Consider the following 71,756-nt stretch of genomic DNA (forward strand, 5'->3'; position numbering starts at 1 on the left):
CACAAATGGTGAGATCATGACCTGAGCTGAAACCAAGAGTCAAACGCTTAGCCGACTGAGCCATCCAGGTGCCCCTCTTAGTAATTTTCTACCCCTTGACCCCCTCACCCTGCCTGTTGGCTATAAATGGCCTCCCCGGCTGTGAGTTGCATCCAGTCTCTGTCCCTTGTTGGCGTAGTCTTGACCCCTGTTGCAAGAGTGTTGAAAAACATCCTCCTGGCCTGTCCACCTCCATCTACTGAAAGTGTTAAAAGTCATCGACCCAGGTGCATCCATGGCGTCATGGGTTATGAGGCGTGAACGAGGCATGGGGTGGAACAGCCAGCAGGTCTTGGCCCAGGGGCATCCCCAAGTCTGCAGCAGTCAGCAGTTAGAGGATGGGGTCAGGGACCTGGCAGGGGCAGGATGTCTACAAGCACCAAGTCTCCTCACTGCCACTTCCCCCAATCACCTCCCACAATACAGCACCTCTCCAGCCTCTGCCGGGATTCTAACTCCAGAAAGATGCCACAGGGAGCGCCTCCCCAGCCTCAAAGCAGAAATCCGGATTCCAGAAGCCAGGGCCTTGCGACTGTTTCCCGCAGTGTTTTCTGGACTCGAACTATTAATGAGAAGCATTATCTGATCATAATTTTCTGATTGTATGTCCTTAAGCCTGTCATCCCACACACTAATTAGCTCCAGCAGGTTTGAGGCTTGACAACACACTGGAGGGGGAAGTGACAGGGACACGCCAGGGGAAGGAGTGGCGGCCAAGGACATGCATCCATCGCCTCAGCGTAAAACTCCGCCCACATTGGCACATCTTCTGGCGTCCCCAGGTGTGGGACCCGGCAACACTGGGGGGTTGCAGGTACCATTTAATCCACACTGGGATACATGTACCTGTTGCAAAGTAACCCCACGCTCTCGGGTGGGGCAGCACCAATGCTCTGAAGTCATCTTGTATTTGTTTCTCTTTCTGGATCTTTCTACCTCCTACCAGCATCTCTGCAGAGCATCGACACCAATGCATACGCATGGATCCGCAATCCAAAAGGGAAACTGGTTTAGGCATTAAGTATCTATTCAGAAAACCATAGATTTGCCTTAGCACATTGCCCAAACAAGTTATTCTGGGCCCTTAGTTTTATATATCATTTCTCTTTACAAATACATGTTTGTATAGGAGGCAATTAAAATCCCTTCTAACTTGCTTGTGCAAAGAAAATGAATTGTAATAACCCTCAATTAGCACATTAAAATAAGTTGAAGATTTGTTTTATCATTTCATTGTAGGGGGAAAAAAGGCAGCAATGAGAACCTTATATTAGTGACAAAAACAGAACCAGTTGTTTGCCTTGAAGAACAGAAAAAATCTAATTTAAAACTCTCTGCGAATCTTTGATAATTAATTTCACACCAAACACACCATTAGAAGGTCTATAAAACATCTGATAGTTTAAGAAAAAGCCAAACCCATGATTTTCCCTCCAAACAAGGTTGTCGACAGTAAAAATTTAATATGCATCATGAAATTAGGAGGGGGAACACAGCCAAATCAAAAGTTTTGTTTCGCTTTCTTTCCTTCAAAGTTGGGGGCTAAAGGAGTGGATTGGAGCTTTATTACGTGTAGGGAATAATTGGGAGCATTTAGACAATGAAACCCACCAAAAAGTAAATGAGTGATCAGAAAAATCAGGTGTGTGCGTGTGTGCAGGTGGGTGTATGTCTGTGGTGTGGAGTTTGGAGAAAGGTGTCAGTCAGATATTGCTTTGAGTGGGGACGAGCATCACCCAGGGAGAAATCTGAAGTACATGTCCTGTTTGTGTCTACAGTGACGGGACTGCTGGTACTAGGGGGCGGTCTCTATCGCAACCACCCCCAGGGAAATCCACCTGCCGCAGAGAAACGTCACCCCGGAACGATGAGCACATAGACACACGGCTTAACATTAAACTTGGTTCCTTTACCAAAACACACAAAGTGAGATGACTTCTCAGGTTTCCTAAGAACAAAAAACCTACAAAATTGCTGGATGGAATGCTCCTGTTGAGTTATAGCCAAGGGTGCAATTCCTCCCCGCCCCCCGCTCTGGCCACGTTCCCATCCGGTGGGCTGACCGGCAGGTGCACAGCCAATCCAAGACGTCTCCCCTCCCGTGGGCCCAAGTCTGAGCAAAAGTTGGAGGGATCTTGGGAGACCCCTTGTAAGTTGTCCGATGGTGTTGGCTTCTGACCATGCTGTTCTTATAAAGATCTTGCTTCCTCTTGGAATAGCTTCTAAAGGAGGCAGCTGTGGCGTGGCAGAAAGAGGACAGAATTTGAAATAAGAAGAAATTAGTGCAAAATTGTAGCTTCGCTGTCTCCTGCCCATTGGGGTTCTTTGGATGGAACCCTCAGAAGCTGACTGGCTGGCTAAAACCTGGCCCCTGCAAAGAGCTGGTTCACAAAACGACATGGAATGGTAGAATCAAGGTAAAAGTCTTAGAATGGTGGAGATAGAGCAGCCCCCCACTGGCAGGAGGAAGGACAAATGGAGGTTGCTTCACGGTGCGTCTAGATGGGATGAATCATGACTTCTTTGGTTTGGTTTGCCGTGTTTTAGTTGAAGGGAATGTCTATGAGAGAGGAGAAGAGGGAGGAGGTGTGCTTTGGGCACCACACCTTACCTCGGCCAACGGAAACAGAGGGTCTTGACTGACTGGACAGCTCCACAGAGAGAACAGAGGTGCTGTTAATGAGAGGGGTGTGGCGGGGTTGGCACTCTCCTCCAGCTTTCCTGAGGCTCCCCCACGATGCTGACGTGATCCCATCAGCGGTCAGCCCAAAGGTTGACATTCCTTGACCTGAGGCAGCGTTTGACCCCACAAGCCTCCCCTGCTTTCCAGAAACACACCTCCACCTGGCTCTTTCCTACCCTCCTCAGTTTCCTTCCACTCCCTGGCTGCTTCTTCCCAGTCCTAGGACCAAGGGACCATCCCTGTCCAGCCATGCCTCCCCTGACCCGCTGGCACTCCCTGGGACTCTCTTTCGCCTTCGGGGCCTTGGCCATTGGGCATGGTGCTCATGGGGTCCCTCCTGACCATCACTACTGTATTGCTCTCTGCCTTCATCACCATATCTAATGTATTTTGCTGCTCTACTCAGTTTATGTTCCCATTGCCTCTACCCCCAGACCAAAGTTAACCCAGTGAGGACAGGGAGCCCTGTCCAGTTTTGGATGTTCAGTTCACTGTTTTATCCCCATTTCTGGAATAAAAGCCTGCGCAGGGTCAACGCTCAGTAAACACCCCATGAATTAATGAACGTGCCTGTTGGGAGGGTGAATAACGCATCATAGATTAAATTAGCATCAGGTCAGGCATGGAGTAGGTACTCAACATATGCTGGTTTCTTCATTGGCTTATTTATTTAGTAAACTAAGGGGAGAGGCGACTGGTGATTTCCATCCACTTTATTTTACGTGAACAGTTTCTGAGAGGAAACGTCCCGTTTATTGGATTGACTAATACTAAGATCTTCACACAGCAAAATCTCACATGGGGCAAGCCCGTTCTATCAAGAGGACACGTAACAACAGAATGGAAACCCGTGTTGTGAGAAGTCGCGGCTGCGTTTCGCAGGCTCTGTGTATCTCTGATGCGCCGCGCCCTGAGCTCTCTGCTTTGAATGTCTCAGTGAGCACTTGATAAGAATTAATTTACTTAATCCTCATAACCCGCCTGTTAGTTCCCTAGAGCTGACGTACACAGCAAATTACTGAAAACTTGGTGGCTTTTAAAACACATTTATGATCTCCATTCTGCACGCTGCAAGTCTGCTATCAAAGTGTCCCCAGGGCTCTGGTCCTCTGGAGGCTCTGGGGGAGGGTCCTGGCCTCTTCCAGCTCTGGGGGGTGCTGGCAACACTTGGCCTGTGGTGACACCACTTCAATCTCTGCCTTTTCCTCTGTGGATCTGTCACAGGGATAGTGATTATTGGATTTGGGGCCCGTGCCCCGGGACAATCCAGGGTAACCTCATCTCAAGATCTTTAATTCTAGTTGTGTCTGCGAAGACTCTTTTTCCAATGGGGTAGCATTCGGGGTTTTGACATGGTATCATGGAGGGGCATGCTTAGACCTAGGACAACACCCAAGAGGGAAGGGACTGGGGCACCCGCACATTTCAGGTGGGGACTGAGTCCTACAGAAGTGAAGTAACTTACCCATGGCCACCCACCACGAACCACAGAACGAGCGACACGACACGCATGTTCCACAGAGCCCTGCTGCTGCCCAGATTAGCACAAGATGCATCCTGTTCTGCCTGGATCCCAATGTTCTAGTTCTTGTCCCCAGTCCACACCCTACTGCTTGAGACCCATTTTGAGTCATACCTTCTGCACCTGCTGCCAATGGCATCTGAACAGCACCCAAGGATCCACGGAGCCCAGAGCCGAGGAAGGATGAAGCCTGGCCGAGGAGACCAAACCCCGGTTCCTACCTAACGAGATCCCAGGTACCACGTTCTGATGTGTCCTAGACATCCTCCTTCCGCCCCAGCCCCCTGCGTGGAATTCAGATGCGTGGTCAGAGCACGAGCGAGTGCCCTGGAGGCAGAGCAGTGGTGAGTGCAGACAAGGGTCTTTTTCTGTGCCGTGACAGGAAGCCACACCCGATGGGCTTGGACACACTGCTGTCCCTTGTCCGGAGGCTGGCCTTCAAGGACACTCAGAGGCGAGGCCATGCATCTCTGGCGTCTGGCCAGATCTGTCAACAATACAGGGCTGTTGCACTGACGGCCACTCCAGTTCTGTCAGTGCACAGGGCTCCTGTTAAATGTCATCTTATTTTAGAGTCGAAAGGATGCGAAAGCACCACCGAGTTCAAGGCCCTCATTCAGAGGCAGGGCATTTGAGTGACCTCACCCAAGGCACAGAGTGGCTCATCCAAGTCCTAATTCAATGTGTGACCTCAATGGTGAGGGTCATCCTCCGCCCATTCCCGCAGCCCCCACACAGATGGGGATGTTCCTTTTATTCCTCAGCACAAGACAGAGTGCCTGTGAAGTCTCACTGCTCTGCATCTAAGTCTCTGTGCAAAGCACTAGGCTCTCGTCTTAGGAGACAGGTCCGTGCTTCTCCAGGAATCCCGCAGCCATCATCGTTGCCCTTGTGGGATGTCCCAGCCTGTCTTCCGCGTGTGCGGTGGCTTTGAGGAACTATCTGCAGACTCTGCAGGAAACCTAACCTCCCTGCTACACTCCAGAGCAGCAGAAGTGCTGACTCCTGACGTCTCCGTGTTCCTTTCTTCAATGGCAGCATGCTCAGCCTTGTGGGGGACTTTTAGTAGGAATGAGAGAATGCACTTGTTCATCCACAGCCCTAGCTCAGACACTGGCAGAAAGGACGACCCCCGTCCTCGAGGAGCCCCTAGTCTAGTTGGGGAGAAAAACAAGCAAAGAGGCTGGGTCAGTGCAGGTGCTGTGGGAGGGGTGAGGACCAGGAGGCAGGTCCCAGCAGGCTTCCTGGAGGAAGGGGGAGCCTCGAGGGCCCTGTAGGCATCACTTAGACACACGAAGGTGGACAGTGTCCTACGGGTAGAAGAAAGCAACGTGTTCACAGGCAGGGGGTGTAAAGACCCGTGTGTGTGAGCTCCCGTGGCTGCCGTAAGCAACTGAGCAGCTTTAAAGAAGACACAATTATTCTCTTACATTTCCAGAGGCCAGAAGTCCAAACTCAGTTTGTCTGCAGGGCCATGTGCCCTCCGGAGGCTCTAGGAGAGAACGTGTCCTATGTCTTCTGTGTCCTGGTGGCTGCCAACGGCCCTTACCATATGGCTGTGTTGCTCTGCTCTCTGTGTCCGTGGTCCTAAGGCCTTGTCCTCCATGTATGTGTCAGATGCCCCTCTGCCCGTGTCCTGTAAGGGCCCATGTGGAGGCATTTGGACCCACTTAGATGACCCAGGATAACGTCTCTGTCTCAAGGTTCTTAAGTTATTTACATCAACAAAGACCATTTTCTCAAATCCAGTAACATTTCTAGATCCCAGGGATCAGGAGCTGACCTTGGGGGCCATTGTTCTGTTGTGCACTAGGACCTGCCACCCGTCTGGGCAGGATAAACAGGGGGCTGGGTGACCATGACTATGGGAGTCCAGGAGAGGCTGGCTTACTGGGAGCCTTGTACATCCCACTAAGGAGGATGGCCTGGGCTGGATTCCTGAACATTTATCGAGCCAGCCCTACCTACCATGTTTCTGACCCCAGCTTTGGGCCTCGCAGGGTGAAAAACAACCGATGTCCCTGAGGCTACTCAGAGAAGCTACATTTCTCTCACCACGTGTGTTTAAATCAAAACAACCCCCCCCCCCCACTTCTCAGCATAATACGGAGGTCATCCAGGAGGTGAACACATCGCTTAGAACCTCAACTTCCCCCATTGCTTACTTGTAATGGCCAAATAATGTACCCTTTGGAATAACAGCAGGTGCTTTTTCCAGGCCGTGCAAGGCAAGGATGAGGTCATTCAATCCTTACAACAATCCCACGGGACAGGTGATCTTATTATCTCCATTTTACAGGGGAAGTAAAGGAAGCTCAGAAGGTCACCCACCTGCACAGCTGGGGATTGATGGAGGCCAGAAGCTAACCCAGGAGGCAGGCTGCCTCCAGCTCCTTCAAGTACCACATTCCCAAATCTGGCCGCTTCCCCATCTCCCAGGAACATGGGGAGCTGACCGCATGTGCTGCCCCAGAGAGTCTGACGATGTAAGCCGGTGACCTACGTGGGGCACATAGGGAGCCCTGCACCTGTACATGCTCAGGGAACGGTTGTTAGAACTACCTATGCATGTGGGTGCAGTTGGGAGGTTTCTGCTAACATTTGGACAGCCTCCTACCCCGGGTTTAGCTAGCTTGTGTCCAAGTGAGGAAGAGGTGGGTGCATCGGGAAGAAATGCCATGCGGCTTTCTGGCTCTCTCATGGTGCATCCTTCCCTTCTGGATTCAAATGCAGCAGCTGGGGTGACTGGAAGGGCCCTTCCCTTGGGTTCCTGGGCTGTGTGTGCCATGTGTGCTCCCTCCTCCTGGGACAAGGGAAAGGGTCTTCAGTCTGGGAACTTGGAGTGACATGTTCTCTCTCTAATTTAATTGCATCTCTGCTGGTAATTCAGGAGCCATCACTTGCACACCCATTTCTGAAAGGCTTTTCAAAGAATTTAAACCCGCCATTTAAAATTCTCATTATGATGGGAAATGGTCCCTTTGGGGCCCAACAGTTCTTTTTCTTTCTTTCTTTCTTTCTTTTTTTTTTTTTTATCTCACTCCCTTGAGGTATGGATTTCAATTTAGAGCTTTCCACGTGGAAACTGAGAAAGCACTGAGCCTCACGTGGGCCTCTTTCCCCCAAACTGGGCAAACTCACTCATTTCCAAGTCATATGAGCTGGAGACAACGTTCATCAAACTTCTGCAATGTAATGGTCCTTGCTTCTGGGACTGAGGGCAACAGGTAGATAGAATTACATTTAATGCATATTCATTGGCCGGTGTCTCCATTTGCTGAAAAACATTAGTACAATTGCTAACAAACTTTGTGTTGATTGACGCGAGTATGTACAACACGGAGGGTCCTCACAGCTTCCCCAAACCATGATTGCACTTCTCAGGAGAATCTCACTTTCAAATGATCTTGTTAGATATTGTTAGACATTGATCCGTTTGCATACCATGAATGTTAAAACTCCAAAAATTCTCAACCGCCAATTAGCCCCACGGAGTCTTTTCCTAATTAATCAGTCACGACAGAGCAGCTGCAGGTGACTTTTCTGTACCTGCACATCAGCAAAAGCCTTTGTATTTATTAATCTCGATGGCCCTCCAGTCAGCACACGCAGGCACCTGCGAGGTGATGGGAACCAAGAACGCACTGGGGACTCCGAGCTGTGTCAGGCTGTGAGTTCTTTGGACAGATGATTAAGTTATTCCCAGCTCTGTCCTTACTTCTTGACACATGAAACTTCAGAACATGCCCTGGGCCCAGAAAAATCTAGCATTCTTAAGCCTCTTGATGATGTATTGCCTGAGTAAGCCAGCGAGGTTCATTCTGCCAGTTTATTGCATGCCTGTCACATGCCCAGCCGTGCAGGCAGACACAGAGCAGAGGCCCCTCTGGAAACTGGATGGTCACGCTCCTTTGGGCAAAAGACACGGCGGTGACCTCAGGGTCTAGAATGGGTGGGGCCAGTTTGGGGAGAGCAGTCTGAAGGAAAGAGGCAGGAAAGCAAATTGTCCTTGACCCAAATCCTCTGAGAAACGAAGCAGGCGAGAGAGAGGTCCATCCCAGGAAGGTGAAAGACTGTGTCCGTAGGCTTGAGAGCATTGGAGAATATTAAGAACACTTGCGTGTACAAGTGGGGCAGGACATCCTCAAGGGAATGAAGCATCCTTGCTCTGAGTGGAAGTCACTGAGCATAAATGAGGCAGATCCCCACCTGCACCCGCACAGGGCCCAGGACACCAGCCCCACTGGGGGTCCTCCAGAGTGTCTGCAGGTTGGCCACGGGCACGAGAAAATCTCTTTTAGCAAAAGGGAGCATTCTGGCCTTGTTCCCAGCCGACAAGCCTCGGGCCACCCCGCAACCCTTCCACGGAGATACCTCTTTTCTGATTTCTTTTACATTTGGAGCCTCTCTGCGTAGGGGCAGCCTAGACTTGATGTTTGGGACTCTGGTCGAGGGCTTAATTTGTCTGTTTGGGGAAGAGAAATGCTGAGCAGATGGAGTAATTGGTCACTGTTTCCCAGAAACCCGGATAATGAATGGACTGTCCCCCCCAGCTAAGCGCTCAGCTGCCAGGCCCAGCAACTGGTCCCCAGCTCCCACCAACGCTGCAATTAGTGATTCCAGCCCCGGAGCTTACCGGTTTGGAGAGTTTAAAGTTCATTATGAGTTTAAATAAACCCATTAATTTAGGTTTACCTTAAAGAGCTTTCTGTAATCACCTTCATTGCATCTTTAAATGGGGTTGGGGAAGATAGCAATTAGGAAAAATTTGCTTCAGCCAGGGGCACTCTGCCCTTGTCACCCAGCCACACCCTCCCCCACGTCCTGGAGGTGACTCAGCCCCGAGCCTCAGCCCCGGGCGTGAATCACAACCTACAGAGATGCAGAGACACACAACCTAGAGAGAGCTCTGAAGGAGTGGCCCGGCTGGTGAGCAAGATGGCAATGTTTCCGCTTTGGCTTCTAGAGTGATGACATTTTTTATAGAGCTTTATTTTCAACCCTGGTCCCAGGAGTTCCAATATCTTTGGCTAGTATTGCCTCTGTACCCACCACGCCCATAAAGGCTTGAAAATTGACTTGAGATTTTCTATTAGGGTTTCCGATGACCGATGAAGGCATTGGGCAATTGCTCTGTACTTGGTCTGTCGGTAGGAAGTCATAGTCAATCATATTGCCATGTGGTTTGTTTAGACATTTCTTTAAGTAGAGTATTGTCAGTGGAATTAGGAGTAAAGCATGATTCTGTAAGACCGAAACAGATAAGGCTTTGCGTATATGGCCATGAAGACCCACGTATCATGGATTTCAGCGTTGAAGCAGGTCGATCCTTGTTCCTCTACACTGTTCCTTCCTAGGCACCACATACATTGCATCACAAACTAGTTTCCAGTTAAATCTGCAAATACAAATTCTAACGTGGTGCACCTGTCATTCACGGTGGGAATTTCCTGAGCTTCTGGCTTTAGGAGCTGGCTTTTCCCAGTGGGTTGACTGGAGATACTCTGGTCTCCTTCCCAATCAGAAAGGACAGTGCCCTGAAGCAACCATGAGAAGCTGCCGGGGGTGGGGGGCTTGGGCGCAGGCCCATGTCAGTGATGGGGTCACCATCTGTAGGCAGAGGTCCTCCAGGTGAGCCCTGTCTGTTGATGACCTCTCACACCTGCCCCTCACATCCATCACCTGCCCAGGGCCAATTCAGCATGCTCTATGTCCCTTAGCGCTCAGTTTCAGCATGGGAGCCTCATATTTTAGAACAAATGGGCCTGGTTTTGTGTTCCCTTAGGAGAATCCAACACAGACTCACAGATCCTTGGGGAGCACCACTCTGTGTTGGCATCCTGAGGCACCTGGTGCTCCTCTGGGCCCACCTCCAGGAAGGGCCACACCTGACATGCCCTGGGATCACTTCAACATGCTTCCACTCATAAAGGATGTGTTTAACTTTAATGTTTGTGGGCCCTGCTCCTGGGCTCCCAGGGAAGCTACGGTTCAACATCTACCAAGCTCAAAATGACTCGGCAAAACTTCAAAACTTGTGCTCTATTCCTGCCCCGAGCACACATTGTATATCTGCATCATTAAAGAAAATAACCAAAAAGGAGCATTCTGAACACAAAGATAAGAAAAAGTAAGAAATTTCCCTGGTTCCCATAAGATTAAAGTCACACATCCCTGCCTATACTAGAAACTTAAGATAAGGTCTGCAACTCTTAGAAATGTTCTTTGTCTAATGAGTTTTATATAAAAAATATATATAGCCCTGCACTAAATGTTCCTTTGCCAGAGGGAAGCACTTTCTTCTTTGTGAAGATTGTGTATCCTGGGCAACTGTCCTCACTTGGGCTCCAACAAAACTCTTCTTTTTGCTTAGAAAGTCTAAAAGTCTTGTTTATTCTCTGTGGACACCACCCATCGCTCATCTGTATCCAGAGTGTCTCCTGTTGGAGAGCCACTGGATTGTGGGTCCATCTGGGCTGCTGACAGGCTGTTCTCTCACAGTCTGGAGGCCAGAAGTCCATGAATGAGGCTCAGGCCGATTCAGTGCCTGGAGAGACCCCACTTTCTGGTTCATTAAATGGCATCTTTGCTCTGTGCCCTCACATGGCGGAAGGGTGAGGGAGCTCTGTGGGGTTTTTTGTGGGGGCACTAATTCCCTTTGTGAGGGACCCATCCTCAGGACCTAATCATCTCCCAAAGGCCCCCCTCCTCACACCATCACCTTGGGAGTTAGGACTTCACCATTTGAATTTGAGAGGGACACAAACATTCAGCCCACTGCAGGGACTGGTGGGATAAGCGACCAGGAAGTGTCCCATATGTGCACGTTGACACGCATATCCCATTTCTGTCTGCGAAGGCGCTGGGTGGGGAACAAGACCCCACACTTCACCAGGGCGAGGTGTGATGAGAGAAGAACCATGGGTCTGGAAACTCTTTTGAGCACCACACCATCCAGTGGGGAATAGAGCTCTGGGGTGGACGTGGCTGTACTGACAGTGGGGACCCCATGGACAGGTCAGAGGACAAGACTCTTCGAGAGAAGTCAAAATGGGAACAGCAACAAAGCATGAGAGAGAGTCTGGGTCATGCGTGTGGCAGGTGGGGGGGGGGCTGGGATGATGCCCTAGGCATCACGTCTGAGAACCTGGGCCACGTCTGTCCTGGGGACCTGAGGCCCTGGGTGGGGATGAGACCCTGAGCAGCAAGACCATGAAGTCATCCTCACTCACCTTTACTTGTACATGTTCTCTGTGACATCAGACAGATGGTGATCCCCAGGGAGCCTGGGAGTGAGGGAGGAGGCCTGGGTTGGGTGCTCTTCGAAGGTCATGCAGAGGACAAGACGTACAATCTTGGCTCCAGTTTGAGACTGTTCTACAGATTTTACACATCAATAGCCCGCCTTCTGCACGCCCCTTCCATGAATTTTGGGTACACTTCGTGCCTCGGCAGCACTGCCCTGGTCAGGTGGAAGACGGAATACCGTGCCAAGGAGACCAGGAGACTGGCTGGGACCTGCAGTCCTCGTGATTTACAGTGATCATGTCAGGCTGTAATGAATGCGTATTAGCCTTTCCTTCAGAGCCCACAGAACATTTGAGTCATAAACAAATTACTCGGAGCCTGTAATGCAGGGGAGAGAAATAGCAGCTAATTTAACCAGTGAATCAATGGCGAGACAGCACGACATAGATCATGTAATTTGAAGCATAATGGAGAAAATGGAGGTAGTAACAGGAAACCCACACGCTGCATGCACGTAAGGACAACCCAGTTCTGCAGACTCACAGCCCTGCTGTGCTCCGGAAGATGCTAGGGAGACAGCTGTGGTGAAGGTGGCCTCCACTCCAATAGGTGCCTTGCCTTTGAGCAGGAGACCCAGCCGTCCCTCACCGGAGAACAGCAGGCAGGGCATGCCAGCTGCCCCAAGGAGGCACAGGTGTCCCAGAAAGAGCATGAACGACAGAGTCAGCCAGTCAGCGTGTGAATCTGAGCCCCCTCGCTGTCCTTGTAGGACCTCGGACAAACTCCCGGACCCTTCTCAGTTTACATTCCTGGAGAATGGAGACAGTACCTCCCAAGGAGAGCAGTTGTTTGTAAATTAGAAGCATCCAGCCCAGGGTGGGAAGCAGAGGCTCTGGGTCTGAATGCTGGTCCTACCTCCCTAGGCAAGCACCAAGACTTGGCTTTGCCCCATCTGCAAAATGGGTTGATGCAGGATTAAACGCCAGTCAATGGCTAAGCCTGGTGCATAGCAAGCCCACCATAGACTAGTGTTCATATTTCCTCACAGACGTGACCCTGCACACGTCTGGCCCTGTTCTGGGCTTGTTCCCCATGGAACCCACAATAAATGTCATTTTCTTCTTTCCCCCAAATCCTGGCTCTCATCTCTGGGTGGGGGAGAGTCAGCTACACTTTCTTGAGACAATTCTCATTCCTCCTTTTGGATGCTCTGGGGCTTGTTTTACGCCAGCTGTTTGAACCTCCATGTCTGTGTATGTGACACCATTCGGGAAGAAATTTCTCTTCATGAGTGCATCATGTAGGGCACAAAATCCTGCAGGTGATGTGGGGAATAAAAAGAACCCCATTCCCGTAGCCCCACCCAGCACCCGTGTATGGTCACATGATTCCCCTGGGAACATGATACTTGACCTCAGGTGTTTCCTCTACTGAAATGATGAGCAAAGTATACTACAGGCAGGGTTCCTGTCCGCCCTTTCACCTCCTCAGAGTAGAAGCAACTGCCATGTGACTGACAACCCACATTCCTTTTCTGGGTGTCCATAATCCCCCTGGCCCTTGTTGTCTCTGTTCCAATACTTTGTGCCTGAACATTATCTTGAAGTACTTCACTTGGTAAACCCATGACTTCTGACTCAGAACCTGTTTCATCGTGGCCTGACTCATCACTTCTTCCCCTTTCAAAGGAGTGTGGGGGGGAGCTCGTTTCTGGCAATATTCTGTAAATGCCCACACACCAAAAATAGTTTGCACACTTTGGAAGGGCACGCAAAAACGTCCTGTCACGTTTGCTAAACCTCTACATCAAAATTTTATGACACCAAAGAGTTTGCTCAGACACCAGTCTAGTGATTTTTATGGGATTCATTTTTCTGAAAGGAAAGCAGGAGGTTAAATAGGAGTCGTTAGCCAGGCCATTTCGAAGGATAAACAGAGACCCCAAATAGGAAAGAGGATAGTTTAAAGGCATCCACACCCATAGAAGCAATCAGATAGAGAATAACAAAGCTCAGCCACTCTTGGTCAATGTCAACCACATCAAGAGGCGGACTTCAGGGGATCGGGCCCCCTATCAGAACCCCGGGTTTTACTGGGTTTTATGATTATAGTTCCAGGAGGTGGTGCCCATAGGAGCCTGGATGACCACCTTGCTTGTGATGCAGAATGAAGCTTTGGGCGTGTTCTTGCTACCCAGAGGAAATGAAGGCTACTCATGGAAGTTTCTGTGATGTCATCTGTGGCAAGGCCACACTGTCAAACATTTCATTTTGTGTTGATTCTGAGTGTTTGACACACTTCACCATGCAGGGTGTTTGAATTAAGAAGGATGGGTGTGTGTAGCCCAGGCCATTGGAACTGAATGTTCAGCCCTCCAGGGAAGGAGAGCCCTGGTATTCTCTCACCTAGACACCATTCCAGTGGGCACATAAGATGGGAATGTTGAGGTACCCCGGCCCCAACCACAAATCTGACCAGAAATTTGCGAGGGCAAGCAGATAGCTGAAGGGTAAGCGTGGCACCAAGTTTCTGAATTGGAGTCTGGATATTGTGGCTTTCTCATCTACAGAATTGAGTGAGGGCACTGGAAAATCTCCTGAGCCTCATAATTCAGCACCAGGAAATGAGTCAGTGGGTGACAACTGGTGTGATGTGATAATGGTGAACTCTGGGCTCATGCTGGCTGGTCTGCTGGGAACAGCAGTTCTGAACCAGGTCCCTCCTCTTGCCCCCAGGCTCTTCCAGAACACTGGTACCATCTTGCTGCTTTGTTGTTCTGCCCCTTGCAACCTCCCCAAAAATGTGAGGTACGGTGGTTCATACCCAGGGCAGATTTCTCCACAGCCCTGAGCCAGGCTGATGCCACAGTAGGCACTTGGTTCAATGAATCAATGAGTGATCAAACATGGCGCCTTAAATGGAAGGCTCTGTGAAGGGCTGGTGCACAAGGACTAGAGAGGTCGTTTGCACATTCGACATATTCCATTTTGGCAACAACATTGCTATAGACTGAACATTTGTGTCCCCCCCCCCTCAATTTTACATGTTGAAATCTTAACCCCGAAGGTGGTAGTATTGGGAGGAGGGGTGTTTGGGAGGTCATTAGGGATGAGTGCCCTTACATGAAGCCCCAGAGAGCTCCCTCCCCCCTCCCCCCAGGGGAGGAACTCCCCTCCCCCCAGGGGAGCCAGAAGACAGCCTGGCTGTTGATGAACCAGGAAACATGTCCTCAGCAGATACTGAATCTGTTCCCCCAGAACTGTGGGAAATAAATGTCTGTTGTCTGCAAGTCACCTGGTCTCTGGTAATTTTGTTGTAACAACCTGAGTAGATGAAGGCACGCATCCAGCACCACCGAGCCTGTTGTAACAGGTACTCTGGAGAAAGCCTTTGCCCGCATCACCTGTGTTCATTACTCATGACAACCCGCAGGTAGGAGTTACTCTTCTCCCCACTGTGGACTCGAGACAACAAAGGCTCTGGAGGCTGCGTCTCTGGCCACAGATGGTAATTGGGTCCTCTGATTCTGAGCACTGGATGATCCTTTCCTCACCATCGAAGGAGAAGAATCTGCTCACACCACACCTGACATCCTGAGGCTTAAATGCTTCCCACGACAAAGAGGCAGCATGGCTTCTCCAGGTGGTGAGCCTCCAGGTGGGGGCTCAGTGGTTGAACAAGACCTCACATGGTAAAGGGAGAGCACCAAGAAGCCCACGAGGATGCTGGCTCTCTCCCGGCCCCAGAATGGCTTCCCATGAATCCCTGTTTCCTTCTCAAAGCCATTTATTCCTTCCTTCACTCATTCATTCCTTCACTCAACAGTTATGAACTCTCTGTGTTAGTCAGGATTCTCCAGAGAGAAAAGAACCAACAGAAAATTTATACATATAGAGAGATCTATTGTAAGAAATTGGCTCACGTGATTATGGATACTGGCAGGTCCAAAATCTTCAGGCTGCAAACCCAGAGAAAACCTGAAGGTTGTCTGCCACAGAATTCACTCTTGCTCAGGAGAGGCCAGTCTTTTTTCCTATGAAGATCTTCAACTGATTGGATGAAGCCCACCCGTGTCAGGGAGAGCAATCTTTACTCAGAGTCCACTAACTAAAATATCAATCTCGTTCAAACACACCCTCACAAAACCATCCAGAATAATGTATGACCACATCCCTAAGCCCCATGACCCAGCCACACTGACCTACTAAATGATCCATCAGAGGTTCCTATTCTAGGTCACAAACAACGTATTCCACTGTGACAGCAACAGATGATTAACAGTAAATAGAATAAAGAAGTACATAGAATGCAATGCACCAGGCAGGGAGAGAGGCTGAACAGGATGGAACTGGCGAGGTTGGGGGGCAGTAGTGGGTGAGTGGGAAGGAGTAATTTTCAGATCAGCCTCCTTTAAAAGGGATATGAGCCCAGACTGGAGAGGCCAACCGTGTGAACACTTGGCAGAAAGGAATTTTGGGCAAAGGGAGGCCACAAGAGTGCCCAGAGGAGCAGCAGGTGGGCCCTGAGTTCCAAGCAGAGGAGTGAGGGGCCACAGGTGAGACTGGAGGTGGAGAAGCCATCAGGGTTGACTCAAGAGCCCCTGCCTTCTTAGTCCCCAGTGGTAGAACTTCAGACCATGGGCATCTTTTCCTACATGTTTTATCTTTGACACCCTGGAAACCACTGATTTCGGATGAATAAAGATGTCTGCAGAATTTGGGATGAACTTCCTTCTCTTGGTGCCTGTGTTTCAATGGTCTATCCAGTGTCACTGATCAGGAAAGTTGCAGCTCTCCAGATGGTGCACACTTGGTACCAGCAAAGGACAGCTCTCCTCCACCGGACATGCTGCCCACAGCCTGCTGGGGCACCGAGGGTGTGAGGCACGGGGCGTGTGACTCCCGGGGTGATGACGGTGACCATTGTATTGTCTCAGAGCTGTTGTGAATTTCGGTGCCTCTCATCCAAGTTTTTGGGGATGTATGATGAGGCCTGTGTCTGTCCTTTTTAGTGTTTCTACTTTAAACACATGTTCCCTGTCCCTCATCTTTGAAGCTTCTGGATCAGCCTGAATGAAGGGCATCTCAAGGACAGGATGCTGGAGAGTGCTACCATTTGCACCAAAGTTCCCATGTTTCCCCCACAATATGGGAACTCGAGATTCCTATCAGAGTGGTTTTCTTTTTTTCTCATCTACACGTCTCTGCCTTTTGCTTTTGGTGTTTTTCATTCTTGTTTCTTATTGATTTTGCTTTAAGATGATGAAGTAGAATCACTTTGGACTTGTAAAATAGACTTACACTAATACAACACTGGCTTTATCTGTTGTCTCCACAGAGGTTTCCTTGAGGAAAGGGCTGTGCCGGCTTAGGGCGGTTGGACGACGGCTGCTTTGCCTCCAGCCAGCTCTTTATTTCCTCCAGCTGTCGACCACCATGTTCTCACAGATGTATGTTCTTTGTTTGTTTTCCATCGACTTGGAGGAAGCGGAATTCCAGGGTCCAAAATACAGGTGGGAAAGAAGCCCCAGGGAAACACTGTGTCTTCAGTGGTTGTGGGGCCATTTCAATGTCTCCCTTGTCTGGTCTCTTCTTCTGACAGGAATCTGCAAGGGTCACAGAAATCTGGACGTGCATGTGGAAGTCTTCTCCCATCCTTGAGGATTAGACAACAGAGGTCCAGCAAGGCTGGAACTCACCTGAGACCCCATCGATGAGTATCAGCAGGGCTGGGCCCCTCACTGATAGGGGGTCGGCCCAGGCTGATAGGCTGGGCCTTTGGGGCACAGTGAAGGTAGTAGTCAGGGGACAAAACACAAAGGGCAGATGGCCTTCATGGTGATCCATTCAATCCAAGGTATGTGGGTGGCAATAAAAAGAAGAAAAGAATCAATAATAATAAATGGTAGTAATTAATATTTTTAGTGCTCTTGACAACCACAATGGCCCCTGTCATATTCCAGGCATTATATCAGGCAGATCGTATGAGCCATCCTGAACCCACATGGCCACCCAGAGATGACTTTGCTCCCTGCTGCTTCTCAGACGAGGGAGCTGTGGCTCCGAGAAGACAGGCTGGTGCACGTAGCCCCATTGGGGGTTGCCTGCAGAGGACTCCCTGTCCTGGACAAGGAAGCTATGGGAACCATGCACACTTCAAGCAAAGACTTCTCTTTGTGGCTCCCCAAAGGGCTTGGTGTTTGTTGAAGGATTCCAGGGCCAAGGAAGTAAAAGGACACCAAGCAGCCCTCCTGGGGCAGTGACTGAGGACATTCAAGAGAGAAACAGGTTGCTCATAGGACACTTGCTTCCAGAAGGGATCAGCTCTAGAGCCACCAAGCTCCCACTTGGCCCCTTTGCTTCTTTTTTTTTTTTAATTTTTTTTTTAACATTTATTTATTTTTGAGACAGAGAGAGACAGAGCATGAACGGGGGAGGGTCAGAGAGAGAGGGAGACACAGAATCTGAAACGGGCTCCAGGCTCTGAGCAGTCAGCACAGAGCCCGATGCGGGGCTCGAACTCACATACCGCGAGATTGTGACCTGAGCCGAAGTCGGACGCTTAACCGACTGAGCCACCCAGGCGCCCCGGCCCCTTTGCTTCTTAATTCCAGAACGACCTTCTGTGGGTGGCCCCTGAGCACTGCTCTCAAATCACTTAGAAATACAGGCAGGACCCCTGGATGCCTTCTGTTTACATCTGAGCTTCTGATCAATTAGTAACAAAATTGTAGTATGGTATTGGAGAATGCTCCTTAAAAGGCATTCACATGTGTGCAGGTTGGCTCAGGGATCCATCTAACATCATGGAGAAGGGTGGAGGGCCTGGCCCCTCTCCAGTTGTCAAGGCTGCCACCCTCCAGTCTCGGAACAAAGGGGCTCACACTTTGATCTTTCCACATGAAAAGAACCAAAACTCTACTCTCAAAGCTCAGAGTTCCACATGGACCATTGGTGTCCATTCAGGTGCTATGGGTCACCTTCAGAAACATGAGTGTGGGGACGAAATTGTGTGTGTGTGTGTGTGTGTGTGTGTGTGAGAGAGAGAGAGAGAGAGAGAGAGAGAGAGAGAGAGAGAGATTGAGTTTCACTCCCATTACTGGCAAATGTCTAGAATAGAATTTCTCGATGCCTTATTTTTTTCTGACATTTCAAAAAGATTAGTGTGTAGGTGTCCAGATATTAATATTGATCTCTGTTCATTCCTTTGGGTAAACAGCTGCTCGAACACAACACCACTTGATTACTTTAATACAGAAATAGAAAGAGAAGAAAATCGCATGTTTTTGTCTCTATTTGATAACTGAGGAGGGTTCTGGACCAAGCAAGCATGGTCAGCGGTAAAATGGGCACAGGCCATTTTAGTTGTAATAAAAACATGTTCATGAGCCTCATTCCTTGCAAAGGCTGTGGGGAACTTCAGTTTCCCCAGAGGTAGAACAAGCAGGCTGGGACATGGCTGGTGTCCATGACTCCAGCCTCTGGCTTCTTTTCCATACAAGCTTCATGCACTCTGGACAAGAGAGAAGGATGCTGCTGCTGTGGTCCATTTTCCCATGTGTTCCTGACCACATTAGGGGATGAATGATCTCTCTAGCTGCCCTCTGGGTCCTCTCAGGAGGGACATGGCTTTTTCTAGTCTCCAGTGAGGACTTGCAGAGTGGCTTGGACCCTCTATCAGAGGTGTAGCTGAGGAGCATGGGGCACAGGCCTGATGTGCAAGTCTTTGTCCCTCCCAGTGGCCCTGCCAGCCTGAGTTTGACAGCCCCAGGGACTCTGCATTCAGACTGGGGAGCAAAGAGAGTCTATCCCATGCTTAATGTGCTAGCAATAACTGCAGAGTTTATTCCTGTAATTATTCATTTATTTAGCTTGTGTGATTGAGAATTATGTGCTTTGGCAGGGTCTGTCCTGCTGATGGGTGGTGATTAGTGTTAGGGGGACAGGTGATTAAAACTCATTTTCACTCTGGGGTTTCTGGGAAGGACAGCACATCATTTGTGCTCCATGACAGGCAGTTTCCGGGGGCACAAGCTTTGAGCTAACCCATGGTCCCCCTTGCAATTGCTGTCTGGAGTATTTTTGGTTTAATTGGCTGCCTCTGATGGTCTTGGAGACCAGAGGCTACGTCATATCAGTAGCTGAGGATCTTGGTTTCCAACAAGGCTAAGTGCAGAGACATCCTCTGCAACTCACTTCTTCCAACCAAGCAGCAACTAAATGATCTCAGCAGTGCCCTCTTAGCCCCTCTCTGAGGGCAGTTTGCATTTCTGCAGCACTGGGGTGATTTGTTTATTCGCTGAGGTTAACCAGTGCCCCTTCTGGGAAGACCCACTGGGCTGGAATAAGCACCAGGGTCCCCCATATCCATCTGGCAGCCAGGATTCCTATACAACACCCAGAAACTTTTTCTGCCAATGAGTTTTCTTGGGCAGATGGACGGATGGACAAACAGATCTCAAAGGGGAATACTCTCATGTATGAAAAGCCTACATTCATTCTTTCTGCTTTGTTGGGTCCCAAGTATGCATAGTTGGAATTCAATAGCCCAGGAGATCTACAGAATATTTGTTGGGCTTCAAGGGTTCAAGATTTTCTCTTGCCCTTGAGTCAGAGAGGTAGTAGAATGGTGACCCCTCAAATAGCCCCAAATAGCCTGGAAACTGCTTACCCCTCAGAGTCAGCAGGTAGCCTCTAGAAGGATTAAATTAACATGCATCATGGTCTCACCCTGGTTCTAACTGCTACACATTCTTTCCCATGTAGTCAGTGGAATAGCAGACCCTAAACATGACTACACCCTAATCCCTGAGCCTGTGAGTACCCCATGTTATGTGACAAAAGGGCCTTTGGAGGTAGAATTGAGGCTGTGGACCTTAAGACATAGACATCCTCCTGGTTTATTCAAATGGGTTCAGTGCAATACCACAGGCCCTTAAAGAAAGATGGGGAAAGGGGAGGGTCATCAGGGGAGAATCAAACCACAAGAACAACTTCACCCCCTTGTGCTGGCTTTGAAGGTGGAGTTGGGGGCATCTCAGCCTGCAAGGTCCAGGCTACTGGTGTCAATGGACATTTACTCTCACTGTTCTGGAGGCTTGGAGTCCCAGGTCAATGTGCTGGCAGAGACGGTTCCCAGTGAGAGCCTGTTCCTGGTTTGCACATGGCTACCTTCTCACTGTGTCCACACAAGGCAGAGAGACAGAGCTCTCTGGTGTCTCTTCTTTAAATGACACTAGTCCCATCATATTGGGCCCCCTCCTTATGACCTCATCTAGCCTTGATTACTTCCTCAGAGGCACCAACTATAAAAACAGCCACACTGGAATTTAGGGCTTCAATATATGAATTTGGGAGGGACATAATTCAGTCCACAGAAGAGGCCAAGAGTCAAGGACTTCCAGAATCTGATAACCACCAGGGAAACAGACCCCAGTCCTAGGACACAAGGGACTAGATTCCCCCGTAGAGTCTCCAGGAAGGAAGCTGGTCCTGGTGCCTCCTTGGTTTTAGCCCAGTGAGACCCATGTCAGACTTGTGGCCCACAGGACTGTGATACAGTAAATTCCTATTGTTTAAGCCTCTGAGTGTGTGCTAATTTGTTTCAGCAGCAATAGAAGACTATTGCATCCAGGATACAGGAGCCATTTTTGACCCTCTTCTCTCCAGACTAAGCTCATCACTCACTGAATGCACAACTCCAGCTCTTCACCAGCATCCCAAGGTCCAGCTCTATCTTAGGGCCAAAACACAAGCCTCTTTGTCCTCCACACACCAATTTATTTGACCTATAACCAAATTATCCTGCCTTTTTGGTGCCTCAAAAGTCCATCTTTCCATCCATCCATCCATCCATCCATCCATCCATATTTTCACCCACCCATCTACCCATATACCTATCCATCCATCCTTCCATCCATCCATCTACCCATGCATCCATCCATCCAACCATCCTTCCATCCACCATCCACTCATCCATGCATCCCTCCATCCACCCACCCACCTATCCACCTCTACACCCATTCACACATCCATCCATCCATCCATCCATCCATCCATCCACCAGCCAGCCAACCATCAAGCCAACCAGTCATCTATTCCTGTGTGACAGGCACCATTCCAGATAGCAGAAACATAGCCATGAATCAAATTCTGCCTCTGGGCAGGGAACACTCAAAAGAAGATTGAGTAATTAGGTAATTTGTCTGGTGTGGTGAGTGAGAGGAGCAGACTGGGGGAGACAACAGATTGGGGGACTCTCTACAAGGCTCTGGTTAGTGAAGTCTCTGCAAGGCACCATCTGAGCTGCCCCAGATTAAGTAAGGGAGCCAGACATGCAGATATTCGGGGTTTAAACATGCAGTTTATTGGGATCTTGCTCTCTGTCAGGCCCTGTGCTCAACCCTGGGAATGGAGCCAAAGCTGGCTCTTGTGCAGTTTGCATGGCAGGGCTCTCTCTCTCTCTCTCTCCATCTCTTTCCCTGTCTCCCCACCCTCCACCATGTTCCCAGGAGTGAAGGAAGGGCAGAAGGGTAGTTGCAGGTTTGCAATGGGCCCAGTGATACCTTCTAATGCAGGGGGGAAAAAAGCAGAGAGAGTTGCTTATTCATCCTTCTGGACTGGTTGTCTTTGCTCAAGGATCACAATCACCAAGGTCCCTGTCCAAGAGCAACGAGGAATTCTCAACAAATGACCATGTCCCAGTGATGGGCTATGGGGAACAGGTGTTGGTGTCAGTGCCCTGTCTTTGGGAGCAGCACAGGTATCCAGAACTTTAGCGAAAAAGGAGCACTAGTGAGCCAGGTAGTGGCTCTCCAAAATATCTATCCACATCTTAATCCCAAACCCTGCAAATGTGACTTTATTTGGAAGAAGAGATTTTGCAGGTACTAGAGATCTTGAGGTGAGATCATCCTAGATTGTGTAGGTGGGCCCTAAATCTGATAACAACTGGACGTCTAAGACACATACAGTAGAAACACACGCGCACACACACACACACACACACACACACAAAGGGAGGGTCTTGCGAAGACAGAAGCAGAGCCTAGAGTGACACAGCTATAAATCAGGGAAGGCTTAGGGCACCAGAAGCTGGAAGAGGTGAGGAATGGATTCTTCCTTGGAGCCTCTTCAGGGGTGGGATATGGTCCTGCCTACACTGTGATTTTGTTTTCCTGGCCTCCAGAACGGAGACAGAATAAATCTGTGTTGTCTGAAGCCCCTCAGTTTGTGGGACTTCATTACAGCAGTCCTAAGAGACTAACAGAGGCCCAGATCACAAACTTGTGGCATTGGAATTGCTGGAGCGGCTTTGAATTGCATATTCCTGGTCCCCACAGTAAAACTAGTGATTTGGTAATCCCAGGACTTCCAGAAGATCCCCAGATGATTCTTATATAGCCAGTCCATTGACCTGAGTTTGAGAACCACTGTTCTCTGTATTGCACAGATGGGAAAACAGAATCCCATCCTGGATCCCAGCACATTAGGAGACCATAGTCCTGGTCGCAGCTCTGTCACTTCTAATTTGGGGCTCTTTGGTGCATGGACAGTAAATGACCCAACATTGTGGGTTAAGGACTGGCCACCCTCACCTCCTGTGCCAGCATGTCTTCCTGCTTCCTCTGGGTACCAGGCTCAAACCTGGGCCCAGCCATCTTGAAGGGAGGGGGTGCCATTATCTTTGCCTTCAAGGAAGATGACCCTTGCTGACATTCCACATGATTTAACCGTCATCCAAGCCCCCTGCCATCTTGGAAACCCCCAAATGGATAACAACTTCTCCTTTGCTTTATTTTACATGCTTTCCGCTTTAGCTGGGACTAGCCTGAATAGTTCATCATGCACTGAACGTGTATTCCCAAGTAGATGTAGGGAGAAGAACACCGTCAGCTCCTCTCCATCCATTAGTATAATGAAATGAACCCACAAAATCCTAAGAACAGTAGGGACAACCTCATGCAACTCGTGTCTGTCCCTTGGCCTTCCTCTCCCCTCAGGTAGAAGGAAGACCTCAGGCCCCTGTACAGACAGGGGTCAGCTGTGGAGCCCCAAGAAACAGCTTTGCTGTTAGTAGTATGATTACTATGTCAATATTACTACTACCATTTAGTTAAATTAAATCTACTCTTCAAGTATTTTTGTAAGAAATCAATATATGGCACATGTATCTCTTTGTTCCATCTTATTCTTTTCTATTTGGGTACATTTTAATGGTTCTGTATAATTCAGAAAGGAAATCGAAAATGAAAGCTGCCAGGATTAATTTGTCACAGATCAATTTTCTTGTATTTGGGACAATCACTAATGCAACAGAGCCCACCCACTCCTGCGCTCATAGGTTGTCATAATGGACTTTGGTCGATATGGCTTTTGATGGTAAAACGCACCCTTTGTGACCCTCTCATGGTCCCTCCTGTCATCCTGTCTGTGCTGGAGACAGTAACTGGTTGTGATGAGCTATTTTATGTTATGACACACATTCTTTAATCTGAAATAGGTTTGCTGTTCTGCAAATCCTACTTCAAAATGAAAGCCACTTTTCCTCATTGATCGACAAGAGCCTGCACTGATGGTCACTGTGCCAGGAGCACACATGAGGTGAATGACCCACAATCTCACCACAGTCTTAGTGGGGGACAAGGGAAGGCCGGCAGTTCCCAGAATGGGGGGTGCTGGGCTAGGGATATGCAGCTGGGGCTTTGGGGGCACAAAGAGGGAGCCCCACCACCAAAGGGGAGTGGGCTCAGGGAGGGGTTCCAGAGGTCTGTGGTTCATCTGGAGGACCTCTACTTCTCTCAGAATAGGGGAGGAAGATGGCTAGTAGGGGCTTCAAAGCACAATGGGCTCCATTGTTTTATAGACCCAAATCTCAACCCCACAATTAAACAGAATTCCATTCTGGATCCCAGCACATTAGGAGAACATAGTCCTGGTCCCAGCTCTGTCACTTCTTATTTGGGGCTCTTTGGTGCATGGACAGTAAATCACCCAACATTGTGGGTTAGGGACTGGCCACCCTCACCTCCTATGTCACCATGTCTTCCTGCTTCCTCTGGGTACCAGGCTCGCAGCTGGGCCCATCCATCTTGAAGGGAGGGCTCCGATATCTTTGCCTTCAAGGAAGATGACCCTTGCTGACATTCCACATGTTTCACTCTTCATCCAACCCCCCCGCCATCTTGAAAAAAACCCAAATCAGTAACAGCTTCTCCTTTGCTTTATCTTACATGCTTTCCGCTTTAGCTGGGATTAGCCTGAATGGTTCATCATGCACTGAATGTGTACTCCCAGGTAGATTTGGGGATAAGAGCACTGTCAGCTCCACTCCATCCATTAGAATATTAAAACAAGCCCACAAAAATCCTAAGAACAGTAGGGACAGCCTCGTGCAATTGAAGGGTCTGCCACTTGGCCTTCCTTTCCCTTCAAGTAGAAGGAGGAGCTCAGCCCCCGGGACAAGGTCAGCTCTGGTGCTGTAAAGAGCGGCTGTTATGATTCCTATATTTGCCTCATGTCAAAGTGGAGACTGTGATGGTATCCTCTTGTCAGAGCCATGATGAGGTTTAGATGAGATGATCCATGTAAAGATTAATGCCTGGAGCACACACAGGAGATTCTTTATGGTTGCTGGCTACTGGCTTCGTGGTCACAGACACTGCCACCGTCATTTCATTGCCTTCACTATCCACAGATCCACAGTTTCCCAAACAGCCCGTAAGTTCCAGCAGCCTCATGCATGGGGTTTTGCCCTGCCCTCTGCTGGGTAAGGGACATGGTTACCTGAGAGATGTGCCTTCTTTGCCCAGATGATGCCACTTTCCCAAGAGCATCATGCATGTACATTTGGTGGAGAATGGGACCCAGGGATTTCCTCCAACACAGGACTGATTTTTGTAAGAGTTCTGTGTGTGCATAAGAAGAAAGTGTTCACTCACTTGTTGAGCACAGGTTTCCATATGTGCTCTATATATCATACTCACCAGGGATGTTCTTCTGTGCTTTTAGAAATTTTGCTTGCTTCTCCATAACTGAGATAGGGAATGTTGACATCTACCAGGAGTATGGATTTATCCATTACTCCCATCAGGCATTGGTTTACATATTTTGAGGCAATTTTATCAGATGAATGCAAATTGGAATTGCTGTATCTTACTGTGAAATTGAACAATATATCCTATTGTGGTGACTCTATCAGTTAATGCTTTTCTGTGCATTATATGTTACTTTTTGTCGATATTAATAGAACAACCCTGCATTCTATTGGTTGTTAATCACATAGTCTGACTTTTTCCATTCCTTTGTATCCAAATGTGTATGTTCTCATTTTTTAAGATGGGTTTGTTAGGAACAGCATTAGGTTGAATTTCTTTTTTTAAATTAGATCGCACAATCTATGTCTTAAATTGACAAATTTAATCCATTTACATTTATTGTGATTGCAGAGCTATGACATTTGTTTCTACCATCTGATTTTTTTGCCATTTGTCTACTGTTACCATATTCTCCTCCTTTTTGCCCCTTCTTTTATTTGAGTGTTGTTGTTGTTGTTGTTTTTTTTCTATTTGTGTGACTCTGGGAAAGTCACCCAACCTCTCAGTACTTGGCTCTGTAAAAGTAAGGATAATAATGGCAACTTACATCAGAGAAGCAGTGTAAGGATTAACTGGGTTATTACGTGTAGAATTTTAAAGCAGCAACTGGAGAATCATGCTTGTAGTTTCTTACATTTTCCCCCTTCTGGCTTAGAATTCATACACTATTTCTACTTTTTTAGTGATTTTTCCTTGGGAATTCCCCATGGATACTTAACAAAGTTTAAGACTATCACAAACCCCTTCAAACCAGTGTAAGAGCCTTAAAATAATACTTCTCCTGACTTTGCTGTTTTGTCCAAAAATTTAGGTGTGCCTTTTCCAAACTCCCTTAAGTGAGAAATGTTATTATTTTATGGAACTGTTTTTCCTATTAAAAATGATTGATCACCAACTCTGTGCCAGGTACTATTCTGGGCTCTGGAGGTACAGACAATGCCCTTTAGATTTACTCATTTTCATCTGTACCATTCCTTCCTTGGTCATTTCCATTCTCCTTACAGTGCATCTCTAATTCCTTCCCAGGTTAGGTGGAAGGGTAGTGCATTTGCTTCATTTTTATTTATCCTTTATTTTACCCTTATTTCTGAAAGATAATTTTACTCCATTCACAGCTCTAGTCTGACATTTTTTCTCTCCAGAGTTTGAAGATATGCTTTCTGCTGCCATTTTGGCTTTTGATGCATTTGCTGCCAGACTAATTGTCCTCTCTTTGCAGGTGGTCTTTCCATATGTTTCCTCTTTCTCCTTTCTGTTCTGAAATTTCACTATGATGTGCCACAGGAGTAGATTTCTTTTCATTTTTCCTATTTGGGTACAGTGTCTTTTACCAATGCTATAAAATCATTGGTCATTACCTCTTAATATATTGTCTCTGCTGATTTTTTGGTCATTTCTCCTTCTGGGACTCCAAGTATATTTATGTTAAAACACCTCCCTCAGTTGTCTGTATCTTTTGATCTCTCTTACTTTTCTTTTCCTTGATTCTTCATGGTAAGTTATGGGTGATTGCTTGAGATCAATCTCCCCATGCATCAATTCTTTCCTTAGCTCTGTCCAATCTGGTTTTTTGACATAGCCCCTGAATTTCTGATTTCAAAAATTTCACTTCAAAAAGTGCCACCTTGTTCTGTCTACCTGCTGTTGCTTCACCTTGTAATTCCATTTTATTTTTCTTTAAATGCTTCCCACACTATTATTTGGTATTCTTATTGTAACAATTCTGGCCTTTAATTTCTTGGGAGAGTAAGTCTGAAACTGTTGTTTCTGGTGACTCTCACTTATGACTGTTTGTTCTGGAGATTGCTGGTCACGAGCTCATACTGGTGGACTATAACTGTAGGTGCCCAAATGGAGAGTCTTTACCTCAAATGAGGATTTTCATTCACTTTGGTCTTGAACCTGGGGAAGCCACCTCTCAGGTGACTCCAGCCCTTTCCAGAATCCCCACTGCAAGGTTACTCTGCTGTGCATGTGGCTCACAGCTCAGGGATTTTGCTTCTGTCACTGTTGTCGTTTTCCCTCTTAAGGCCTCCTCAAGTTTTCCATACAAGCCCAGAAAGACAATAAAAGTTATGTTTTATGCAAAGATGCATTGTTTTGTGGCAGGAAGCCTCCACAAGGTATCTATCTCTCCATTCCTTATTGTCATCACCTGTGATTGAACGTTAAAGGGAAATGTAATCATGAATACGCTGTCATTGACAAAACACGGTAATTAATCACTTTCCAGATGATTCCAAATGAAGCTTTGCTGTTTCTCTCTGCTTATGCTTTCTTTCTTACCAGCTATTACACATTATCATGGTTTAAAAGTGGTTCTGTGAGGTTATAGGATCCACTAGAATGTAAACTGTAGAAAGAGAGGAATTGTCTTGACTTACCATGTTTCCCCATCATATTCAATGGTACCTGGCACACAGTAGATGTTCATTAAATATTTGTTGCCTATTGAGCAGATACTAGATTGACTTTGTAAGCCTGTTAAGAAGTAAACTGTGAATCCCCACGTGCTATCTCCCTACCCCTCCACCATCACCACTACCATGCACACACAAGGACGGCTAGTACTAGGGGGTTGAATATAATTTCAATATTTTCTAGACACTGAGTATATGCTATTGTGCCATGACTTTCTCCAGGCTGTGCATACCCACAGGAGAGAAGCTGCATTTTCATTGTGTCATGTGACCATTCCTGGGCCTGTCTCAATGGGACAGCCTCCCACAAAGTGTTGAGTTAGGTTACCACTCATTTTTCAAGAGTATCACCTGGAGTAGTGGTTATCACACCAGCGCATGTATCAGGATCATCTGGAAGGCTTGCTAAGACACAAATTGCTAGGTAGCCCCACTCACAGAGTTCCCAACTTAGTCTGGAGTGGGGTCCCAGAATCTGCACATCTATCAGGGTCTTGATGCTTCTTTGAGAGTCCCTGAACTGCCATTTTCTTCCACAGCCATCCACTTAGTGCATCTCACTCTCTTTTCTCATTTGGAGGGGTCTCCAGTTTGCATCTGAAAAACCTCTGTGACTCACAAGAAGAACCAACGCTCACTCGATTTTTCTATACTTTCTGTAGTGGGGCATATTCACTTTATAACTTAAAAATTTAATGAAACACATATGCCTACTCCTAGCACCTTCTGAACCATTCGGAATGCTCCTTCCAAACCATTGTCCTTGCAATGTCCTTCCGAACCATTCGAAAGCTCCTTCCATGGTCTTGGGCTTACTGAAAACTAACTTAAAAACAATGTCCCGGGGGCGCCTGGGTGGCTCAGTCGTTTGAGTGTCTGACTTTGGCTCAGGTCATGATTTCGCGGTCTGTGAGTTCTAGCCCGTGTCGGGCTCTGTGCTGACAGCTCGGAGCCTGGATCCTGCTTCGGATTCTGTGCCTCCCTCTCTCTCTGCCCCAACCCACTCACATTCTGTCTCTGTCTCTCAAAAATAAATACACATAACAAAAAAAAAAAAAAAACAATGTGCCAAAGCGAGCACAGAGGAAGCAGTTTGATGGGTACAAATGGCAAATTCTCCTATGCAAATGCATAATCATCAGTTGCTTCAGCACCACATCCTTTATTTCAACCCTTCTGGAAGGATGACACTTCTTGCCTCGTTTCATTGAGGAGATTGATGGCCTAGTGTGGGGATATAGACAAAGGCTCTCAGTGTTCCCTTCCATCCACTCCTCATCCTGGAGCACAACCATTGGTAATAAGTGCAGGTGTAAAACAAAGGGGTGTCAGCATAATAAGCTCTCAGCAGCAAGATTGCTGGTGATTTAAACATGAGGGGTCATGTGCCCCTTTGTTCTGATCCTGAAATCAATAGCAAAATGAAAAAATCCCAGTGGACTTTCATGGAGAAACCAGGACAGTTGTCTTACGGACAGAGTATAACATATCAATGCGATATTATTAACATCCAAAAAAGAGAGATATTAAAAAACCTTCCCCATTTTTCTTTGACCACATGCTACATCTGAACCCTGACTCTTTAGGACCACCGCTCAGAAATTCTGTCTCTCCTTTCCTCTTCTTCTCCCATCTCGCCTCCCTTTCCTCCTTTACTCAAATTGAAGGCTCGCCTCTCCGGAACACCCCTCCCTCTGGGGCACAGTTAGGGTGTGAAGATCCCTTGTGGGGATGCCTTGTGTCCAGAACCAACTCATGCCTTGTGTCCATGCAACATGGCTGAGGACACCATGGTCCCCTGCATTTGGCTGAGAAGAAGAATGTCCTAAAATGCAGCCTACCCAATCCTTGCTGAATCCATAGAGGGGAACCTGAGCCAGTGGAGCACCCCCCCCCCCCCGCCCACCGTGCATATCTGGTCTGTCTTCATGTGGTCTCTCACCCTAGGTACACAGGCAAGGATGCTCAGGGCTGTCACAGCTGGGCCCAGAGCTCACTGGAGTTCTGCAGTTGTTGAGGAGCAAACCAAACCTCTTATAACTGATAAAGCAGGTGTTGGGGCGTACACTTTAGGGGTGAGGCAACAGTGAGCTTCCTAATTCACAACCCCCAAGTGAAAGTTACCCCCCATGTCTGGGGCATCACAGGCATGAGGAGCAGAGACACTAAAGGAGCAAGATGAAGACAAAACTAAGCCACCCAAGCTGCCTCCTTTTCCCAGATTCATCAATAACTCTTGCTGAGGAGGTAGAGGGAGGCCATTAGCATTATAGTCATTAATATCCTTTCCCATGGAAATGGGAAGCCAGGAGGAGAAGGTTCTACTTCACCTGATTTATGAGAGAGGTTCCAAATCAACTTCTCACATAGACTCAGGAGACAATGAGGAAGAGGGTCCCTGGTGTGAGTGGTCACGGGGGAGCCTGCCAAGGGATGATTCCAGGAGCAGGATGGAGTTGGGGGCTTTCTGCTGAGGGTTTAGCAACCACTCACATCCTTCTCTGGGCTGCAACCCCTCGTGCCGCGGTTGCTGTGCAGCAGGTCAGAGAGAAACGCTCTTGCAGGGGGAAAAGGAAGGGTGGAGGTAGAGGTGTGGTGGAGACGTGTCATGAAGGCTTTCCTGAGACTGTCTGTCTTCCTCGTGCCTGCACACAGGAGATGCAAGTTTGCCCAACCGGCCGTGCAACAGGGAGCCTGTATCAGCAGGGAGGGAAAGCTGGCATGGTTCCTCCCATGACTGTGCCCCGAGGATGCCCCCACTTGTTGTGACGCTCTGCTCAGATTTCCTGCCCCCACCCCTGCCCCCTTGCTGTCCAGCCCATTCATTTTCATCTCAAAGAAAAGAAAAAGTCCCCGTTTGCCGTCACCCCTTGTCCATCAGGCCTCTGAGATAATGCGTGAGCCTGTTTTTAGAGGCATGTTTAGAGGTTAGAAGAGTGACTCCCCAGCGGAAATATTACTTCCAAGAAAGAGACAGGGATAAGGAAGAAGGGGGTAGTGCAACAAGGAAGGGGGGGGTGAGAGGGAGGGTCTCTCTTCGCGGGCAGCGGTCTCCTAGGAAGCTGGGCAGCATGCCCTGAGCTGGCTGAGCTTGGCAGCTGCCTCCAAGAACAGTCCACAGCTTCTTCCTTCTGGAACTGCCACTTTGAGGCCACTCCACACTGTCCAGCATTCTATGCCTCAGCTCTCTGAACTCACAGGTGGGGCAGGACGCTTGCCTCTCCCAACAGATGCTTCAAACATCTCCCCAGGGTGCGGCGCCTGGGGGGCTCAGTCCGTTAAGCATCTGACTTCAGCTCAAATCATGATCTCTTGGTTCGTGAGTTCGAGCCCTGCGTTGGGCTCTGTGCTGACAGCTTAGAGCTTAGAGCCTGCTTTGGTTTCTGTGTCTCCCTCTCTCTCTCTGCCCCTCTGCGCTCTCTCTCTCTCTCTCTCTCTCAAAAATAAATAAAATAAAACATGAAAAAAAATTAAACATCTCCCCGGGGTGCTTAGTGGTCAGAGAGCAGAGCACAGTAATGGGAAAAGATCCAGAAGCTCCCCCCCACTGCCTTACAAAGAAGGGACCCTGCCATCCCAGACCACACCCATGTCTCAGGAACCCACACTTTGATGAACTTCAGAAAGATGGGAGGGAGAATGAATGCATTGTGGGGGAAAAAAGCCTCTTGTTTACTGGTTGTCTAACAACCACCCAAATCCATGCTTTTTTTCCCTTGTTTTATCTCTTCTTTGTTGCTGCTGTGCTGCAAATGTCCCGATTCATCATTTCTCTCCCGTCCAGAATATGGCACTTGTAGGAGGAAAATCCTCAGTCTTGCAAATCTCAGTGTTTACGCAGGTGACTGGATGGATTTATGCCTTTAATTACACCGATGTTTCTGGAAATGCACTGGTTAAACTACAGAGCAGATGTGGCATTGTGCATATTAGAATGTGTTTACTGTATTTCCCTTTTAATTACAGCTCCAAGGGCAGCAGTCAAGAAAGTGTTTTTGGTAAAATCAGACAACTGCTGTGAATACGGTTGAGCAGGAGCTGTGGGTCCTTGTCGAGTTGTGTCTCCCCAGACCATCCTTGGGCCTCGCCTTGCTTGTGGTCAAATAGAAGCATACAATCCAATTCCAACCAGATTGCATGCAAGAGAATTATGAGCATTTTCTAAAATAAAAAACACATCTCCATATATAAGTACAATTGCATTCCCAGTAGCTAACATTATAGTAATAGCGAAAAACGGTTTCTATTATACGTTTCTTTCTGATCGATAATAACTCCACTCTGAAAATGGCTTTGAGGCCAAAACCATTTCCTGTTGGTCTTGGCCTTCTTCTGTCCTTTTAAAAAGCTTTTAGAACTTAATCCCTGTAGTCACTTTGGGAATAATGAAAAGCCATAGGAAAAAAAACAAAAATACAATGGTCATGATTCTGTTTCGTGTTTGTGTCCTTGACAAGCGAGCCCAAACTACAGCTCCCAGCGGTGACGGTGCTGATCGTATCCGCCACACAAGGAAGCAGCCATCTGTTCAATTGAAATAGAGAAGTTCAGGCCTTGTCCTGAGGACTTGAGCGTGGTCTGATGCTGAGCCAGTGTATGTAATAACATTCCGATCTTACCTTGGCTGGTCCTCTCCTCAGCATTAGACCATATTAATTCCTCATTGAAATCAACACATTCTTCTTGTCTTATAAAAGGGAAAACACAGGTTATCTCTCACCTCATGATGGGTCAACAGTGCAGGCGGGATGAAAGCATCCTCAGCTGGCTCCGCGGCTGGTGTTCACACGTCTGCCCCCTGCCTATGATTCAGTCCTTTCTTTGAATGCCTTTCATGCAACCCAATTAAACGGCACCAATATTTTCAGACCCCTTTCATAGGCAAGGACGTGTCCTAAGTGCAGGCTCAGAAGCTCCTGGAGCACTTGAGTGTTTGATAAAATCCACTATGAGAATATACTCCCAAGGAGTTTCACGTTGAAATCTCAAATTTCAAATTGCAGGTTTTTGTCACTAGCTGAGCACAAGATCTAGGTAAGAGTCTGAGAGCCACCTACATGTGTCGTGAGCTCCAGAACATCCTTCCTTGTTTCAGAGTGAGACGGGGCACCTGGGTGGCTCAGTCGGTGAAGCATCTGACTTCGGCTCAGGTCGTGATCTCACAGCTCGTGGGTTCAAGCCTCTTGTTGGGCTCTGTGCTGACAGCTCCGAGCCTGGAGCCTGCTTTGGATTGTGTCTCCCTCTCTCTCTGCCCCTCTCCTGCTCACACTCTGTCTCCGTCTCTCTCTCAAAAATAAATAAACATTTAAAAAATGTAAAAAGTAAACAAAGTGAGGAGCTGCCTCACATCCCATTGTCCTGATTGCAGATGAGCCCAGGGAGACCAGTCCTAGCTTCTCTGCTCCCCACGGGAAGATCTGTTTCCATGTCAAGGAGGGACACACTCTGAAGCATGAGACTTACACGTTCTCCACCTGTGATGCTTACGTGACATCACTGTCAATGCTCATGTACTTTCTGAGAAGTCCCCTACATGCGTACAGGCATATCTCCACGTACACGTGTACACACACATAACATACACATACACACATGCGCACACACCCTCACACATTCATGCACACATGCAGTTACACGCTGCTGAAGATGTTCTTATGCACTGTGACTTCAAGGTCCATGCTTGCTCGTGATTCTGAACCCATAATTTTGAAAGTTTTAAAAAATTTTAAGTGCTTCAGAATAGAATAAGGAAGATACAGATAATTTCAGATTAAATATTCTTTCTTTCCTATAATAAGCCCATGGCACATAATTTTGACCTTGTGGTTCTTCCTTGTTCAAAATTAACTTGCAAAGGACCGTTTCCCATAGATCTTGGAAAAGCTCTTTGTCACAGACCTGTGCCTATGATATCCAAGATGACCCTGCCAGCTCTATCATGCATAAAGGATTAGCTTGGAGCTATTTCCCAGTGGGGTGTCTTTGCAGAGATTGACTCTCGGGTCGCCGTGGTGGCCTGTGATAACCGTCTTCATGTTGACAGTCTATTTTCACGGAGCAAAGTTAGGAGGTCTGGGACACACAGGCTCCAAGACTGCGATTTATGAATCTTAAATCTCTGCCATCCCCTTGCCTTTGGGTACCTTTGAGAAGCATCCTGGCCTGGTGGTCTTGCAGCCTCAACTGTCGGGGCACAACTAGACGGGCCTGGGGGCAGGCCAGGCCAGGGGGTCTTTTGTCTGAAATTATTTGTATCTCATGTACTCTATTAAGCACTTATGAGTTTTCAAATGATTATTTATTTATTTTGAGAGATGGGGAGGGGCAGAGAGAGAAGAATCCCAAGCAGGCTTTGGGCTGATGGTGCAGGGCTCAGGCTCACGAACCATTCGACGGCGACTTGAGCCAAAATGAAGAGTTGGACGCTTAACCAACTGAGCCACCCAGGCGCCCCTAAGCATTTACGAGTTTTAAAAACATCATATAGCTCAAAATTGTCATTGTAAATGGTTCCTGGAGATCAAAGCGAATGTTTATAGAACTCAAGAAAAGAGGAGACACGTTTTCATGAATTCTATCTGATCCAACGTGACCTGAAGTGTTGGGAGAAAGGGGCCAGAGTATACAGTTTTCTGGTTGGAATCCAGTCTGTCTTGTGAACACCGTTCTGAGTATCTTCACACACACTCCAGCTGCACCAGCCAGCAAGAGAGGATGAGTAAAAGACAGGGAAGTTGTGTCCACGTGTGTTCACAAGGTAAGCCTGTGATGTTTCCATGACAGCGGTTCCTCCCTGCAGCCCATCTGTGAGCCGGCCTTGCAGGAAGGGGGCTTCTGTGATTTTCCACCCTCTGCTCCCACTCTCTGTCTTCCAGCTTCCAGCTTCCAGGAGGAACACTCCTTGTACCGGGATCCAACTCTCCACTGGGAGTTCTTGGAGGCTTCCACACACAGAGGCCCCTGGAAACACATGTAAGTCCATGTTCTGCAACACTAGTGGGCAGAGAAGCCCAAACACACCGACTACACCTCCTCAGAGGCTCAGGCAAGGGCAAGAAATTCAGCCTTTCATGGGGCACTCACGGCATTTAAAAACAGAGTTCTTTCCAAGAAAACTGATTGGCAGTGAACTGGAACAGGAGAATTCTTTCACTTACTAAGCCATATCTATCGCTGTTTTGGCAGCTGGAACCTAAGACCCCAACTTGTAAACCAAGCAAATCTCTGAGCCACAGACACTACTTGGGTGCCAGCCAATGGATCCGTGAAATTTCTCTCAAATTCCTCATTAGCTACAACTTTGACCAGCCCAGTAATTAAGATGCCAAGAACAGAGATGCTTGTTCTTGGGGAATTTATAAATTAACAGTTGGTAGCAATCAAAATGATCGAAGTGCCACCAAAACCCAAGTTCTTTAAAACACAGAGAGTCCCCAGCCTGGTGAAGTGCCAGGGACAGTGCAGGTGTGAAGATGGCATTGTTGACCGTGACAATGTTGACTTGGAACATCCCCTCATCCTTTGCAGCCTGCAGCCTGCAGCATTGATAATTCCGCTGGTGAAAACGTGATAGATGAGAATGGAGGTTGTGCCCGATGGCTGAGCCACAGCAAGTCCCCTCTCTTGTTGCCCATTGTAGAATTGCTGGCAAGTGCCCTGTCTTGCCATGATGGGCCAAAGCGACATAAGAGGTGACCACTGGCCTCATGCGTGTCTCTTGTGCCCAGGAAGGGACACTCCACTGGAGTCCTGAGACTCTGTGATGGTCAATTTCATGTGCCAACCTGACTGGGCTGTGATATCCAGTTTTTCGTCAAACACCAGTCCAGATGTTGCTGTGAAGGTACTTTTTTTTTTTTAGATGTGATTAAAATTTAAATCTGTAGCCTTTGAGTAAAGCTGATCATCCTTCATACATGGGTGGGCCTCATACATCAGTTGAAGGCCTGAAGAGAAAAAGGCTGGGGTTTCCCATGGAGGAAGGAATTCTGCCTCCAGACTGCAGATTTCAGACTCAAGATGGCATCATCAACTCTTCCCTGGATCCCCACCTGCCCCCCTGCCCTGCAGATTTTGGACTTGCTGGCCCCCACAGTCTTATGTGCCAATCCTTAAAATAAATCTCTCTTGACAGACAGATAGATAGATTGACTGATTATATGGATGGATATATGTATGTATGGATGGATGGATGATAGATAGATAGATAGAATGCATGGAAGATAGATAGATAGATAACATGGATAGAAGATAGATAGATAGATAGATAGATAATAAGGATGGATAATAGAAGGAGGGATGGATAGATAGATAGATGATAGATAGATAGATAGATAATATGAATGGATAACAGATAGATGGATAGATTAGCTAGCTAGCTAGCTAGCTAGATATATAACATGGATAGAAGATGATTGATTGATAGATAGATAGATAGATAACATGAATGGATAATAGATGGATAGATAGATTAGCTAGATTAGATAGATAGATAACATGGATGGAAGACAGATAGATAATATGAATGGATAATAGTTGGATGGATGGATAGATAAATAGATAGATATATAGATAGATAGATAATATGGATGGATAATGGATGGAGGGATGGATAGATAGATAGATGATAGATAGATAGATAGATAGATAGATAATATGAATGGATAACAGATAGATGGATAGATTAGCTAGCTAGCTAGCTAGCTAGTTAGCTAGATATATAACATGGATAGAAGATGATAGATAGATAGATAGATAGATAGATAGATAGATAATATGAATGGATAATAGTTGGATGGATGGATAGATAAATAGATAGATATATAGGTAGATAGATAATATGGATGGATAATGGATGGAGGGATGGATAGATAGATATGATAGATAATATGGATAGACAGTAGATGGATGGATAGATAGGTGATAGATAGATAGATGATAGATAGATAGATAGATAGATAGACAGATAGAAAGGTACATGTTCTACAGCTGATAACAATCAGGGGAAATTGATGTGGCACCAAAATCCAAATTCCTCAAAAGACAAGAATTCCCTAACCTGGTGGATGGAGATATATTTATAGATATAGATACAGATGCAGATATGGTATGGACACCCTACTGCCTTTGTTTCTCTACAGAACCCTGACTCAATGCCATCACCCTGGCATCCCCTGGTGTGTTCTCCTGGAGTTCCTTCCACCAGCTTTCACCCCAATCTTGGTGACATGTGCTCTGACTGCAAAGAAACCCCCGTATTCCGAACTGACCTCTAACCTCAAGCAGGAGGCTCTGAAGGAGGCACCTTCCTGTGGAACGTTAGCTTTAGATTCTGAAATTATTCCTCTATCACATTCGTGTTCTTTCCTCAATTTCTCAGGTATCCAAGGATGCCAGCAACCAGAGGGCAAGCCCCTGGTGTGTGTGGGTGTGATATCCACAGCATGTGGCATTTCCTACTGATTTCTCTCCCACCTGTCCTTTCTCTGATGCCATTTTTAATGGAATTGGGTTTTCCCTCAACCAACACTACGTCAGGCTTTTAATTTTTGCCATGCATACTAATGCAGCACTTAAGAAAAAAATAAAAACAAGACTATCTGAGAAGAAATGCCACAATTTAACATTTTTGAGCACTGCTGTTTTATTTAGGAGTTCACTTGAACCAAAATTCTCAGGAACAGTTATTATTATTCTGCCCCAAAGGCCATCCACCATGAACGAAGACAATAAGAGTTTTGTGCCCCTGCAAGAGCCCCATTTGTCACAGAGCTCATAATGTGGCTGTAAATCTGCTGTTCCCCTTCTGCCATATGTTTGCATTTTCCATTTGCCGGGTGCTTTGGCTGCACTTGGTCAGAAGGAAGCTTCTATCCAAATAGTCCATTTGGATGTGTCAATTTCCCAAGCGGAGGACTGTTAGGCTCTGAAACAGAGTCATGGAATTTAGGATAAACGGAGTAGATGAAACATCTGATTTGGAAATATGTCATTGAAACGTGTCCAGTCACAAATTAAAGCTCATTTAAACCTCCAATTCCTCTGCCAGAGGAGAAAGAACATTGCACGCAGGGGCACTGGGGCCGCCACGGTGTGGGAAGGGGACTTCAGGGTGAAGATAGAACTGTGCACTTGGGGCAGACAGTGCCTGGGCACATCTTGCACAGGGGTTTCACGGCCCACAGGGCTGGCCCTGTGAGTATCTCAGGGGTGGTTGTTCATGGTGAGAGTGGAGGGACTGCAGAACACCAAGGGTTCAAATATCCATGAGGCGTCTCTGCTTGGCCATATTCAAGCTGTGAACGTGGACAAGTTGCTTTGGAGGTGGACGAAGAGGATGTTACTGGCTTGGTGCCATTCTCAGGGACCTTGGGCAGGTCACTTAATCATTTGGATTCTCTGTCTCTCCTTCTCTCACATGGGGTAAATAATTTCCACCTCATGGGACTACCAGGAGAAGTCAAGGAGATTGTCTGCAAGGCATCTTGCTTGGAAATCAGCACACATTAGTGACATGGGTAGGTAGTGTGGCCACTTCATCTTGGAGAAATCAGACAGACAGATCGCTCCACCCTACAGTGAGGAAGCCTTGATGGGGACGAGAAGGAGGGACCTGGGATTGCACACCAGTGGGTGAAGGGCAGGGATCTTTCCCTCTGCCCATCTCATGCTGTCCTGCTGGGCCCTGCAAATGAGATGGGGGTGAAGAGAAATCCACAGGAGGAAAACAAGTGCATGAACACGTGAACCCTGTGTGCACCAGCGGGAGCACCTGGCAAAGAGTAACTCAGAGTGGTGGCTAGAACTCCAGCCTTCAAAGGAAAAGGGGTTTGGGGCTTCTAGGCTGGGAGTCAAGCCATGGGAAGGTCACTAGGACAGGTATGTCACAGATGGGTTGTGCAGCAGGGTTTGTTAAGCAGATGCAAAGCCTGCCTTCTCTAGGGATAAGAGTTGGGAAGGGTCCTCCTCTCCCAGGTAAAGGAGAAGGAGACATCACCACAAATGTGAATTTCCTTCATGAATGAAATTTCCCTTACAAAACAAAAAATGCTCCCTACTCTTAGATCTTTTCTCTTTTCTGCTGGATCTCAATGGCCCTTAGCTCAAAATAGTCCATGTGCCAAAGCAGTGCACGTTGGGGTGGCACTAATATACCCCCTGGGAGCTTTGTGGTTGTTCTACATTTATCCCTCCCTGCCCTTGAGGCCCCATCTTCTGTGAGGCTTGTGAGTCTGATGTGGAGTTCGACTGCACCGTAATGTCTGCCGCGGTGTGGTCCACGTGTCCTTCACCTGGTGCTCCCAGTGCTGCTTCAAAACATAGCAGGAATTAGTGTTTATGGTATACTTGCTTGCTAAATAAATAGGGTCCTTATTCCGGGGTGTTGGTTGGGGAGAAGACAAGGGCCAATGACCACCTGGGGGCAGTGAGTGGCAGGGCATGTCCTGGAGGGGACAGTATAGCCCCAAAGGCCAGCAGTCAAAGCACCTGCCCCCAGTGCTGCTGGATGCAAAGAAAGATCCCCAGGAAAATGGCATGTGGGGTTGAGGAGATCATGAGCTTAGAATCCAGATACACCCAAGTCTGAATCTAGGCTGGGCCCCTCCTGGATGTACAATCTGTAGCATGGGACTACCCCGATCCTGTGTCTCTGTACTGACCAGATACCATGGGGACCCAGGAAGTATGAGCTGAGGCTGGCAGTCAGACATCAGAAAATCACCTTGGGGTCTAGCTTCTTATGACTGTCCATGGGACTCACCCTGGAAGAGCAATCCATTAGATGAGAATGATCTTTGGTTACCACTTTCCAGGGCCATGTTCCTCTGGCTGCCACCCTTACAACTGGAAAAAATTGTTTACACTGAAGCGTTAGAGTGTTTTTTTAATATCTAAAACAAAAGTAATTTTACTTTATTTTTTTAGTATGAAATTTATTGTCAGATTGGTTTCCATACAACACCCAGTACTCATCCCAACAGGTGCCCTTCTCAATGCCCATCACCCACCCTCCCCTCCCTCCCACCCCCCACCAACACTCAGTTTGTTCTCAGTATTTAAGAGTCTCTTATGGTTTGCCTCCCTTCCTCTCTGTAACTTTTTTCCCCCTTCTCTTCCCCCATGGTCTTCTGTTAAGTTTCTCAGGATCCACATAAGAGTGAAAACATATGGTATCTGTCTTTCTCTGTAGGACTTATTTCACTTAGCATAACACTCTCCAGTTCCATCCACATTGCTACAAAAGGTCATGTTTCATTCTTTCTCATTGCCATGTAGTATTCCATTGTGTATATAAACCACAATTTCTTTACCCATTCATCAGGTGATGGACATTTAGCCTCTTTCCATAAGTTGACTATTGTTGAAAGTGCTGCTATAAACATTGGGGTACAAGTGCCCCTATGCATCAGCACTCCTGTATCCTTTGGGTAAATTCCTAACAGTGCTATTGCTGGGTCATAGGGTAGATCTATTTTTAATATTTTGAGGAACCTCCACACTGTTTTCCAGAGTGGCTGCACCAATTTGCATTCCCACCAACAGTGCAAGAGGGTTCCCGTTTCTCCACAACCTCGCCAGCATCTACAGTCTCCTGATTTGTTCATTTTAGCCACTCTGACCAGCGTGAGGTGGTATCTCAGTGTGGTTTTTATTTGTATTTCCCTGATGAGGAATGACATTGAGCATCTTTTCATGTGCCTGTTGGCCATCTGGATGTCTTCTCTAGAGAAGTGTCTATTCATGCTTTCTGCCCATTTCTTCACTGGATTATTTGTTTTCCGGGTGTGAAGTTTGGTGAGTTGGGACATCATGAAGATAAAAAGCTTCTGCACTGCAAAGGAAACAATCAACAAAACTAAAAGGCAACCAAGGAAATGGGAAAAGATATTTGCAAATGACATATCAGACAAAGGTGTTAGAGTCTTAACACACTTCTTCTCCCAAGAGTGCTTGCTGCTGAGAGAGAACACCTGTCTGGAGGCTGGGGGTAGAATTCCACATATCACATGGGGAGTGATTTTCAACAGAGGGACCTGAGGGTCCCTCTGGTCATTCCCAAGGGTGAGGCAGTCCCTCCAAAGTTTTTAAAAGACACAAAAGGACTGGTCAGTGAACTCTGAGGGTAAAGTGTAGGGATTTCTCCTCGGTGGGCATGTGTTCCCAGACAGTCCCTGCTGGGAAGACACCTTACAGACTTCTCTTTCTCCACGGGCACCTCCCCCAACCACCCCTTTCTCCCCAAACTTACCTTCACTGGCTCTGAATACTTAGGCTGGCCACGGCCTGACCATAACCAAGCAATTCTATCCGTGTCAAATATTTGCTGAATGATGTCAGGTAGCTAGCTGGCTTGTTACCTGCACAGCTGATCAGCAGCGTTACAGAGCTGGATTTTTATGCATCACCTGTGCGGAGGCAATAAGAGTCCCTCTCGGAGCATGAGGTGGAGTTAAATGTGAAGAATTTAGCACAGAGCTGGAGAGAGGTGGAAACACAGCATAAATATTCTGCTACTGTGATCTATGGCCTCTTCCCAGGCAAATCCCCTGCCGGCCCTCCAGGCTTCTCCACACCAGATCTGCCAAGTGCCCTCCCTGCCAAAACCTTATCTGTATTCCATCTCTCTCCCCACTGTCTTTCTTTTTTTGGGGGGGGGCTTAATTTCCTCAGTGATTGCTTTGGAAAGGGGGGACAATTACCAGTTTACTGAGAGGCCATGAAATTCCTAATCATCTTTCCAGAAAGTTTTTCTTCCTGCTTGCAGCAAACTTTCATCCCAGGATCTCAGTGATCCCTCCCACCGCGGCCAAAGTCTCTTCAAGACCTCAGTCACAGTTGGCACTGTGTCCCAGCGACCCAGTCTTGGACCAAGATCCACACTCATCATCCGGAAACCAGGAGGTCCTGCCTCTCCGCCCAAGCTCATCCCCAACTACCCACCCAGCCCCTTTCCATACTCCAATTCCACTGGCCTGCCTGCAGGTGGTGACTTTTAAACGCGTGTCCTGAAGCGTCACAGATACACAAACCATTGAACCATCCTGACGTGTTGGGATGTATGCAAACACGCATGGCGCCATGACCACCATCGAGGTGCTAAACGTCTCCATCACGCAAAATCTTCCTTTCACCTGTACCGTTTTATTTTGTAAGAACGCTGAACGCGAGATCTGTCCTTTACTGTATTTTAAAGCGCACAATACCATCTTGCTGACTATGGGCACAGTGCTGTACAGATTTCTACAACTTATTCCTCTTGCATAACTGAGACTTTATACCCATCGAACAACATCTCCATTGCTCCCTCCCCCAGCCCCTGGCAACCACTATTTTACCCTCTGCTTCTATACGTTTGACTATTTTAGATTCCACATATAAATGAGATAGTATGGTGTTTGTCTTTGTCTGGATTATTAAGGGAAATGTTAGCATAATGGCCTCCAGATCCATTTGGGCTGTTGTAAGTGGCAAGATTTGCTTTTTTAAGGCTAAATAATGTTTCATTGTGCATATATATATATATACACACACCACGTTTTCTTTATCCATTCATGTGTCGATGGACATTGGAATTGCTCCTGCATCTTGGCTATTGTCAATAATATTGCAGTGAGCTTGGGAGTGTAGATATCTCTTGGAGGTCTTGACTCAACTCTTTGGATATATACCCCAACATGGGAAGGCTGGACCATAGGGTAGTTCTATGTTTAATATTTTGAGGAACCTCCATGCTGTTTTCCACAGTGGCTGCCCTGATTCTCATTCCCACCAACAGTGCGCGAGGGTTCCGTCTGCTCCGCGTCCTCACTGGCACTTGTCACTTCTGGTGTTTTCGATACTGGTCATCCTGACCAGTGTGAGGTGGCATCTCACTGTGGTTTTGATTTGTATTCCCCTGATGGCGAGTGATGCTGAGGGTCTCTCCGTGTCTCTGGTGACGATCTGTGTGTCCATCCAAGTCTCCTGCCCATTTTCCTTCAGTCTTAGCAAGCTCAGCTCCCTCTGCCCCAGGGCTTTCTGCACATGCGGTCACCCCTGTCTGGAAAGTTCTTGTCTAGATCTTTCCATGACTAACTCCTCGTGTTTTGGGTCTTAGCTCAACTGTCACTGTTGACACCCGCTGCAGTACCCCCCCAAGTACATCCCATTGTCTTGCTTTATTCTTTTTTTAAAGTTTATTTAGTTTTGAGAGAGTGAGTGGGGGGAGGGGCAGGGAGAGAGAGAGAGAGAGAGAGAGGTGGGGGGGAATCCCAAGCAGGCTCTGCACTGTCAGCACAGAGCCTGACGTGGGGCTCGAACTCATGAATTCTGAGATCACGACCTGAGCTGAGACCAAGAGTTGAACACGTAACGGACAGAGTCCCCCAGGTGCGCCCCCCCACCCCTTGCTTTGTTCTTCATGACATTTTTTCTTTCCCATATTTGTGTGTGGCCTCCTGCCACCCCTGGAAAACAGTTCACGTAATCACAGACCTGGCTGTCTTGATCAGTGCCGTCTCCACACACATAGATGGTTTATTCATATTTGCTGTGCTAATAAGTGAATCTTTTTTTTAAAAAATGGCACTGCCTTTTGTTTCCCTTCTCCTCTGTCTGCTCTCCAGCCTCTCTGTTTTCACGGTCATCTTTTAAGATGAATGGTCTAAACCAAAGCAATCGTATGTGCCCATAAATCTCCTGAGGCTCTCACTGAAATGCAGATTCCGATGGGGGTCTGGGGCCCAGGAGACTCTGCAGCTCAAAGCAACGCCTCTGGGGAACCAGCTGCAGACGTTCTGACTCAGCCCAGCCCCCAGCAGACCAGGCATTCCAACAAGCTGCACCAGGTAGACTAAGGACCAAGGAGGTCTGTGCTTTTCTGGCTTTCCTCACTCCCACTTCTGTGTGCCCTCATCCCTTCCTACCCCCTCCCCTCTCCACCCGCCACCCCTCCCCGCTCCATTTCAACACACAAACCCCCCCCCCCCCCCCCGGGCCCATCTGAGGCAGTGCGCCAAGGCCATGGCTGAATTTACGAGCAAGCCGTGCTCGTGTCTCCTTCTTCCCCTTTGTGCAGGGTTGTTACAGGCCCTCCTTGGGAACCCATGGTCCCAGGAGCCTGCAGCAACCATTTCCCCCCCAACCCCCGTACTGACAGAGAGCCTCACCCTCTTCCTGACTCTGGACCACCACTTGGCATCTTCTTCTGTCCCCTTTCTCTCTCTTCTGCAGCAGTGTCTTCAGCTCCAATGCTTCATGAAGATGCCTAGAAGCCTACCCAGAGCACTTGTGTCTTCTCCTGAGTCCCATCCAGACTACTGGACATTTCGTCTCATTGGCTCCCCCACTTCTCCACCAGCAACACTAACAATGGCAGCTCCCTTAAGAAGGAGGGGGAGGGAGGGGCGCCTGGGTGGCGCAGTCGGTTAAGCGTCCGACTTCAGCCAGGTCACGATCTCGCGGTCTGTGAGTTCGAGCCCCGCGTCAGGCTCTGGGCTGATGGCTCGGAGCCTGGAGCCTGTTTCCGATTCTGTGTCTCCCTCTCTCTCTGCCCCTCCCCCATTCATGCTCTGTCTCTCTCTGTCCCAAAAATAAATTAAAAACGTTGAAAAAAGTTAAAAAAAAAAAAAAAAGAAGGAGGGGGAGGGGAGGAGGGAAGGAAGGAAGGAAGGGGGGAGGGAGAGAGGCAGGAGGAAGGAAGGGGAGGGAGGGAGAGGGAAGGAAGGGGAGAGAGAGGAAATAAGGGAGGGGGAAGGAAGGAAGGGATGGAGGGAGGAGGAGGAAGAAAGGAGAAAGGAAGGAAGGAAGGAAGGAAGGAAGGAAGGAAGGAAGGAGAGAAGCAGGAGGAAGGAAGGGGAAGGAGGGAGAGGGAAGGAAAGGGGGAGAGAGGAAATAAGGAAGGGGGGAGGAAGGAAGGGAAGGAGGGAGGAAGAGGGAGGAAGGAAGTGGGGAGGGAGAGAGGCAGGAGGAAGGAAGGGGAAGGAGGGAGGGAGAGGAAAGGAAGGAAGGGGGAAGAGAGGAAAGAAGGAAGGAGGGAGGAAGGAAGGGAGGGAGGGAGGGATGAGGAGGGAGGAAGGAGGAAGGAAGGAAGGAAGGAAGGAAGGAAGGGGAGAAGCAGGAGGAAGGAAGAGGAAGGAGGGAGAGGGAAGGAAAGGGGGAGAGAGGAAATAAGGAAGGGGGGGAGGAAGGAAGGGAAGGAGGAAGGAAGGGAGGGAGGGAGGGAGGAGGGAGAGAAGTAGGAAGAAGGAAGGGGAGGGAGGGAGGGAGAGGGAAGGGAGGGAGGGAGGAAGGAAGGAAGTGGGGAGGGAGAGAGGCAGGAGGAAGGAAGGGGAAGGAGGGAGGGAGAGGAAAGGAAAGAAGGGGGAAGAGAGGAAAGAAGGAAGGGGGGAGGAAGGAAGGGGAGGGAGGGAGGGAGAAGGAAGGAAGGAAGGGAGGAAGGAAGGAAGGGAGGGAGGAAGGAAGTAAGGGGGAGGGAGAGAAGCAGGGGGAAGGAAGGGGAGGGAGGGAGGGAGAGGAAAGGAAGGAAGGGGGGAGGAAGGAAGGGAGGGAGGGAGGAGGAGGGAGGAAGGAGGAAGGAAGGAAGGAAGGAAGGAAGGAAGGAAGGAAGGAAGGAAGGGGGAAGGAGAGAAGCAGGAGGAAGGAAGGGGAGGGAGGGAGGGAGAGGAAAGGAAGGAAGGGGGGGAAGAAGGAAGGGAGGGAGGGAGGGAGGAGGAGGGAGGAAGGGGGGGAAGAAGGAAGGAAGGAAGGAAGGAAGGGGAAGGAGGGAGGGAAGTAGAGGGAAGGAAGGAAGAGGGAGAGAGGAAATAAGGAAGGGGGGAGGAAGGAAGGGAAGGACGGAGGAAGGAGGAAGGAAGGAAGGAAGGAAGAGGGGAGGGAGGGAGGAAGGAGGAAGGAGAGGGCCAGGAAGGGAGAGGAAAGCAGGAGAGGCAGAGGGAGAGAGGAAATCTTGGATTGCTTCTTCTGACCTGCCTTCCTTCCCCATGCCCGGCATGCAACCCCCAGGATGGGCTGCAGGCGGCTAAGCCATATTCTGGCGCCTCCGGCTGGTTTAGCTGCCGTGAAGGGCTCTGCAGAAGCGCCTTCTGCCATTCTGTCCACTGAGTCCCCTTGCTGGGCCCAGCTTCTGGTGTCTGATCAAGACGTTTCCCTGCGTAGCTTCTGTCACATAAGAACAGGATACAGGGGCCCCCGGGTGGCTCAGTCTGTTGAGTGTCTGTCTTCAGCTCAGGTCATGATCTCAGGGTTCGTGGGTTCGAGCCCTGCATGGGGCTCACTGCTGTCAGCCTGTCAGTGCAGAGCCTACTTCAGATCCTCTGTCCCCATCTCTCTCTGCCCCTCCCCCACCCATGTGATTTCGCTCTCAAAAAATAAATAAATCATTTTAAAAAGAAAAGAACAAGATACAGCACAACCTTGTTTTATTTCCAGCAGCTAAACTTGCTGCCACTTATTTTTTTAAAAACTTTAATAGGCAACTGCTTCACTCTTTTGAGAGAAATGTTCTTTATGTAAATGTAAACCTAATGAATAAGCAAATAAAGAGCTCCCATAAAGCATTTACTTTTTCGATTCAAAACACAAGTCAATCCCTGTATCTCCTTTGGGTTTGAGGGAAGTGTGTTTGGAAGGAAAGTGGAAAGGCGGTCTCTCTTTTGGAAAGGAGTGCCTTCTCATCGGCCCCCACCCCTCCCTCATTGCCCCTTCCCCCCCCCCCTTCCCTCATTTCCCTGCTGAGCTCCCGGAAGCTTACCTTTAAATGCCATTGGAAAGAGATTGGCTTGTCCCCTTTCTGTCCTAAGCTAACTGGGCCACTAGGTGTGTCCAAAGAGGCACCATTCCCCAGCTGAGATGGAATAAATTTGCAGGAAGGCTTGCCTCACCTCCACACTGACTTAGTGATCGCACCAGGCAGGAGGCTAAGCACAGGACATCACTCAGATTTATTGTTATTCCTACAGCAGAATCCGCGTAATCACCAGTCCCTTAACGAACCAACAGCGTGTCTGCTTAACTGGGACAATGGCCAGGGGACTTTCCCTGTGCTTCCCGCTACTTCATTTTCACGAGTCCAAAAACCCTTCTCGAGGCGTGGCTACCACCTGCCTCTTGTGCCCCAGACCTCTGGTGTCGCCAGAAACCTTGATTCCACACCAGCCTCTTAGCTCTGCCTGAGTGTCTCAAAGCTTAGAACTGATATCGACAACAGCTGGAAATACGTATTGCTGTTCCAGGTACTTTTACAAACGTGGTCTCGTGTTAATGCCCCAGCAGACTGGCCTGGCTGGGTCCAGCATGCGGCCCATTTTGTCTATGAGACACAGAAGACTGGGAAGAAATTAAGCACCTAGCTGAGGTCCCACATTCGGAAGTAACATGCAGAATCTCCAGTGGGTCTGCGTGTTTCCCAGCTGTGCCTCCCCCCTTCCCGACACACCGACGCACCGTGATCATCAAGAATCCAGGCACCTTCCTCACCACAGCTTTTCCAGAACAAGGGAAATTCAGTGCAGAGCAAAGCACCTTTTTCTGTGTGTGTATCCACCTAATAAAAGGAGGGGTAGGTGTCAAGAATGAGCCGTCCAATGTGTGGTGCGACTTTTGTTTCTCAAGGCAAATGCAAAACAGATCAAAACATCCTTTATTCTACCACCATTTCCCGAAAGAAACAGCCTTAGCCTGAAGGCAGAAATCAATGTTCAAAGCCCTTACCCATTTTTTAGAAAGATAAAGGCTGTGTTTAATACATAACAGGACAGCCATTCAAGGATCGTTACTGCTGAAAGTGAGGCTGTGGGAGGACCCTGTTAGACCATGCCAACATAACAGTGGAAAAAAGGGAAGAAGAAAGTAAGAAAAAGAAAGAAGGAAAGAGAGAGAGAAAGAAAGGGAGAGAGAGAAAGAGAGAGACGGAAGGAAGGAAGGAAGGAAGGAAGGAAAGAAGGAAGGAAATAAGGAGGGAAGGAGGGAAGGAAGGAAAGAGGGAAGGAGAGAAGGAAGGAAGGAAGGAAGGAAGGAAGGAAGGAAGGAAAAATCACGTGTGAACGGGCAACCTGATATTCTAGAACTAGTCCTTTGAGTTCCTGGTTCATGCAGTTTTGAGCGCTGGGGTCCTTTGTTGCCAGCAACAGGCAGTGAAAGAGGCTTCATTCGACTGAACTCAATTACACACTCGCTTGTTTTAAAAAAATTTTTTTTTATATTTATTCATTTCTAAGAGAGAGACAGTGCATGAGCAGGGGAAAGACAGAGAGAGAGAGGGAGACACAGAATCGGAAGCAGGCTCCAGGCTCTGAGCTGTCAACACCGAGCCCGACGTGGGGCTCCAACCTGTGGACCAAGAGATCATGACATGAGCCGAAGTCGGACACCCAACCGACTGAGCCGCCCAGGCGCCCCTCAAGTACACACGCGTTTGTAATGTGCCTACTGTATGCTGCAAAATGAACTAGATGCTAGACGGGCTCTAAACAACGAACACAGCAGGGGCCCTAATCCCTTAGACTAGTAAGAGAGGTAAATAGAGCTATATCTGAAGTGCACCCTGTGCACACACGTCAGCATCACCTCTGTCAACAGGACAGTTGGCATCGGCACCCGGAAAGAGCCCAGTGTGGAAGGCCGTGGTTTGGAAAGCAAGCATGCAGCATGCTGTGTGTGTGCACGCTGCTAGCCTGTGGTGGTAGAAAGGGAACAGCCTGTCTGCTCTCTCTAGGAGCACATTTTTCTAGTTCCCTGTAGCCCGGCACAATTAATTAAGTCAGGGACCAAGACTTCCTGTGGCCTCAGCAGTCTCTGCGAAAATCTCAGCAGCCCTTCAAGTCGGCAATGCCCAGCTTATAACTCAGACTCGGGAGGCGGGTTCTTGCTGGCGGAGCGGCTCAGGACACAGCACCTCCTCTCCAAAGCTCAGTCCGAGCTCGCTGAGGGAGGCTCCGTGACCGTGGGGAGGTCCCCGGCCCCTCTGGGCTCCAGCGCCCGCCCTGCAAAATTGAGCGAAGCCTCCCCTGTAAATGACAGAGAAAAGAGTAGGGTCAGGATTGGACTGCATTTAGCCACAGGCTGAAAAGAGTGGATGATGGTGCCACTTTCAAAGCCAATAGTTCCAGTCCACACATTAGGGTGCCAGAGCACTCCCCATGCCCTCCAGGCTCACCCTGCCCCTGCCGTGGTTGTCCCTGGACAGGTCCCACCTGGCTTCCATGAAAGGTCTAGAGAGCTTGTTGCAGGGACCCGGGGGACACTGATGCTTCCGTGGAGCATGCTGAATTAATTCTCTGGGGCTGCCATATCACAGAACCACAGATGGGACACCTCTACTGCAGAAGCTGGTTTTCTCAGAGCCTGGAGGCTGGAAGTTCCAGAAGACGTCAGCAGGGCTGATCCCTTCTGAAGTCTTTCTCCTCGGCTTCCCGACAGCTGCCTTCAAAAGTCACACCCTTCTGAGCATCCTGGATGCGCTTCCTGTCCCCTGCTGCAGTGGAACCCAAGTGAGGCCATGACAGCAGAGCCACCCTGGGTCACGGCACCTGCCACATTCTCTGCCCAGAGCTTGGTAAGGAAGCACGGGACTGGGTGGCTGTTCTCTGAGGGCCTGTGAGCTCACTGCCTCTGCTGCTCTGCTCAGAACCAAGCAGTCTTCAGTCAACCAGCTGTCTCAGCCCCATTCCTGCCCCAGGACCCTTGTCCAGACCAAGCCCGCCAGTCTCAATGTGTCACAGGTCAAGTGTGAGGAACTGAGAGGAAGGAAAGAAAACCCCCATTAAGAAGTGTCTTTCTCTCTCCCTCAAGAGGATGGCTGGAATGATTTTCCAAAGGTCTAGAAGCTAACAAGTGGTGGCCAGGCTGTGGAGAGACTGACAGGCTCATACGCTGAGACGAGGTGGCAGATTAGATCCTTAAAAAGTTAAACGCAGAATTACTGCGTGACCCACTCCTAGGTGTGTGCCTGAGACCTGAAAACGTATCTTCACATAGAACTGTGTACACATGTGCTCATGGCCGCACATCCACAGTAGCCAAAGTGTGGACGTAACCCAAATGTCCGTGACTATGTGATGAGTGATGAGAACGGTTCGGCTGTGAGGAGGGGCAAAGCACCGACTCACACCTGGTACAACATGGGGAGCCTTGGGGACGTCCTGCTGAGAGAGGTAAGCCACAGCCAACAGGCTCCAGACTGTGCAGCTCACTTATTTAGAACGTCCAAAGTAGGAAAATTTCACATGGACAAAGGACTAGTTTTGCAGGCGCTCAGGGAGAGAAGAATGGGGAGTGATGACTGACGGGTACAGGCTCTCTTTCTGGGGAGATGAAAATGTTCTGGAATTAGTGGTGATGTTTGCACGGCCTTGTGAGTGTTCTAAAAGCCACGGCATTCTGCACCTTAAGGTGATTCACATGAATAATACGAAGTTATATGTATTTTGCTTTCAAAACCGGTTATCTCTTTGGCAGATCATGGTAAGAAATTACAAAAAAAAAAAAAAAGAGAGAGAAAAGAAAAAAGTCTCTGGAATGCTCCTGCAGCTCTTACCCAACTTGGCCTGTGCTGGGTACTCTTCCTGTGTTGGGTACTCCATCCTGTGCTGAGTACTCCATCTTGTGCTGAGTACTACTCTACACTGTGCTGGGTACCCATCCTGTGCTGAGTACTCTGTCTGTGTTGAGTACTCCATCCTGTGCTGGGTACTGTGTCTGTGTTGGGACTCTGTCTCGTGCTGGGTACTCCATTTTGTGCTGAATATTCTGCCTATGCTGGGTAATACATTCTGTGCTGAGTACTCTGTGCTGGGTATTCTGCCTGTGCTGGGTACTCTGGTCTGTGCTTAAGCATTCCATCCTAAGCTGGGTACTGTGTCCTGTGCTGGGTACTTCATCCTGTGCTGGGTACTCTGGCCTGTGCTGGGTACTGTGTCCTGTGCTGGGTACTGTGTCCTGTGCTGGGTACCCCATCCTGTGCTGGGTACTCTGGCCTGTGCTGGGTACTCCATCCTGTGCTGGGTACTGTGTCCTGTGCTGTGTACTCCATCCTCTGCTGGGTACTCTGGCCTGTGCTAAGTACTCCATCCTGTCCTGGGTACTGTGTCCTGTGCTGGGTACTCCATCTTGTGCTGGGTGCTCCATCCTGTGCTGGGTACTGTGTCCTGTGCTGGGTACCCCATCCTGTGCTGGGTACTCTGGCCTGTGCTGGGTACTCCATCCTGTGCTGGGTACTAGAGAGCTTGTTTACAGCTCCCTTCAAGCTGTAAGCTCCCTGGGGACAGGATTTACAATGGGTGCATTTTTGTGTCCCCCACAGAGCATAACACACCTGTCTGCAGAGTCGGGGCTCATTGCTGTTTGTGGAATGATCTTGAATGCACCAAGGTCCTACTGTGTGCCGAGAATCACGACACACTAGCATGTGGGTGAGGGTCACCCAAGGAAACCACGCCTGGGGGCTTTAGGCAACACACTATCTCATTGTAGAGGTGAATTTTCTGATGCAAGACCTTAGCAAATGAGCGAGACCTTACAACACAAAGTGCAGCTTCAGTGGGTTGATCACCAGAATCTAGACTCGTGCCAAGGGCGGGCTTGTGGGAAAAGAGAAGGGGCTCAGTGGGTCCCAGAGAGCTGCCCACCTGCCCCAATTCACCAGGCAACTCCCTTTGTCTCCTGCCACACGCAAACACTGGCAAACGGGGGAGAAGCAACAGACCCGCTCGGAAGCCCGCGATGCCACCGCACCCTTGAGAGGCAGAGTCGTTGCGATCCGGGAGGCAGGTGGGCGGATCGGCACACACAGACTCAGTCCTGGAGCTCCAGGAAGTTAATTAGTTTTCTCTCCCGTCTATGTGGACTCGGAAGAAGCTGGCCGCAGTCCACATTGAATATCGTCCACCACAATCCCGTACACATCCGGCCTAATTTAATTTTGAAATTGCATTTGAAAAAAAAAAAAAAGTGTGAAGATACCAATTGTACGGCATAATTTAGAAAACCCATTATCTGCGGGTTGCCTGCCAATACAGGGATGTGGTTACGGAGACTCCGTATCGTGTGGCTCCGAACGATAGCACAGCCTTTGAGTCCTCTGCCTCTCTCATTAGAAAGAACGAGAAACAGAACGTGTCCACGGACTGATTCTGGGCCACAATTTATCCGGGCCCCCAGGGGGTGAGTCCTCTGAGGGAAGTCAGTTCTGAATTAGAGGCAAGGGTGCTGGGACCTTGTTCTTGGTCTAGAAGACGCCCAGACGACCAGCACTTATACTGTGTGATCCCCACAACCGCGGTTCGGGAAGAGTACAGCAATAATGCTGGCATCGTACAAGGCGACGTCCCAGAGTCATTATTTTCTCCTTCTAGAATTTATTGCAAACGAGTTGTCAGGCATCGGGGAGCTTAAATTTTGCACCATCAACTTTCGGCATAAAATATCAGGAGGGAATGGTTTATATCCTCTCCTCAGACCCTTTGAGGGTTGTAATTCTCCTGATGCCAATTAGAATCGGACAAATCAACTGGGGTGAGACACCACACGACCCCAGACTCACCCTGAGTCACCAGTCAAATCCCAAACCTTCACACAATGGCTGATGGAGTCCAATTAAACGAAAGTTTTTATCTGTACGTTGCCAAGATTTGATTAGAACGATCTTCCCCCATCAAGAGAAAAATGTGGACATATACGTGTATCTAAGCAAATCTGAGACCGCCCACGGAATTCTAAGTATTCTCAGAAATCATATCCAGCCACTAAAATGCTATGTGATGCAAATTAATTTACTGAACAGAAATATTCCAATAAAGTTGGCTATAAACTGAGCATCTGTAGTTAAAAATCATATTTTCCCACTCACCAATGTGATGAAAATCGGAACGTATTTCCTCAAGGGAAAATATCCTCTCCAGTAGGTCTGGCTGAGACGCGCTCTGTCCCCGGTTCTGTCACACGTCGGCATCCTCACGCCTGGGGCATGTGTCCGTTGGCCTGGCCTCACCCACTCCGTCAGTCTGTCCACAGCCATTCTACCTTGTGCCACTGTCCCTGGTGACACGGCCATGGGAAACCCAGACAAAGTCCCTAGCCCTGCTGGGCTCACATCCTGAAGGTGAACAAGGTGGGGACATCAGATATTTGCAAGGTTATACGGTGACGTGCGCTGAGCAAACAGGTTCGTATTGGTTGTGGGAAGGTTGTAAGTTTGTCCCCTTGCCCAGGGAGGCCCCACTGCTTGAGAAACTATCTGGAGGGAGAATGTCCCCTGCCAAGGCCCCAAGGCCCGTGTGGGGTGTTCAGGAAAGACTTCCGAGGCTGGGGCGGGGCCTGGGGAGGGTGGACTGGAATAAGCCACCCAGAGAGCAGCGGGAATTGAGAAAAAAGAGATATGGTGTCCCAGCTGCCTGGACCTCCTGAGTCCCGGCCAGGAACTGGCTTTCGCTATGACCTGGATGCCCCTGGCTTAAAAGATCTTGAAAGATCACTGGATTTTCCTGTTCAGCTGCCAAGAGGGGTAGTGGCCACCCCCTGTCTGACAGTCCAGGGGCTTCTGTCCCTCATGCACGGAGGGCCCATCTCCTGTTGTGTGGGTATTCAGAGCAGGGCCCAGAGGGGGAGCCTCTGCTGATGGCCTCCCCAAGGTCAGGCTTTGTCCACCCGTTGTCTGCTGGAGCCTGATCTTCTGAGCACACAGCCTTCTCCTTATCAAGTTGTTGGCCTTACAAATCTGAACGTGGCTTCGTGACTTCGTGGCTTCGTGGCCTGCAGGAGTCTTGTGGCAACAGGCAAAACAGGTGAAACCTGAGACAATAAGTGAGTGTTTCTGCCCCACTTTGCTCCCAGCAAGGGGCGCCCAGAACGGGTTCCTGGGTTTGATGCCTCAAGTCTGTTTTGTGGAAGACAGGAACGTCTTTGTGGTCCCGGGGGCCGCCACTCATCCTGAAGGCAGCAGGCGGGGATGCGGGGGAAGCTTACTTCCTGAAAAGCCACATTTCTCAGATGGATAATCAGTGTGACGATGGTCCACCTGGCCCAGCGGTGTCTCCCGCGGCCACCGTGCTGTGTCCTCTACCTTGCCCTGCTGCATGGGGTCACCGTGGGGGCCGCACACAGGGACAAAGCCGTCAGAAGTAGAACCTAGGGTCTGTACTGGTTCTGGGAGTTGCTCAGAGTCACTTGCTGCACGTGGGAGCGACATCGACCCCAAATCCATCTCCCTTCTCCTGGAGGAGGAGGGGAGCCTGGGGAGCCCATCCTGGGCCACTTTGGGTCCCCCCCACTGCAAATGCATATATTCAAGTCCCGACTCCCGGGACCTCAGAACGTGACTGTATCTGGAGATGGGGCTTTTACTGAGGTGATTAAGGTGAAATGAGGTCACTAGGGTGGGCCCTGGTCCCATATGACTGGTGTCCTTGTAAGAAGAGGAGGTCAGGACGTGGATACAGACAGAGGGATGCTGTGGGGACACAGCCAGGAGATACTGCCCGCACGCCAAGAAGAGAGGCCTCAGGAGAGCCGACCCTTCCCACACCTTGCTCTCGGACTTCCAGCCTCTAGAACCATGAGGCCACAAAGCTGGGCCGTTGAAGCCACCAGTTGGTGGGGTTCTGTTGCGGGGGATCCCAGAAACCAACCCAGGGCGCGTCCCCACAACAGCACACACGGCCACGGGTGCATCTGGTAGCCTCACGTGTCCGTGGCCATCTTCTCTCCTCTGCCCCAAGTTCCAAAGCCCACATTCCTTTGGAAAGAGCTGTCTTAGTAGAGAGAGGCAGGGGAACACAGGCTCCTGAACCCTGTCCTGGGTGTTTTCCTCCTTGGATGGCGTCACATCAGTCAGCCTGGGGCCTCGACCAGCAAACAGTCTCACCAGTCTAGCTCTGCGGCAGCGTTGTGAACAGGGAAAAGTTTTCAAATGAGTCCTGAGCAGAGTACTTTCATTTGCTGCGAAGTAAAGTTAAAAGTAAATTGCACTAAATTAATATTGATTCAAATTAAGCCATTTATCTCTTTATGCATTTCAACTCCACATCAAATACAATCATCGCTTAAGCTACTCCGCAGCAAATAAAATTACAAGTTAAATTGCATCTTGCGGTGGTTCCCCTTTTTCCGGGAAACTAACTAAATAAGTAGATAAATGCACGCATGCACGCGCGCACGACGCAGAGCTGAAGGCTGAACCAGCCGTGGTTTTCCAGCTGCATGAAACAAAGGAGGCGTGAACGCCCGCTTGATCTGCTCACGCAGATGTGAGTTGCAGGGTGTCTGGATTCCCTCACCTGATGACAGAAAGCTGTCCTTAATCGCTCTGAGAATGGGTCCCCCGGTTCTGGGGAGGCTACTGGAGCTGTGTGTGTTAATCCAGACGCAGGCAGATGTAGTCAAGTCTCCCAGGTTATAAGTCTCTCTGCTTAGCACCAAGCGGGGGTGGGCAGCCCGTCCTCGTGTTCCACATGCTGCTTCCGATTGACTTCTGTGCCCCTCGTCAGGGGCAGGGACCTAGGAAGGAAAACAACTCAGAAGCAGGAGACCAGTCACAAAGCCTGTTCCAGGTGCTTGGTACCAAGAGTGGGTACACACAGGCTTGCCTGGTCTCTGCTGCTTGGAGACCGGGGATGACACTGATCAGTAGACAATGGTGCTGGCCAGCACCAGACAGTCCCCACCGCCCAAAGCCCAGTCAACAGCTGACATCACCACCCCCTCCTCGCTGGTGAGCAAGCAGAAGGTAGGGGGGGACCTGACTGTGAGTAATGTCAGGGACACTTCCGAGCAAAAGCCTTCCCCCTCCGACCATCTTGATGGATCCTTGGATCCCTGCCCTCAGGGGGTTAGCCCCTTGCCGTCAGAACGCAGTCTGTGAGTCCCCTTCTCGCCATGCTGGGGGGAGGCCTGGGAACCAGCCTTGTCTGCAGCAAGGCAAGAGGGGTGTCTCCACCAGCCGTAACAGAACATCACAGATGGGGGCTTATCAATTACAGACCTTCATTTCTCACGGTTCTGGAGACGGGAGTCCAAGGTCGAGGTGCCGGCAGGACTTGTCCTCACAGGCACAGGGCATGAGGGAACCCTCCAGGGTCCCCTTTAACGGTGCCCTAATCCTTTTCATGAGGGACCCACCCTCCCGGCCCAACCACCTCGGAGCACCACCGCACCGGAGGTCGGGTTTGGGGACACAAACATTGGGTCCACAGCCAGGCAGAATGGGGAGGTCCTGAGAGTTGGCCGAGACCCATTTCGCTGCATCGAATGTCCATCATGATGAGGACCCATTGGTTCTTACAGGATGGACGTTTGAGGCCGTTGTTTTGCTCCCCAGCAGCAGACCAGGGGGAAAGGCCACCGGATCTGGGTACACAGACAGGAACAACTGCCAGGATTTCCACCTCTGCCTTCGGTCACCAGGGCTGACGTACAGGTGAGCCAGCCTGCAGGCCACCGATGGGCTTTCTCTGACTGGCGATGTGTTCCTCTGCCCTTCGTGGACACTGAAATGCCACAGTTAAATGGTGTTTTCCTCTGGGTGTACCCAATTGTCCTTGCTTTTTTTGTTTTTTGGGGGGTTTTTTGGTCTTGAGTTTAAAAACGAGCTTTGTCCACAGCCAGTGGGCCAAGTTAACCTTTCACTGCATGACCGCGCGTCGCTGGGTCCCCCGCTCCTGCCAGCTGTTGGCCAGCCCTCTCCCACCTCCCAGCAAGGGCCCTGCCAGGTGCCTTCCTTACCGGGCTTCCCTCGGGGTGCCAGACCTTCCCTCCTACCCCCGCCAGACCCCGTCCCACCCAGGGGCAGCCCCACCACCTCCCAAATGCAGCTGCTTGTCTCCTAGATCTGAGAGACACCCACGGGTCCATTCTCACAAAGGTGTGTCTATGGGAGCCCAGGTTACCTTCCGGGACATGTCACGGTGTGATTTTCGGTGGCGCGGCAAGGAGAAGAATTTGAAACAACATTTGGGGCATTCGGAATGTGGAGGAGCCATCGTATGTTCTGTGGATCACCCCCTTGTGCACAAAAAGCACCCCCAGCCCGCGTGCATGCCCCCCCCAGATGAGCCCCATCCGTCTCTGCAAGCTGAGGCCAGGCCCCAGACTCTCAGGGCTCTCCTTGGGGCCATGGGGTCTCACTCAAAAGTCTCTTTTTCTTCACCTACACTTGTCTCCACGCTCAGCTCAGGTGGCAGTCCTTCCAGAAACCCTCTTCTGCTTACTTCCTTGCGTTTTCCCCCTCTTCACTGCCCCCACAAGGCTCTGGCCTCAGGCCATCCCAACCCCACTCACCTCTTTGCATCCGGCCCACGTTTTCCACTCTACCCACCCAAGTATAAGTAGCCGCCACCACCCCCGCCCCGATACACACGTGTCCCAAGGAGAACATACAAAACAACAAAAAACAAAACAAAAACCCTGTGTTCCCTGGAATAGTCTCCTTTCCTGGATGACACAGTGCAATGCCTCCTACTCAGTTACGGGGTTAAGCGTCCGCAGGGAGAATTAAGCGACGTGTGTGCGTAGCAATCACTGCTTCTCCTCCCCCTCACACTTCCCAGGGAATCTTATCCAGACCTGACGAGACCTGGCGGCACCTTCGGGTGGAGCCCTTCCTCGGAATCCAACTGCTTCCTGCCGGGCCAGCTGGGTGGCGCGAGGGGCCCCTGGAATCCTGGTGGGCGTCTGTGCCTGGAATCCGCTAGAAAGCCCAAGGTGTGTGCAAGGCACCAGGGAGGCTGCTTCCTTTCTCCTCCTACAGGGGGTGCCCATGATCTCCATTCCCCGTGCTGCCTCCTCTGGCCACCTGTGCAGAGTGCGAGGGGGGATGCCTGAAACCAGAAGGCTACATCAGGAGTAATCGCACAAGCCAGACATAATAAGAGGTCCAGGTTGTCCGCCTCTTCCTTTTTTTATCGACTGATTCCGTTGTCCTCAGCCTGGAAGCACTGAGACCAGTGAGGCTCCAGGCTGTTTCTGACCCTCGTGTCCTCTCCTTGTCTAGCACCACGTGGTTCAAACTCAAGAAACCACGGGGGTTCCCTATTACATGAGGGCCTTAGGGAGGACCTGGGTACAGGACACCTGTCTCTCGACTGAAGGCACAGCTCCCTCCCCTCCAGACCAAGAGCCCTGGGTCACAAGGAGTGTGGCTTACCTCCACAAATAGTGCCCGGCGTCGGCTGTGTAAAGGGCCAGTTGGTAACGAATCCACTGGTGGGGCTGATTGGTCAGGGTGATCTGCTCCTCCTGGAATCTGGAAACCACCCCCCACCCCGGCATGATCAGGCCCAACCTTGTTCCCCATTGGGGACATCTATGTGGCAGCCACGCCCCCCCCCCCCCCCCCCAGCTCCCAAACCGTGAGGGAAGCAGGTAAACCGTGTGCTTTGAACTTTCCAGGGCAGAGCTCAGGGGCACGTGACCAACCCCCCAAGCCTGCACACTGTCCAGATTAGATAGGACAGAGGTGGAGCCCAGTGGGAGCCCAGGAAATAACCCAGCCGGCAGTGATGGTGATGATGCGGTTGTTAACGGAAGCAGAGCTGGTGTGGGTCTGTCCTCCTCGGAGAACAGCACGGTTGATTAACGGCATTGGGAAGATAAATGTTAGGAAAAGCAGCCCAATGCCATCAGACCTTATCTTGGGTAATGTCTCCCTGCAAAGTGCATTCTGAAGAGCTTTCCTGGGTTGTAGTAATGGCATCACCCAGGAGCAGAGGACGGGCTGCACCGGGAAGGGGCCCGGCCGGGTCTGGGAGCTGGGACGTCCAGCGCCGGGACCAGAAGGCCCCATGGCCCTGGGGTGGGGGTTGGCTTCTGAGACATCCGTGGCACTGAGCTGCAGGATGAGGGGTGGGGGAGGGGGGAGGGGGGAGCCAGGGTTAGGGGGGCTTCGAGACAGAAGGAGAATCCCAAGTGTGTCACCTGCCTTCTCCAGGTCAGACACTGGGGCTGCTTCGTACCAGACATTTTTCATAGGATCCTCCAAGCCACCCAGGGAGACCAGATTGTCCCAGAGCAAGTGCCTCTCCTGCCGAAGCCGTTCTGCCGCCGTGACACCGGAGAAGCCAACACGGTCCTGGGTCGGGTCCTGCTCTCCTGCCTCCTGCAGCCTTAGGCTCTTTCTAAGGCTGCAACTCATCAAAAAGCTTGTATATTAGCTTCCTGTGGAACTTGGTGGCTTAAAACAACACATTTATTCTCTTGCGGTTCTGGAGGTCATAAATCCAAGAATAAATCCAAAACCACTTTCACTGGGCCAAAATCAAGGTGTCAGCAGGGCCGCGGTCCCTGCAGAGGCTCCAGGGGAGAATCTGTTCCCTGCCCTTGCCAGCTCCGTCCACCATTCCCGAAGCCAGCGCTGCGGCATCTGGCTTCTGGGTCACTTGCTCCTTCTGGAGGCAATTCCTCCCCTCCCCGCACCACACGACCCCTTCAGGTGACATTTAGTGTCCACCCGGACAACCCAGGGTAATCTCCCATTTCAAGATCCTTAACTTGCTCACATCCGATGAGTTCCTTTGTCTGTAAGAGATTATTCCCAGATTCCAGGCATGAGGACGTGGGTATGTTGGGGAGGGGGGAGTTCCTCAGCCCAGCAGACAAGCAACCCAAACTCATTGGCTACAAGCTGTTTATCTCCAGCCTCCAGAGAGGTCTGGGTCATTCTGCCGTCCCCAGTGTCTCTCCAGCACCATCCCCACATGTTCCTGGGGCATGAAATGCCATAATGAATTCAGATCTTGCCTGCAACCCCTTCTGGGTCAAAGAATTATGAACAGATAATAAGATTGCTATGAGGCAGCATCTGGGCTCTTAATGGCCGCAGCCTGTGCAGAGGTGGGTGCTAACCCCATGGGGCTTCTGGGAAATGGGGCTGGGGCCACAGTCAGGAACCTGGAGAGTGACACGTGCAGTGAGATTCAGGCCAAATAAACATGGGAGTGTCCTGTTCTCCGAATAGGAAATACACAGACACCATAGTCAATGCAGATCCTCACCTTAGAAAAGCCCCACAGTGACTTGGGGATGTGATGCTGGCCCAGCTGAAGCTCCGAGTCACTGTGGGAGTGGACGCAAGGTCGTCTGAAGTCGCACGGGAAGGCGTACCGGCTGCCGTGGACGGGCATGTCTCCTGATACACGTGGTGTTTGCACAAAGGTGGACAGGACTGTTGAGGCATGTTCCTAAACGGCTCTGCTCGGCCGGACACACTTCTCTGCATCCAGCTGCCCTTCCTGCATCCCTCTGTCTCTTCCCGACAAAATCGCACATAAGCAAACGCGAGACTGGGGTTTGCATCCTGCTCTGATTGCTGGATAACCACATTGGGACAAAGTCCTGTCTGCAGAGCCAGCGTTGGAGCAGAATGGACTGTGGGGAGAAGAGTAAGAGTAAGGAGTACCTCGGGGGCGGAGAGGGGGATGAAGGTGAACTGAGTTTCTTGGAAATCGGGAAGCTGAAGGGCAGCAGCATTTGTGTGCTGGGAGTGGAGTGTGTGTGCACAGACACACGCACACACATACACACGTATGCACACATTCACGCACACACACGCACACAGGCATACTCATGCACACCCGCACATACATGCACACACATACACACACATGCACACACCCACATGCATGCACACACACATGCACACACCTATACATGTACACATAGGCACATGTACATATGAACACACATGGACACATGCATGTATGCGCAGACAAGCACACACATGCACACATGCATGCACACGGACACACATGCACGCACGCACAGGCATGAGAGGTGCTCAGAGCCACCTTGTTCCTCCCCCAGCTACATCTCTCAAGGCCTCACCACCTGACTGTGCCATTATTTATTCTGTCTGCTTATAAAGTTTCCTCCACTTCTTGACATGCCCTAGAGGGATGAGGCCCTCGACTTTTTCCTGAATAATATGAGCCCGTCCAAAGGACCCAGGCAGTGAAAACTGCAGACAGAGTCAGAAATATGGCCACAGAAGAGTGGGGCATGGCCCAGATACGGAGGCCAGGGTGATTAAAATGACCAATGTGTCAGGCACGAAATAGTAGCTCCTGATATCGACCGAGCGTCAAGAATAAGGCCCCTTATATCACCACAGGAAATGGGCAATTTTATGCCAACTCGGAGTAGCGTGTCTCGAGGTAATGGCGGGTATAATTCATGTCGTTGCACTACCCCAGACCTGCCTGCAGAGAATTTCAGCCTGAGCTCAGGTTTCCTGGCTTCTGGCTTTTCAAGCCAGACCCTTAAAATATATATATTGAAAATGCTAAAATATTTGCTTTGCTCTAAGGGGGATTAAGTGCCGGTAAAAATGGCCGGATTGATGGTCCCTGGAGATAAGAGCCATCCTCCTTATGTCCAGATGAATCAGCCGTGACTCAGTCCCTGGTTCACACCCTCTTTTCACAGGCGTGCGCGCACTGCCTCCTTTCTGTTCTCACCCTTCGTTCCAATTTCACTTCCTCCCTCGTGTCTGTTCACCTGGGCAGGTGCCAGCGAATGCCTGAGGTGATCCCACGGCGCGAGAGCAAGAAGCTGTGAGATCCAGAAGGCCATCCCTGGAGTGCGCGTTTTCGGCTGCCAGCATTGTATCCCTGGAGTGGAAGACCTGGCCCCCGGAGTCAAAGTGGGGAGGCTGCCTCCCAAAGGAAACATCAGGAAGTAAGGCTTAGCAAAGAGGTCTAAGGAAGAAGGTATCCAGCAGTCTGCGCTACTCGTGAATGCCGTAAAATAGTACATATTTTCCTGTATTGCCCTCATTTTCTCCCATGAAGCCATGTTACAAAGAGGTGAAAACAAAAAGGTGAAGTTTTAAATATGACCCATAGAGCTGCCAAACCAAAATGCTCACTGCTGGCAATTTGGTCTGTTTCGTTTTCTAAACCCACATGCACCTGTATAACTCATACACATTCACATACAAAGACTGGCAGTTGAGATCACACCATAAATAACCATCTTCAGCATTTTCTGCATAATTCCCTGTTACATGCACATCCCCATAGATCAGAAACATGCTGGAGTATAGCTTTACTCTAGAAGTTCTCAGCCACTATTATGCTGTACCCATTTTCCCACGACTTAAGTCGTTTTTAAACCATAATTTAAGAGTAGGCATCCCGAACTTTGCAGCCGCCCCTCTGGTGTTGCATGCGTAAGTGACCAGCAATTTTCGTGCCTCCTGAGGAACGCCACCACCAGGAAGCCCTCCACGTGTGCCTGTGGCACAGGTGTGATGGGTCCTCGGCAGGTCCAAGATGGTCTTCTTGGAGGTTTTTGCTGACGGCTGTTCCCACCAGCAGAGCACAGTGGTGGGTCTCCCCTCAGCCTCTACAGCACTGAGTGCTGTTTTCCTTTCCTCCTACCAGCTGGCGTGACCAGTTACGCTGGGTGTTCTCAGGCAGTGCTGAGTGTTTGTGAGTGTTCTTGCACCTGTCGGGCTGTGTTGTACATCTCTGTGACTTAATGTGCCTCAGGGTCTCTTGATTCCAGTTTCTTCTCTGTGGCTGAGGCCAAGCCACCGTTGCCTCCTTGGTACAAGCCCCATGCCATGCCCCTCCGTGCCCCTTGCCCCAGCCCCCCCATCCTCACCTCTGTCTGGGGCTGCCTCCCCCAGGTGGATACTCTGGGCTTACTCCCCATTAAATCCCTGAGTTCAGGGTTCACGATACTGTAGGTGCTTAATTACTGTGGGCAAGGTGAACAAAGAGATCTCTGGTTCTGAAAGCCATCTGTTACGGGTTGAATCATGTCCCCCTGAAAAAAACATGTTGGAGTCATAACCCCCAGACCTGAAAATGCAACCTTATTTGGGAATAGGGTCGTTGCGGATGTCATTCTTTAAGATGAGGTCATGCTGGGGTAGGGTGGGCCTAATCCAATGTGACTTGTGTCCTTATACGAAGAGGAGACAGATACTCAGAAGGAAAACAACCCTGGGAGGGTGGAGGCAGAGACCGCAGGGGACGTGCGGACAGCCGGGGACCGTCAAGGATCACCAGCAGCTACGAGGAGTGGAGAGAGGCCCCACAGGGCCTCCAGAAGGAGTCAGCTCTGCCAGTATCTTGAGTCTGGACTCTGGCCTCCTGAGCCGACGGAGAAGAAGTCTGTGTTGTTTCAAGCCGTCCCTGTTGGCTGCTGTTTGTTAGGGCAACCACGGGACTCTCAGACACGGCTTTCCCTGCCAAGACCGCACGTGCACATTTGGAGAGGCAGGGAGGCTGCGACTTGCCTCCAGTACTGACAGCGCTGTGCTAGATGGGGTGGCCACGGAGAGCAGGCAGGCTGGCCTCTCTCTCTGCAGCTCAGGCAAGGAGAAGTTGGAAATAAGAAACACACCCAGTCCCTAGGGGCGGGCTCACCTGAGCCACGGAGGGCTCAGGGCCACTTCCTTCCGGAAGACCGGAGGGGCTGTCTGCTGTCTCCAGGGACCCGGGGCCTCCAGCCCTGTGAGACAAGGGCTGCTCTTTTCCTCTCCAATATTTGAGCCAGGCTTTGGTGGGGTGGCTGGCTCTGCAGGGAAGAGGTGGAGGCTAGCCGCAGCATCCCCCCAAAACCTGCTTCCAGAGTGAGGACATCGCAAGTGTGGTATGAGCCGCATACATACGTATTTATGGACATTGAAGGAGGCCCACTGCAAAAATGCATATTTCGTGGCTTCACACACTGTTTCACTGCCCGTGTAGGTCCTTCATAATATCCTCTGGAAATTCATATTAAAGGGGACTTCAAATCCAAATGACTGACCCGGCAAGCCCTCACGGTCCCTGTCTGCGAGGAGGTTTTATTTAATAACAAAGCGTTTTATTCAAAGTTGTGCCTACTGATAAGATTGCCCGTGGAGGCACTAACATTTCTGAAATGCAATATTATATGTATTATTGGCCAAATCAACCACAGTGCCTCTGTCGGGACAATTTCCCTTTTATGTTCTGGGTGCTTAAAAGGCCTTAGAAGATTCTCATGTATTTTTTAGGCAAAATGTGCTGCAGATTTTTTTTTTTCCTCGTTTGAAAACCAGAAAGGCTCTGTAAATCATGTCCTAGAGCAGGCCCTCAAACTTAAAGTGGAAATAATGCACATTTAGGCTGAAAGACGCGTCCTCTTAGCTTAGTACAAGGCTGTGCGCATGCCGGAACACGTGTGCGAGCCAGCAGAGACGGGTGTCTGCTGAGATTCAGAGAAGTTCCTGGTGTGGGAAATACCCCCTATCTGATGTCAGAGTATTGACAGGAGGGCTGGGGGAATGAAGTTTTCTCTTATAATATGGAAGGGAGAAGACTGAGGAGTCGAAAAAGAATTTCTAAAGTGTTTCCGGTCATCCTGGGCACAAAACCCTGGTGCTATGGACTGAACTGTGCCCCCACCCCCACCCCCAACCCAGAGTTGAAATACTAATCCCATGGTGGGGCTGAATTTGGAAGTGGGGTCTCTAAAGAAGTAACTAACATCAACTGAGGTCGTAAGACTGGAGCCTTGATCCTACAGGTTGGTGCCCTTACGAGAAGAGACACCAGAGAGCTCTCTCCCCGCTCCACGACAGGACACCGTGAGAAGGCAGCCTTCTGCTAGCCGGGAAGGAGGTCCCCACCAGGAACTAAATCTGCCAGCACCTTGATTTGGGACACCCCAGCCTCCAGAACTATGAGAAGGAAATGTTGCTGTTTAAGCCTCCATGTCTGTGGAATTTTCTTACTGCCGCCTACCGGGGCCCATCTTTAATCCTGGCCAACAGGGCATATGTGACCACCCTTGAGCTCCAGGACCTTGTCTGCCAGGATCCTGCAGCTAAGAGCAGCCGCCAGAGGAGCCGGGTGGCAGGAAACGATGGTGTGGGTCCAGCCTCACTTCGCGCACTTTGTGTCTCCATTTCATCTGTATGCATTTTCCCCTGCTCGGGTGAATACCAGAGGGAGACGACGTCCAGTAAGTGCTTTTTCACCTTTGTAAGAAGAGTTTATTGAAGCCAGTGGGTCAAAAAGTCAACAAGCAAGGAAGCAGAACCAGAAGGGCACGGGGGCAGAGAAGCCCTGAACAGTTGCTAATGTCTCTGACTTTCGCTCTGTGTTCCTTCGGCCACAATTTCAAAATGCAGAGTATGTTCAGGGGGCGTGGCCCCTTGACCTACTGGCCAAAGAGAAAGGAGAAGCAAGCAGCTGTCACAGAAGGCCCTGCGATGGCCTGTCCTTACCTGTGCTGGGCCAGGTGCGCTCAGGCTTCTGTGAGGAGACACTTGAAGATCGGAGGGGTCGGGGGGGGGGGGGGCGGCGTCCATTTGTCCCTGCAGTGTGTCACCCGCTGGGACCGGACCCCAGGGCAGGTGTGGTTTAGTGCTGTACCTGCAAGGGGACAGAGGGTGACATCAGTAATGTCATCTTCGTACTGAGGGCAGGACATAGGACTGAGCAAGAGACTTTGTGCTATAATAAAAAATATATGGGGTGCTGGGGTGGCTCAGTCAGTTAAGCGTCAGACTTTGGCTCAGGTCATGATCTCACGGTCCGTGAGTTCGAGCCCCGTGTCTGGCTCTGTGCTGACAGCTCAGAATCTAGAGCCTGCTTCGGATTCTGTGTCTCCCTTGCTCTCTGCCCTTCCCCCACTCTCTCTTTTTCTCTCTCTCTCTCTCAAAAATAAAACATTAAAAAATCTTTTACGAAAATGAAGTAAGGGAGCCTGGGTGGCTCAGTCGGTTGAGCATCTGACTTCGGCTCAGTTCATGATCTCACGGTTCATGAGTTCGAGCCCCGCCTCGGGCTCTGTGCTGATGCCTCGGAGCCTGGAGCCTGTTTCCGATTCTGTGTCTCCCTCTCTCTCTGCCCCTCCCCCGTTCACGCTCTGTCTCTCTCCCTCAAAAATAAAATAAAAACATTTTAAAAAATTAAAATATATATATATATATTTCATCTCCATTCGGGGTTTTCAGCAAGAGCTTCAGAAACCCTTGAAAAGACCTAAGTGATCAGAGTTTCTTTGTGATGCTAGAGAGTTGACTCCTGGTTGTCAAGATAGGGGCCGGTCACCGGAAGACCAACATGTGGCTGCAGGGCTGGGGCTTTGAGCCAGCCAGACCTCCAGGAGGGGAGAGGGCCTGGAGATTGAGTTCATTTGTGCGGCCGGTGACTTAATCAGTCGTGTGTATGTAATGAAACTCCAGTCAAGCATCTGGACACCCAGACTTGGTGGGGCTTCCCAGCTGGTGGGCACCCTGATGTGCCAGGAGGGTTATCCCCTGGGGTTCCCCGGGGAGAAAGCCCAGAAACTCTGTGCTCCCTCCCAGACCGTCCCTGTGGGTCTCTCACTGCATGTCCTTTAACATAAAACCGCACCTTGGCGCTTTCCTGAGCTCTGCCTCTGGCGAATGGCCCACCCCGAGGAGGGCTCTCAGAAGCCCCCAGATTCATAGCCAGTGGGCCAGAAGTGCAGGTAGCCCGGGGGAACCTCCCGGCAGGTGCATCTGAAGCGGGGCAGCCTTGGGGGAGAGGACCCAGCCCTCAGTCTGCAGGGTATGCTGGTGACCCTGGGTGGTCTGTGTCAGAAGTGCATTGCAGGCCCCCGAGCTGGGGTGGAAACAGAACAGACTCAGAATAAGCTCAGGGGCATGAAACCAGCAGAAAGGTTGGACCCAGCTTCGGGGCTACAGCCATTTGCACGTGGGGGCTTCCATCAGCAGAGAGGGCCGCACGGCCTCCCCCCGCTGAAGAGTGAGGTCCACGGATTACGGTCACAAAGACGTAGTTTGCTGCTGAAGCCCGCTGGCGGGGCAGAGACACGGGCTGTGTGTCCCCACGTCCATCAGGTGCTGGTACTCTCGGAGGTGCGCTGGGGGCTCAGAGCCCTGGCGACGTTGTTCCTGCAAATCTGGTGAGCAGTGCTTGCTTGAGGATTTCTCATAGAAGTTTGAAGAACAAAATCTACGTGCACACTGCCCGGGTCCGCTCGGTGTAGTCCACCAGGGGGGTGACAAGGGTCCTGCTCTCGACGGCCACGAGAGGGGACGGAGGGTGGCAGTATGGTTTTGACTTTGGAGTCAGACACCAGACAGCGTCAGAACCGAGCCGTGCCCTTCATGTGCTCAGTAAACGTGGGCTCGCTTCCCTCGCCTCCCTCGTTGGGCCTCACTGTTCGTGTCAATGCAGTGGGGGCAATATTAATATTGCACAATGGAACCGTTTCAAGGTCTGGGTGGAGGCACCGGGTGGCCTGATAGCGAGCGCTCACTGACCGCTGGATGAGCTCCCTGCTTCGTCTTCGTATGAAGTCGGGAAGGCCAGGCGGTGACCCAATCCTGGCCCCCAGCGTTCAGCTACAGAGCTTGTAAATGAAAGACGGACAGAGGGCACCAGGAGAGAGCAGGGAGGCCAAGGAAGCGAGACTGCAGGAGACACCAAGGCTGCCCATCAATTCTGCTCTCTCTCTCTGAATTCTTGCATGGGCGCCACACCCCACAACGCACCAGCCACTCGAACAGTGGGGTGATAGTGACAGGTCCAGGGAAAGCCAGCCGGAGTGGAAGCCACGGAAACAGGTGAAAACCTGACCAGCTTCCGCACGGGGCCCCCTCCGTTTTGGGGGCCGTGCCTCACAGGTAGCTTCCTCGCTTGACTTCCTCCTATGGGGCGCACATGACCTGTCCACAATTTGCGACCTAAAGATTCCTGAAACGGGGTTCTGTGGAGGAACTCCTGGACGAATGGACAAATTCCTACTGCTGTCTTCATAGTCACGGAGGAGGGAACATCTAATTCTTTACAACGCCAATAAATTCTGTGTCCGATTTATCTTCCATCAGGCCAACATTAATATTAAAATCCTCCATGAATCATAAATCTGTCATACATCAAGAAAAGCAGCACCAGGAAATCAAAAAAGCCCTCATTAACAAAAGCGGAATTAGTCCTTTGAGGACCGTTCTCAATGGCCAAACAGACCATTTACAGTCTGATCATTGTCCTAATGGGCCGTGCTCTGTCATTGGGTCGGTGTTCTGAATCTAAATTGGCCAGCGATGGGCTGGTAATCACTGTCTGGGGTGCCTGGGGTGATTTGGAGGCTCAAAGTCTCCACGTGGAAGATGGGTAAGCTGTGAGAGCTGGTGGGCAAGAGGGAGCGTCTGGAGCCTGGCAGGCTGTGCCAGCTTGCAGCCCAGAGCGAGCCACACCCTCTGCCGCCTCCTGTGGTGGAGACTCTGGCTCCAGGAGGCTGCTTCCCGGTGGTTTACTTCCCTGGGGCTGTGCCAGAACAACTCCAGCAAAACGCTCCCCCGGGGGTGGGGGGGGGGGACCCGGAAGAAAGCTGCCCGCCGTGGCGCAGGCAGGAGGTCTGGTCTTTGGGAACTTGCCCCAGAGGACACGCACCACTTTCTTGGAAGTGGTTTCCATGACGGCAGAGGCTGATTGTGGGGAGGGGAATGCTGGCCAGCCGGGAAGGGACTCGACCTGGGCTACCGGGAGGGGGCTCACGGAAGGGCTCAAGACACAGCTTCCAAGTGGACAGTGCCAACCCCATTCTCCGGGCTGGTCGGATCGTCAGCCTAGATTCGGGATCTCTTCCGAGAGGAGCCCCCACATGTCGGGCAAATTCAGTTCCGTTCACGTGGAAAGGGCGTTTTGTGTGCCCTGTTTCCAAGCAGCTTACAAGGTTTAGGAAACAAACATGTTTATAATAAAATCTCAGCAGCTGCATTTGCACAGATGCGGGGGTGGGGGGGTGGGACTGAGTCACACACGATCATAGAGCCCCAAGGAAGACATTGCCGAACTGGGGAGAAGCCATTGCAGAATTCCGTCCGCACGTACGTTACGTTTGAATATACAAGGATGTGCACACGCGTAAACCCGCAGTGGGGATCTTACCGCTACGATACCTTTCTTATCTGCCCTCCAAACTCGCTGGTGACAAATGACAGACACTGAGTATCTGCTGTGCCAACAAATATTCTTTCCCCTGGCTTTACTGAGCTGTAACTGACATGTAACACCACGTAAGGTGAAGGCGCACAGCGTGTGCCCGGATACACGTGTGTGCTGTGGGCCGATTACCACAGTCAGGTGAGCCAGTCACACAATCACCTTCTTCTCTTGCAGTGAGAACATTTAAGATCTACTCTCTCAGCCACTTCTGAGCGTGTAACACAGCATTATCGACTGCAATCACCATGCTGCACATTAGGGACCTGAACTACTCATTTTATGACCAGAAATGTAACCGTTTGACCAACATCTCCCCATTTCCCCCATCCCCCGGCCCCTGGTAACCACCACTCGGATCTGTTTTCACCGCTCGGGCTTTTGTAGATCCCACATGCGCATCATATCCTGCGATGTCCGTCTTTCTCCGTCTTAGTTTGCTTAGCATGATGTCCTCAAGGCCCATCCATGTTGTTACAAGTGGCAGGATTTCCTTCGTTTTTATGGCTGAATAATATTACACACACACACACACACACACACACACACTCATACCACATTTCCTTTATCCTTCATGCATCCATCGATGGATGCTTGGGGGGCTCCCACATCTCGGCTGTCGTGAATAATGTTGCACTGAGCACAGATGTGCAGCTATGCGTTCGAGACAATGACATCGTTTCGTCGGGATATATTCCCAGGAGGGGGATTCCGGACCCCGTGGTCTGATCTTCTTAACACAGATTCTGACCTGAGGAAGCCCCCACGAGGGCCCACGGTGAGAAGCACTATTTTCCGGGGAGCATTTCCCTCCTTTGTGAGACTATGAGAGGCCTCCCTGTTGCCACTGCCGGGTACAGCTCTAGAAGACATAGGGAGGCTGTGTATTCACAGGTTAACCGTAACAGAGCAACTGCGGAGTGTCAGTCAGGGCCCGAAACCAGAAAGGAAAATCACAGGTCAGAGATGAAGGAACCCGGAGGGAACCAGGCAGAGTGTGACCTGAATGCCTCACCGGGGCTGGGAACCGGCACCCCAGGCCGAGCACTGGACACCCACGGGGAGCATCGAAGTGCTCGTCCTATGGGGACACGAGAGCAGCTCCGCTCGAAGCAGCTGTGGCCAGGAAAGTGAGGACCCCACACTGGCCGAACAGGGTGTGGCTTTAACACTCACACTTGTGTCTGTGGCAGGGACCCAGGTGGGGAAAGGATTAGAACTTTCTGTCTGGAATGGAGCAAGCAAGGTCTTCGTTACTGTCACACAGCCAACGATCCATGGGCGGCCCCGGCGGGTCACAGGAGCCCCGCTGGAGGAAGAAAGCCCTGCTCAGAGACCTCCCCTTGCCCACCAGCCATTGTCCAGGTCTGGGTTGGACACCAGCTCCAGCAACATGCCAGTCTGAGAGTGGGCACTCGGACCTGAGCAGACCGCCGATGGATCCACAGCCAGTAGGGAAAACGGTGGGTGGACGCAGGGGGAGAAGTCAGGAGGCCCACAAGGACACCCTCCAAGATGGGGCCCCTCGGGGGCTCCATCGGTTGAGCGTCCAACTTCGGCTCAGGTCACGATCTCATCTCCTGGTTCGCAGGTTCGAGCCCCGCGTCGGGCTGTGTGCTGACAGTTCAGAGCCTGGAACCTGCTTCAGACTCTGTGTCTCCCTCTCTCTCTGCCCCTCCCCCAGTTGCACTGTCTCTCTCGCTCTCAAATATAAACATTAAAAAAAAGAACACCCCCCACGAAAAGAAGCACCTGACCCAAGATCAGAACTGGCAGATCCAACAAGGACAAAGTCAGCCCCTCAGGAGGAAGGGGTAATAAAAACGATGAGTGAGATTTTAAAACAGTTTTATGTTTCCAGAAGATATGAGAAGCAGGCAAGGACCAAGAAAGCATGTGAAAATTCAGAGCTGGCAGACTTGTCACAGGCCAGATGTCCCCTCTGGAGAGGGACCTAGCAGACCAGGCACAGCTGGCAGGTGCATGGAGCAGGAGGGTGATGGGGATGGCTGACACGGCAGCCGACAGGGAGTGGCGATCTGCTCCGACCAGGAGGACAGGACAGCAAACTTGTGCATGTGTCTAAAAATACATGAAAGGGAGAAAACATGCTGCCAGCGTTTCAAGAGTGCAGAAAGATGTGAGCACTTAGATTAATGAAACAAAAAAACAAAAAAAAAGCCCTGTGCAAAATAAACACATCCACATGGGGACACTTTGTAGTAAATCTATTGAAGCCCACCGACCAAGAGAAAATCGTGGAATCCACAGAATGCCACACATGGGCAAGCAAAAACCCTAAACTCCACCAGAGGAAAGAGGCAGGAAAAGAACAAAATAACCACAGTAAAACGCAGAGCAGACATCTTACCCACAGCACAAAGGATGGAATTCAACACAGTAAGTTTTTAAATACTGAAGAAAACAACTCTTAACCTAGAAGGTCTGTAGCCTGTTAATCTACCCTTTTGACAGTTTCAGACAGACCGAAAGACTTTACTGTCCCCTGTTTGCCATTCAGCAAGCCTTTTTGAAAAAGGTGTGAAAGGATGCGCCCCAACAAGGAGGAAATCAAACCCAACAAGAGCCAGTAAAGATGCCAGAAAACCTATGCAAATAGAGTTGTGAACACATGGGTTAATTCCAAATAATCAAGGATATATTTAAAAAAAAAAAAAACAGAGCAGAGGGTTGAAAACCAGATGGCACTGAAATATTAGCCACCAAAAACAGGAGTTTGGGAACGAAGAAGGTTTTGAACTGAAGTCTTCTTGGTGACACACAGACATACCATTAAATGTCATCCAGCTTTGTGAATAGGCGTGTTATGATTTAAAGTCAGTCATCACTAAAAAAAATATAAAAA

At 49.9% G+C, this 71,756-nt stretch overlaps 2 long non-coding RNA genes across 2 annotated transcripts; one reads left to right on the forward strand and one right to left on the reverse strand.

Annotated features, from left to right (window-relative positions):
• Positions 1-1,482: 1,482 nt before the first annotated feature.
• LOC131493699 (uncharacterized) lies at positions 1,483-5,241 on the reverse strand. The gene is made up of 3 exons (XR_009252805.1): positions 4,359-5,241; positions 2,651-2,712; positions 1,483-2,274 (listed from the first exon to the last, which is right to left on the reverse strand). It is a non-coding gene; the product is annotated as an uncharacterized LOC131493699 (long non-coding RNA).
• A 10,579-nt stretch (positions 5,242-15,820) lies between these two features.
• LOC131493702 (uncharacterized) lies at positions 15,821-17,377 on the forward strand. Its single transcript, XR_009252806.1, has 3 exons — positions 15,821-16,047; positions 16,830-17,004; positions 17,094-17,377. It is a non-coding gene; the product is annotated as an uncharacterized LOC131493702 (long non-coding RNA).
• The last annotated feature ends 54,379 nt before the right edge of the window (positions 17,378-71,756 follow it).

This window comes from Neofelis nebulosa, chromosome 2 (assembly GCF_028018385.1).
Source record: "Neofelis nebulosa isolate mNeoNeb1 chromosome 2, mNeoNeb1.pri, whole genome shotgun sequence".
Lineage (NCBI taxonomy): Eukaryota > Metazoa > Chordata > Mammalia > Carnivora > Felidae > Neofelis > Neofelis nebulosa.